At 44.1% G+C, this 72,089-nt stretch overlaps 1 long non-coding RNA gene across 1 annotated transcript; it reads left to right on the forward strand.

Moving 5' to 3' along the window:
• Window positions 1-22,800: 22,800 nt before the first annotated feature.
• LOC128352209 (uncharacterized) lies at window positions 22,801-28,325 on the forward strand. The gene is made up of 2 exons (XR_008320261.1): window positions 22,801-22,875; window positions 28,016-28,325. It is a non-coding gene; the product is annotated as an uncharacterized LOC128352209 (long non-coding RNA).
• Window positions 28,326-72,089: the final 43,764 nt, after the last annotated feature.

The raw sequence follows: 72,089 nt of genomic DNA on the forward strand, positions 1-72,089 counted from the left end.
AAATGATGATGATGATGATATGATGATGATGATGATGATGATGATGACATGGTGAGCTGTCTCAATAACCCTGACTTCCACTCTCCCAAGCTGGCTGGAAGAGCCATCTCCATTTTACTCTATGCAGATGCTGCTGCTATTCTTTCGAGGACCCCAGTAGGCCTCAGAAGGCTGATGGCAACATTATCATAGCACTGCAAGAGTGAACAACTTGAAATAAACTACCAAAAAACCAAGGTCATGGCCTTCACTAGAAGACCGAAGACCTACCATTGGAATATTGATGGACACAGAATCGTGTCCATCAGTATTCCAATGTGATCAATATTCCAAGGTGATTCTGATCATCTGCTTTACATACCTGGGGGTGGTCCTCCATGCCTGGCTCAAGAAGGGCCCATTGTGATCATGTTGCCCTAGCAGCACAGAGGAGCTCCACTGCCATCTTGAGGTTCCTTCACTCTAGAGGTGGCCATTATGTACCTGCAGCGCTCAAACTATATGCAGCCAAGTCACTGGCACAATTATTATATGGCGCTCACCCAGGATCTGCATCCAATCTTGCTATACTGGAACGTGTCCAATCTAATTCTTGAGAAGGACCTTACAAGTGCATTGCTGTGCATAGTGCCACTCTATGGCTGGAAACTGGCATGATAAAAGTGGAGGCTAAAGTTTGGATGACAGTTCTCAACCACTGGCTCAAACTAGCCCTTTGTCCACAGGGCCTGGCCCTGCTGACCCTGCAGGACAACTTTCAATCATCTTGGAAATGGTCAGTCTACAACAAAGTGGTGCATCTGGGCTTCTCCCTGTCCCTTCTGCTTGCTATGGTCCGGGACAAGGCAAAAATGGCCATCAAACAGAGGATTCTGAACATGGAACGCCAGGCTGATTTAAGTAAGGTGACAGGCTTTATGGCCCCAGATAGTCATAGATTCATTCTCTTCCCCCTCTGCAGATCTGTCACAATTGGAAATATTGAGCCATAGAAGGGCTGGGGCGTATCTAGAGTGGGGGCAGGCAGGGCACGTGCCCCGGGCACCACTTGAAGGGGGGCGCCATTCTTTAAAATAAAAAATGGCTGCCAAAAACAAAATGGCTGCCATGCATGCTCAAATGAGGCCCTAGACCATGCCACATCTCGCAGAGGCCATTTGAGCATGCACGGTGGCCATTTTGTTTTTGGCAGCCATTTTTTAAAGAAAAGTTTATTTTTTAAAATGGCCACTGCTCATGCTCACATGGTCCATGCGAGGCCCTAGGCCTTCCCAGGCCTCGCAGAGGCCACTTGAGCATGCGTGGGAGCCTCCAAAATGGCCACCACACTGATCTTTGCAGGCCCAAAAATCAGCCTGGGAAGGGCTGCAGTGGTGAATTAAGAGGCCAGCAGGGGAAGGAGGAACCTCTGCAAGCCCCTCCCCCATGGTCTTTAGGAAGCCCCTAAAGGGGCTACAGGTATTTTAAAAAAAAAAAAAATAATATAGTATAAGTCACTGTACAATATGCATACAATATATATTCAGTTTGGCACTATGTACAGAGAATCAGGGCTTGTGAATACTGAGCTGAAGCTTATGAGCTAGGATTGTATTCATTTGCTCTTACTTTGCTTCTTGTGATAAATGAGTTAAATGTGATGTCTTAATAATATGACTATTAATTATGAGTTTGTCTTTGAATCAGTGTGAAATCCTTAGTATTAAGGCCCACTGGGAGTTTCTTGCTCTCTTTCTGTCATTTTAACTGTCTTTCTGAAATACTAGAATATATTCCAAGCAGTGACACAGTTTACTCTGCATACCCTTTAATTATTTTCAGAGTATCTGGGAAAAGTCAAATTCTCCATGGATTTTTAAAACTTATGTAATAGAGCTGGTCAGGGAAGAGAGCTGGTCTTGTGGTAGCAAGCATGACTTGTCCCCTTAAGCTAAGCAGGATCTGCCCTGGTTGCATACGAAGAGAGACTAGAAGTGTGAGCACTGTAAGATATTCCCCTTAGGGGATGGAGCCGCTCTGGGAAGAGCATCTACAGGTAGGCTCCAAGTTCCTTCCCTGGCATCTCCAAGATAGGGCTGAGAGAGATTCCTGCCTGCAACCTTGGAGAAGCCGCTGCCAATCTGTGTAGACAATACTGAGCGAGATGGACCTATGGTCTGACTCAGTATATGGCAGCTTCCTATCTTCCTATGTTCCTATGTGATGCTACAATGCATCGTAGAGAATTAGATAGGCACTTCTGTTTAGTTTTCCAAGTACACCTCCATATTTGGGTATTTCATGAGCCCCCAGCATACTGAAATTTGTAGTTTTCCAGCATTTTTTGGTGTGGCTATGCCCACTGCTAAATAGTTTTTGAAATATTAAAAGATTAACGAGCTTGACTTGTATTTTTCAGCTGATTTCCCACTCATGGAAAGGCTTTGTCCTTGTGACTCTGGGGAGGTGGAAATCATAGAACATGTGCTCCTCTCATGTCCCTTTTATATAGGCAGGCGTAACAAGCTCATATCTCCCCTGCTTCTCAAATACCCTGGTCACTCTAGTCAAGTCTATACCAAGATGCTGCTGTCAGATGACAATTGGACTTTCACATACAATGCTGCTAGGTTTTGCGGCGCAGCGTACAAGATACGCCAGGTCCTGATTGCCTTGCAGCAGATTTTTAACTACTGATCATTTTACTTGATTGTATAATTTTAATTTGTATCACATGTTAGCTTTTATATGTTATCTTAACTATTTTATATTTTTATATGCCCTTTTCTTTTAAATAGTTGTATACTTACCCTTGTTTTATTTCTACTCTATTAATCTCTCTACAGCTTCTAGGATTATCCTGCTGTACCTTATTTTATTAATCACCCCACAGTTATTAGAGTTGTATTTCACTAATCATAATCATAATATAATCATAATTATAATCATCATAATTATATAAGCTAATTATAGCTATGGATTCACAGCATTTAAGGTGTATCTATCAGGTTTATAATAATTTTAATGATTTTTATTTCATTGTATCTGTACTATATCCTGTGCTGGTCTTTGACCGTAATAAAGATTGATTGGTTGATTGAGAAGCTATAAATGATTGTTTAATAATTACATAATTAAGTGATCATACAATGGATGTGACCCATCGTTGATCAGGCAGTCATTTTGTGTAGGAAGGTTATAGGAAAGTTCAAGAAATTAAATATGTGTCATCTAAATGTTTTATTATTAATGTGCTTGCAAAGTTTTAGCTGATGTTTTTCGTTTAATGTTATTGATTGTTTTAACTTTAAATTTTATATGTTTTAAATGTGTTAAATTTTTTGGTTTGTTTTTGTTGTTGTAAACCACCTAGACACTTTGGTAGTGTTTATTATTATTATTATTATTGAATGTGTTAAATAATTAATAGTACAGTTTGAAATTTTTAGGATTTCAACTTCAAACGTTATTTATTTTATTGAATTATAACCATATATGATAAATTTGAATCACCATAAATTTGAATCAAAGAAATATCTTCTGCTTCTCTTGGGCATGATGTTTTTAAATTATTGAGTGTTAAAAATCTGTTGAGAACAATAATAGTTTAGATCTGATGATTATATTCAGAATTTCTTCTAAAAAATAGAAGAAAATCTTTTAAACTTTCCCTCAGCATATTCCAATGTAAAAAGTAGCTCATTCAGCTAATTTCAGAGGCAGGATTGTGTATGCAAATCTGTAGGTAATTGGGAATAACATTCTTTTGCACACCCACACGCGCAAACAATGCTTCAATATACATATAACAGAACCCATGGCTTTATAATTATAATTATAGCCAACATCTAGACTAATGAAGCGCTATGCAGAGATGCTGTGCTGGTGCTACCGGGAGGGGTGATTTTATTCAATTTCCCCATCCCTTTGAAGCCAACTGTGACTCCTGTATAAGTGTCCCTGTGGATCTTGCCCCTCAGGGACATTTTTTTTTTCATGTGTTAAAGAGTGCTTCTAGGGGAAGGAGATATCAGTGAAAATTGTCCCCCCACCTGTGCAGTGGGACTCTGGATTACTAAATGCTAAGGAGGCACTTTGCACAAAGCACCTCAAGATGTCAGCCACTATTATTTACATCTGTCTGCTCAGCTGTGCTATATATTCAAATGGCCTCTGCAAGGGGCTCCCAAACTGCGCCAAACTACTCTTATGAAAGAGAAATAGTACCAATGTATGGCCCCACATCTCACTACAATTAGTTATGCCTAGTCCCATTGGAAGCAATGATGTTAGCCATGACTAATTTATTATGCTGGTTTCAATATGATTTAAAACTAACTTTAGTCAGACTGGGGGACCTTTCTTACAATCTTGTGAGAGGGCTTGAGGGTGGGTGGCAAGGAAGGCTGCAGGAGCTTACCTTCCCCACAGATGATTCTGCTCTAGCAGTGCAGAGGTGTGGGGGTCAGGATGCATTGTCCAGCCCCCCAGAAATCCCACAGTGCACCACACGAGTGCACAGTGCATCGGAGGGACCCCTTGGCCCAGCAAGGGGGAGATGGGAACCCAGCAGCATCTCAGACACAAGCATTTAGATGTGGCTAAGGGTGTGAGCGTTTCCCTACCCAGGTTAGGCTGCATGAGAGAACAGCCTCTGGGTCTATGCTTTTATGAACTAAAATTGCCTGCTATACTCTTATAACCAGTTTTTCATATATTCAGCTAAGCAACTTTGTATTTTTCATTCTCAAGTAAAATGTAGTATTCTCTCAGGCATCTCAGGTGTTGCTTCTCCTTTTTTCATAGATTAAGCCACAATACAAATACTTACAACACTTATGTTGTATCCAAAGTTATAAGGGAACTTCTAAATACATGCACAGTTTCACACAACATCATATTTACCTGCCTATATATATTCAGCGATTGACAAATGTTGCTATCAAAGGCCCATTGGTAAAGCACATAATGCCCATGCACAGAAATGCATGGATTTTGCACAAACATATATTGTTATCCAAACTCACAGATATTATACTAGCTGGGTGACTCTGGGCAAGTCACCTTCAGCCTAACCTACTTCACAAGGTTGTTGTGAGGAGAAACTTAAGTATGTAGTACACCGCTCTAGGCTCCTTAGAGGAGGAGTGGGATATTAATGTAATAATAATAATAATAACAACAACAACAACAACGTTACTGGAAGAAATGTCGCTTAACCGAAAAAAATATATGAAAAATGCCAACAAGGAAATAATGATCTGCTATTACAGTACAAGTCTAGTCCAACTAGAAGAGGTTATTTAAAAAGAATGTACCACATTTGGAAAGAGAAGCATCCAGATACAGAAATAACAGAACAAAGGCTAGCAGACCAGAGAAGATACATAATAAGAAATAAAGTATTCACAGGAGTTGAGCTGGAAGAACTGCAAAGAGCAACACAGGGTCAAGATATGGAAGAAGAATTACCACCAATTGAAGAAGTTGCTCAGGCACAGGTGGAGGAGCTGTTGGAAATCGAGGATGCCACTGTTACTGAACTGTTTCAAAATCAAAACCAGGCAACCGCCCCTTTGCCTTCACCTCAAAAACCTAAATGCCGTTTAACAGAAAAGCAACAAGAACTAAAGCAAAAAATAACTGAGCACATGAACCAAACCACCACCAGGGTTCGACTTCCAGCTCTAAAAAAAAAGTTGCCAAAAAACAACTTGCTCAGGCATTAAAAGATGTCAATGCTGCACTTGCAGAGATAACAACCAATAATTTGCAAGAAACAAACCAACTAATGTACAGTTCAGCAACAATAACAACACAAGAGCTCGGATATAAGATCAGTGGACCTGTCAAAAAACAAAGCAGTCCATCACCTAAATGGAAGATTAGAATAGAAAATAAAATCTCCAGGCTTAGATCAGATGCTAGTAAATTGAAAGATATGAAAGACAAGAAGCTGAAGAACGAAAACACCAAACAGTATCTGATCCAAAAATACCACCTAGATTCAAGGAAAATTAGAGAAGTCCTGGAAATAATAAAGCAGCAAATAACAGCAGTGTCAAAGAAGATTAGCAGGTATGAAGCCAGAATTACACAACACAGGCAGAATCTCCAATTCCAGTCAAATCAGAGACGTTTCTACCAAAGCATAGAAGGAGAAACTGCAAGAAACCTAGAGACACCAAATAAAGAAGAAACAGTGCAATTCTGGGAGAAATTATGGGACAATCCAATAGATTATAATAAAAAAGCAGGCTGGATGAAAGAGGTCAAAAAATGTAACCAACAAATGCAAGATCTAAGAATAACACCAGAATTAATAATTGAAAGAGCAAAGAAAATTAAAAATTGGACTGCGCCAGTCATGGCTTTTGGCTTAAACTGCATGGCTTTTGGCTTAAACACCTAACAAGCCTTGATAAACAACTATCAAAACAGTTCAATCACATTTTGCAAGGAGGTGATATTGAACAATGGCTAACAACTGGGAAAACTCATCTCATCATTAAAGACCCAGCAAAAGGTGCAGTTCCAAGTAATTATAGACCGATCACCTGCCTGCCAACCATGTTCAAATTATTAACTGGAATAATAGCAGATGAAGTGATGCAACACTTATTAACTAACAAACAGCTTCCAGTTGAACAGAAAGGAAATTGCCCGAACACCAGAGGCACAAAAGACCAGCTGCTGATTGACAAAATGATTTTAGAAAATTGCAAGAGAAGAAAAACAAGTCTAAGTGTTGCATGGATTGACTACAAGAAAGCCTTCGATTCATTGCCTCACACATGGATACTAAAATGTTTAGAAACAACTGGTGTCAGCAAAAACATTCAGATATTTATTTTTTAAAAAGCAATGAGCATGTGGAGTACACAGTTAACAATTAATGGTGAGACACTTGGACAGGTTAGCAATAGAAGAGGCATTTTCCAAGGGGACTCACTATCCCCTCTGTTGTTTGTAATCGCCATGACCCCACTTTCACAAATACTTAACAAAACAGGCCTCGGATACCAAACATCTAAAACGTCAAGTAAAATAAACCATCTGCTATACATGGACGATCTGATGTTGTATGGAAAGTCCCAGTCAGAAATTGAATCACTGCTAAACACTGTCCATATATTCAGTAGCGATATAGCAATGAAGTTTGGACTAGGCAAGTGTGCTGCATTAATAATGAACAGAGGGGAAAAATAAGAAAAACAAGGAATAGAACTGCCCAATGGAAGCAACATCAAGAACCTGGAACAGGAAGAACCTTACAAATACTTGGGCATTCTCCAGGCTGATAACATTGCCACACTGAAGTTAAAAGAAAAATTGGAAGTGAATACATCAGAAGAGTAAGAAAAATCCTAAAGTCCAAACTCAATGGTGGGAACACCATACAACCCATAAACACCTGGGCTATACCTGTTATCAGATACAATGCAGGAATAATAGACTGGATCCAGGCAGAGCTAGAGACGCTAGATTGTAAGACCAGGAAAATCATGACAATCAATCATGCTCTGCACCCCCGCAGTGATGTAGATAGGCTACAGCTCCCTCGCAGATCAGGTGGAAGAGGAATGCTGCAAGTCCATCAAACAGTAGAGGAGGAGAAAAGAGGCCATGAAGAATATATCAAGGACAGTGAAGAAGAAGCACTTCAAATGGTCTATAATGTGAAACTATTCAACAACAATGAAACAAAGCAGGCCTACAAGAAAGAACAAGTCAAGAACCGAGCAGAAAAATGGAAAAATAAGCCCCTGCATGGTCAATATTTGCACAATATAACTGGAAAATCAGACATCACCAAGACCTGGCAATGGCTTAAGAATGGCAACTTGAAGAAAGCAACAGAGGGTTTAATACTGGCTGCACAAGAACAGGCACTAAGAACAAATGCAATAAGAGCAAAGGTAGAAAAGTCACAACAAACAACAAGTGCCGCCTTTGTAAAGAAGCAGATGAAACTGTGGACCACCTAATCAGCTGTTGTAAAAAGATCACACAGACTGACTACAAACAAAGGCATGACAAGGTAGCAGGGATGATACACTGGAATATCTGCAAAAAATACAAGCTACCTGTAGCCAAACATTGGTGGGACCATAAAATTGAAAAAGTTCAAGAAAATGAAGATGTAAAAATATTATGGGACTTCTGACTACAAACAGACAAACATCTGCCACACAATACACCAGTATACCAGTATACTGTAGATGAGAAGAAAGAAAAACAAGTTAAAATAATCGACATAGCAATACCAGGTGATAGCAGAATAGAAGAAGAAAAAACAGAAAAAAATCACAAAATGCAAAGATCTACAAATTGAAATTGAAAGGCTGTGGCAGAAAAAGACCAAAATAATCCCAGTGGTAATGGCGCCCTGGGTGCAGTTCCAAAAGACCTTGAAGAGCACCTCAATACCATAGGGGCCACACAAATCACCATCAGCCAATTACAAAAGCAACTTTACTGGGAACAGCTTATATTCTGTGACGATATCTATAACAACCGCAACAACATTAACAATAATATTCAGCCATCCCAAGTCCTTGGGAAGGACTCGATGTCTCGATAAAACAAACCAGTCAATAACACCTGTCTGACTGTAAATAAATAAATAAATAAATAAATAAATATAGTTCTTCTCCTATATAAAAACTTCATGTTTTGAGAGCTATACAGGTGAAACTCGGAAAATTAGAATATCGTGCAAAAATCCATTAATTTCAGTAATGCAAATTAAAAGGTGAAACTGATATATGAGACAGACGCATTACATGCAAAGCGAGATAAGTCAAGCCTTAATTTGTTATAATTGTGATGATCATGGCGTACAGCTCATGAAAACCCCAAATCCACAATCTCAGAAAATTAGAATATTACATGGAACCAAGAAGACAAGGATTGTAGAATAGAACAATATCGGACCTCTGAAAAGTATACAGTGTACTGTGCTTGACTGGCCAGCAAACTCGCCTGACCTGACCCCATAGAGAATCTATGGGGCATTGCCAAGAGAAGGATGAGAGACATGAGACCAAACAATGCAGAAGAGCTGAAGGCCGCTAATGAAGCATCCTGGTCTTCCATAACACCTCATCAGTGCCACAGGCTGATAGCATCCATGCCACGCCGCATTGAGGCAGTAATTGCTGCAAAAGGGGCCCAAACCAAGTACTGAATACATATGCATGCTTATACTTTTTAGAGGTCCGATATTGTTCTATTCTACAATCCTTGTCTTCTTGGTTCCATGTAATATTCTAATTTTCTGGGATTGTGGATTTGGGGTTTTCATGAGCTGTACGCCATGATCATCATAATTATAACAAATTAAGGCTTGACTTATCTCGCTTTGCATGTAATGCGTCTGTCTCATATATCAGTTTCACCTTTTAATTTGCATTAAAAGCAGCACCTTGGTGTAGACTTGCCTGGAGCGACCAGGGTGTTTAAGAAGCAGAGGAGACATGAGCCTGTCTCGACTGTCTTTATAGAAGGGACACAAAAGGAGCACATGGTCTAGGATTTTCACCCCAGAGTCACAAGGACAGAGCTTTCCCATGAATGGGAACTTTTTGTACTTGCCTTCCAGAATGGCGGAGGGAAGGGCATGACACCGGGCAAGGGTGAGCGCCCTTCTATGGCTTGGTATTTCCAATTGTGACAGATAAGCAGAGGGGGAGATGATAAACCTATGACTGTCCTGTGCCAGAAAGCCTGTCACCTTACTTAAATCAGCCTGGCATTCCGTGTCCAGCATCCTCTGTTTGATTGCCGTTTTCACCTTGTCCCAGCCCATTGTAAGCAGAAGCGATGGAGAGAAGCCCAGCTGTGCCACTTTGTTGAAGACTGTACGTTTCCATGAGGACTGAAAGTTTTCTTGCAAGGTTAGCGGGGCCAGGCTAGTTTGAGCCAGTGGTTGGGAACTGTCATCCAAACTTTAGCCTCCACTTTTATCATGCCAGTTTCCAGCTGTAGAGTGGCACTGGAGACTCAGCAAGGCACTTGTATGATCCCTCTCAGGAATTTAGATTGAACACATTCCAGTATGGCGAGAGTGAATGGAGATCCTGGATGGGCGCAGTATAATAATTGTGCCAGCGACTTGACAATTTGAGCACTGCAGGTACATAGTGACTGCCTCTAGTACGAAATTACTTCAGGATGGCAGAGGAGCACCTCTGAGCTGCTAGGGCAACATGTTCACAGTGGGCCCTTTTTGAGCCAGAGGCATAAAGGACCACCCCCAGGTACGTGAAGCAGGTGACCTCAATTCTGTGCCCATCAATATTCCAATGGTAATGGTTAAGGTCAGTTGGAATGCAACTGTTACTGGTTGGAAGATGTTTTTGATTGTAGAGGAGAGGAATATATCTAAATATAAGTATAGTGAGCAGGGCAGGGGTCTGCAAAGAGAGGGGTTGTGAGGGAGGAAAGAGCCCATTCAGGAGAAGGAGGCTGCCATTGTGTGAATTAGATGAGGAAACAAGATGAATAAGATCTGTTAACTCAGGGAGGGAGACGAAGAAAGCCAGGGGAGTGGAGGAGAGAAAAAGAGAGAAAAAGAAGGGAGGGGAAGACAGAAAGAAGGGAGGGAGAGGGTCTGGCCCAAGCCTTTCAGCGGCCTGAGGGGAATGAGCAGCTGTGGTGGCAAGGAAGTGCCTAGTCAACCACTGCTGCTGTTTGGGGCTGAATGATCTAGAATGGAGATACTTGAAAACTCAATCTCAATTTTATACATGTGTCCATACATCCAATTGCTTACGAATATCAGATCCAGAACTCTAAGTACACAACCTGCTATAGGTCATTACACTTCAAAAGGATCATTCAGTCATGTTGTGTTTTTTACTCATTTCGTTCAGTATATCACATGGCTCCTGTTGAGTTTGCCAGCTGTTTGGGGCTACAAAAGCCATTGGTGAAAGGAGGCAGACAAGCAAGGGATGGCCCTGGGCCTGTCAGCAGCCTGACTTGAATGAGTGGCCATGGTGGTGGTGGGAGTGAGGAAGGGCCCGTTTTGACCACTGCTGCTACTGCTGTTCCTGTGGGGAGGAGCAGGGGCAGGGCTCGGGCTCAGGTAGAGAGGTCTCTGGGGATAGGGGACTGCAGCTTGGCCAATAGGCACCAGCAACATTGCTGCAGCAACCAAGAGGGGTGAGGGGGATGGATTAAAGGAATGGAGGAGTGACCAAGCCCTCTTGGGGGTGAGGGGGATGGAAGGGTGAGGGGGATGGAGGGGTGAGGGGGATGGAAGCAACCTGGTGGAGGCGGAGGAGCAGGAGTGTGGCTCAGGTGAGGGTGGAGAGATCTTTGAGGTGAGGGGGGCTGTGGCAGGGGGTGAGGGGAGCAATCAAGTACTAGAGTGCACATGCTCTGCGCAGGTTAAGCTAGTACTGTACATCATTATTACCTTTAACAACTATAGTGTAACAACTATATGTTTCAAAACATTGGCAAGGGGTGCTGATATAACTCCATCTAGTATTGATCACAAATCCAAAATAATTTAGCTCCTGCAGATGCTGTGTATTTTCATTTTCAAAGACCATCAGATTACAGATATTCATTTCATAGAAGTATGTTCCATTAAACATTCTCATTAATTCTCCACGGACTCATTGTTTTCAGTTTGTGTGTCCAATACAGCTATCTCTTCCTAAACTTCTCATATCTGCACTGCACTTATGCTGGTCAATGGCAGAGCAGCTTGTATGTGGTTATATACCTAAGTTCTGCACAGAAGGGCAGAGCAATGTATGGCAGTCAAGTATGCATTCAGTATACCCAGTGGGTTTCAACAGGGCTTCTGTGCACCTGAACTGCAATTGTTTTTCATTATGCTGTCATTCCTGAAATGCCATAGAGAATAAGGGCTTTCCTAAAGAGAAATTTGTTCTATAGAATGTTTGGAACCAATTTCCAACAAATTTAAATCCCTGGAAGGCCAGACCAAACATATAGGTTTTAAGGGCATTCCTGAAGGCCAGCAATGAACTCAGATTACGGATTTCTGCCGGAGTGCATTCCACAGCCCGGGGGCAGCTACAGAGAAGGCCCGCCTCTGAGTCGCCACCAGACAAACCTGTGGTAATTGGAGACGGACCTCCTCAGATGACCTTAGTGCAGTAGGGATCATGTAGAAGAACACGCTCTCTAAGATTTAAAAGGTATATTTATGCAAATATCCATTAGCAGAAATATTTCAACACACCACTTAACATATTCCCAACCAACTTATTTCTTTCCCCACTACCCCCCTCTGTCTCTAAAGTAGAGGTCATTCTTGGTGCCCTGTGCAGTTCACAGTCACTCTCGGCTGCCCGGCACAGTGCATGCTGGCGGCATGGCGACCACACCACCTGGGACAGATGAAAGAAGATGTCGGGAGCTCCAGGGGGTGTGGAGATCCTGGACTTCAGCCCAGAAGTCCAGGGTTAAAAGCGACTCTGCCTATTCCTATGTCCAGGAATTCACATAAAACCATATACAGTACATGTGTACAGACACCAGATACATGCACAATGTAATGTCTGAAGAAGGCTCTAGTTTAGTTGCTAATTGAAATCAGCAAACAGGAATTAACAAGTGGTCTAAGTGGTGAATTGGTGCATAAATGCAATGGTGAAGATTTACCATGGCGAAAATCAAATAAGTCAAAGTCTACAAAATAAAGCAGAGAAGGTGAGACAATGGCCAGGATCTGGTCAGTATGAAACCTCTCCATAGACCAAATGCATGGGGGTGGGGTGGGGAGCTCAAAATGTGGAGCACTATCAGTGACAAATCATGGATTGGGGTGGACTTTGCCTCCCCCTCTCCTTGTACAATGCTTTGTAGCAGATTGTGTGAAAAACTGCCTGTCTGTGTGCACGCTAAAGTTATAGAGTGTCTGGAGTAGGTAATAGAAAGGAAATAGTGTAATAATTCAATATTTTCATGCTGGCTGCATTACAATTATGATGTTAATTAATTATCTGCCTGGCAGTTAACACCATCCAGAGGCATGGTTGCGGTCGACTTGGTGCTGTTCTGCTAGCAGGGAGTAATTAACCTCTCCTCTTCTCTGGGATTCTCTACAAGATGATCATCATGTTGATGATATAATTATTATTAATTCCGTTTCTGTGTTTCGTTGACATTGTTAATTACTTGTCGGTAATCAGCTAATGTTTAATCTTCATTGTTGGATAGCTTCTTAAAAGCCTGCTTGAAATGGTTCAGAGGGTCTTCCTGGCACAACCTCACTGCCTCAAGTGTCAGCAAGATCAGTAGTCGGAATAAATTATTATCTAAATGCTGCAAAGATTCTCTTCAAAACAGGGTTTCAGAATCTAATTAGACTGCTGTTTTCTCCATTGTGTGCAGGACATGGAAGCCCATTGTCAATAAAACAAAGAAACAAGCTTGTTTTGTTTTTGTTTTTGTTTTGCTGCCACCTTTAAGAATTGATCACACTTGCAGACGTATCAATATCAATTAAAAAAGCAAATTTTAATTTAGTGTACTTTTGGGAGGTTAGTAGTTCTAAAAAACCCCAAAAACATAGCCTGGGCATTCCCCCCCCCACCCCCGCCAAGTTTTCTGGTGTTGTAATCAGCTGCAACGCAACTGGATGTGGTTCTTTAAAAAGATGGGGCAGGGGCAACTGGAAACTTCCTGGAGCAAAAATATTTTTTCCTAGTTACCAGTTGTTAGGCGAGTTTTCCAGAAAGTTAAACGAAAGTGTGTGACCCCTGATATAGTAATTCAGTTGGTTATACATCTAAAGTATCTGAACCCTGGAAAGTGTGTTCTGTGATGTTACTTTTACACTTGAAACTCATCCTACTGGAACATAGTTCAACTTTCTGCCCTGTGCTAAAATGGCTTATACTAATGCAAGCAACTCTAAAATAATTCACTGGGGGAGCAAAGGGTTGAAAAAGTCCATTATCGGGGGAGCAGGGATTTTTTTTGTGTGTGTTACACATTACACATAATAATTTATACAGCAGGGATTATGGTGGCAATGCATTTATTTAGCTTATTAAAACTGTTGTGAGCAGCAGCAAATCTGTCAACAACTCTGTTCACATCCAGAGACTTTGACAACTGTTTTTTTCAATAGCCAGAAAAGCCAAGTCCTTTAACCAGACACTTGTCATGCAGTTCCTTACAGAGTCATTCACCCTTCAAAGGCATGAGAATGTTATTACATATGGAACACTGACTTATTTCACATGGAATACTATGAATGTTCTTTACACATGGACAGAAGAATATTCACACCTGACACATAGTTTGTAATTTTCCAGTTTCCTTACATGAAAAAAAAAGGAAAGAAGTGTAATCAAATTTTGGCAATGAACTTCCAACAAAAAGACCATAAAATGGAAAAAGCTAGACCAAAAATTTCAGGGTGTGATGGCCCTGCAGACCGACTTAGTTGACTGATTGTAACAATATAATCACCACTTTTGGATTATATACTCGCACATTTACAAAATACTAAGCAGTTATTGGAGGCTTTACATGGAATTGGGATGCAGGAGGAACAGGTACATTTTGAAAGTTTTGATGTTGAGGCACTGTACACGAATGTAGATAATGAAGTGGCAAAACAGTCATATGGTAATTGGAAAAGAATAGTGATGTCATTGACAAATGTGGTTTTTCAATGATATTAATGCAATGATTACTGTATGCTTGCAATGTAACACCTTTAAATTTGATGGAAAGTGACACCGACTTGGCTTCTGACCTTGCCTTTGTCTTTGGCTTAGTAATGAAAATTTATATATTTGAATTTTTAACCTTTGTATAAACAACTGAGAAAGAAAAACAACCTTGACCTTTGTACAGACAAGGACAGCAAAAACATTAACCTTTTGCAGGTTAATGTGCAGAAATGTGATGTGCAGAAATGTGATTCGGCCGCTGAATCATGAAAACATCCCTTTAAAAATGATGGCTTATACAACCCATTTAAAGCAGAAAAGAACAGATCCATACCTGCTCCTCCTCCAACCACCCCCATTGCCGTAATCCCCCAAGCAATGCCCGCATGCCAGCGGGGCATCTCCCAGCTGCCCCTGCATGCACAGTGGCCATTTGCCTGATCAACATGGTTCCTGATCTAAATCTCCTCCACTTTAAAGGGGTTGTGTAAGCCCTCATTTTTAAAGGGATGTGCCTGCTATTCAGCCGCCAAATCATGTTTCAAGCACACCCCTAACCTCTTCTTTTTCTCCATGCAACAATTTTACCACACAACACAAACAGTTGGGATCTAGCTCAATCCACTACACCTTCTCAGTTCATGGGGATAGGGTTTTAAAACCCCACCAGTGCAGTCAGAGGGCAGGTGGTGAAAGAAGGGAAAGGCAGTGTTTCACATGCTGCTTTCCCTTCTCCTGCTGCTTACCTTCTGAGCATGCTTTCACAATGTAAGTTTTAAAATCCCTTCTCTGTGAGCTGAGATGGTAAGTGGTGGGAGAAGGGAGAAAGGGAAAGTGGCACACTAGGATGGTGGGATGTAGTTAGCCCAGCTGGCTCACCTCTTATTTTTTATTATCTCTTGTTTACACAGTCAGACAGGTGTTATTGACTGGTTTGTTTTATCCAGACATCGAGTCCTTCCCAAGGACCTGGGATGCCAGGATTTTATTGTCAATTGTTATAGATATTGTAGCAGAATATAGGCTGTTCCCAGTAAAGCTGCTTTTTGTAATTGCCTGATGCTGATTTCTGTGGCCCCTATGGTGTTGAGGTGCTCTTCAAGGTCTTTTGAAACTGCACCCAGGGCGCCAATTACCACTGGGATTATTTGGGTCTTTTTCTGCCACAGCCTTTCAATTTCAATTTGTAGATCTTTTTATTTGGTGATTTTTTTCTATTTCTTTTTCTTCTATTCTGCTATCCCCTGGTATTGCTATGTCAATTATTTTGACTTGTTTTTCTTTCTTCTCAACTACAGTGATATCTGGTGTATTGTATGGCAGATGTTTGTCTGTTTGTAGTCGGAAGTCCCATAATGTTTTTACATCTTCATTTTCTTCAACTTTTTCAATTTGATGGTCCCACCAATGTTTGGCTACAGGTAGCTTGTATTTTTTGCAGATGTTCCAGTGTATCATCCCTGCTACTTTGTCATGCCTTTGTTTGTAGTCAGTCTGTGCGATCTTTTTACAACAGCTGATTAGGTGGTCCACGTTTCTTTTTAGATTGTGAGCCCTATTTATTATTTCTCTGTGAGCCCAATTTATTATTTCTCTGTGAGCCGTTTTTGGAAGGGTGGTATAGAAATCGATATAAAAAATTATATCTAAATGTTGCTAAATTCTGTCTAATGGCAAGTGGGGCTGCCTTTGAAAATAGTCCAGAAACTGCACCAGTCCAGGGGCTACAAGACCATTAACTGGGACTGGACATTTTGAGCATACTACACCAGTGCTTCATCAGCTGCACTGGCTCCCAGTCCATTTCCAGGTCCAATCCAAAGTGCTGGTTTTAACCTTTAAAGTCCTAAATGGCTTGGGACTGGGTTACCTGAGAGAGTGTCTTGTCCCAACCCAAACCTTAAGATCTTCTTTGGAGGCTCTCCTCCAAGTGCCCCTGCCAAATGGGCAGGGTCATCCTTAGGGTGGGGCGATCAGGGCGATTGCCCCCAGCCAAATGGCACAGGTCCTGCTCTGGGCACACTGATGTGCAGCCTGCCCTCCTCTCTCCCCCAGTCCCAGTCCACTTATCTTTCCCTGTGGCACAATCCATGCTGAATCCTGAAGCTCAGGAAGGAAGGAAGGAGGCAGCAGGCAGGCAGGCAGAATTTCCAGTGCTGGCTGCCCATACCCATCACAGTATGGGCAGACCCTCTGCCCAGCCCAACCTTAATAATGAAGGTATATGATTTCCTTTTTGTGGTTATTCCCCGTGCTGCTTGAATATTTATGGATTGGCTTGCCATAGGACTTTGGTATTGAGCAGAGATGTAGGGCAGGGTGGGAGGAATATGTATATTTAAATTGAAGTGGATTGGACAAATTGTTGGATTTTATATATTTTTTTTAATTTTAAAAACCCATCAAAGAAGTCCTATAAGTGGCTTGTTTCAAGGGATAAAATTACAAAAATGTCTGGGTGTGAAGCCCCCATCCCTTAGACCATCATTCCACCCCCATATGGAAGAATCTGCCCATTGCCTTTATTTAAAAAATACCCCCTCCCTTTCTGCCCCAGCCTTTAGAGCACTTGGAATGACTTGGCATAGGTTTTTAGTATTGAGCAGAGATGTAGGGCAGGGTGGGAGGAATAGGTATATTTAAATTGAAGTGGATTGGATGAATTGTTGGTTTTTTAAAATAATAAAATATATATATTTTAAAAACCATCAAAGAAGTCCTATAAGTGGCTTGTTTCATGGCAGAAAATTACAGAAACTTCTGGAACAAACAGTATATACAAATTGAATAAATAAATAAATAAATAATATTATATAATATTTATTTATTTATAAATACACTATGCTCAGGTTGATTTGCAACCCAGAAGGTCTGTGTGAAATCTGTGAAGCATGTGATGTGCTTCTTATTTTTATTTCCTTAGAAATGCAGTATATGTCCAAGCTGGTTGGACATGTCCAAAAACCTCACTCACACGATGTCATCAATCAGTATGATTCTGTAATGATATGAAATGTCAGGAGGCAACACACATGCTGATTTGTCCCCAGCCCCGCACCCCCCTAGGGGTGAGGTGAGGCCGATGGCCACAAGGGAGAGGATCTTTTAGGTGGTTGCACCCTGTTCATAGAATAGCTTCCCCAGTGAGGTCCACCTGGCTTCATCATTTTGTTATTTAGATGCTGTGTTCATTTTGTTCATTTAGGCCTTTTAAAATTTGATTTTTAACTGATTTGTAAATGGTTTTTAAATTGCTTTGTATTACATTTTGTATTTTCTTTCCCCAAAAATGTTTATTGTATTGTTGTTGTTGTTACCTGAGGGCTAAGTGGCCAGTGTCCACATGAAAATACCTGAAAATATTTGTCAGCCATTTTACCTCCTCTGTATATCTTCTGTAACCATTTATCTGACTGCCTCTCTGTCTGTACCTCTTCCCTGCCTTCAGTCTGGCCCCAATTTGTTATAGGGAGGCTAACAAATAAAGTTGTTTAATCATCATCATCATCATTCCCCTGTGAAGCACTTCCTTGGCATGGTTGTGGGGCTTGCATGCTCTGTGGAAGGTGAGAGCTATGCCAGAGGTCCAACCATACTGGACAGGTCTCATCAGAGGAGCCAGATGAAGAGTTCCTCTCCCATTAACAATATGGTGAGACGTAACTTTAATAAATCTATACCAGAAAGGCCTGGGTCAACAAGGACTACGTCAGGTGCTGGAGTCCCTGGACTACTAGTGGCAAGTGGGCTACAGGTCTCAGGATCTTCAGTTGAGCAACCTGGGCTGGAGACTGCAGAGTTACTGGAAGAAACGTCGCTTAACCAGAAAAAAATATACGGAAAATACCAACAAGGAAATAATGATTTGCTATTACAAGTCTAGTCCAACTAGAAGAGGTTATTTAAAAAGAATGTACCAACTTTGGAAAGAGAAGCATCCAGATACAGAAATAACGGAACAAAGGCTAGCAGACCAGAGAAGATACATAATAAGAAATAAAGTATTCACAGAAATTGAGCTGGAAGAACTGCAAAGAGCAACACAGGCTCAAGATATGGAAGAAAAATTACCACCAACAGAAGAAGTTGCTCAGGTGCAGGTAGAGGAGGTGTCAGAAATAGAGGGTGCCACTGTTGCTGAACTATTTCAAAATCAAAACCAGGCAACCTTACCTTCGCCTTCACCTCAAAAACCTGAATGCCGTTTAACAGAAAAGCAACAAGAACTAAAGCAAAAAATAACTGAGCACATGAACCAAACAACCACCAGGGTTCGACTTCCAGCTCTAAAAACAGTTTCCAAAAACCAACTTGCTCAGGCATTAAAAGATGTCAATGCTGCACTTGCAGAAATAACAACCAATAATTTGCAAGAAACAAACCAACTAATGTAGAGTGCAGCATCAATAACAACACAAGAGCTCGAATACAAAATCAGTGGACCTGTAAAAAAAAGAAAGTAGTACATCACCTAAATGGAAGATTAGATTAGAAAATAAAATCGCCAGGCTTAGATAGGGATGTGCGGTCCGGTCCAGCGGTCCGGGGCTTCATGGTCGAACCGAACCACCCCCACCCCCAGTTCCGTCGGACCGGAACCGGACCGCCGGGTCCGGTCTGGCAGGCCCGCAAACTTTAAATTTTTTAAAGTCAATTAATTACCTGTCGCCCCTTCGGGGGGCTTGCTGAAGCCGCGGGGAGGTCCGCACGGGTTCCCTCCCTCCTTCGTCATCACTGCCACAGCCAGGTAAGTAATGCCTTTTTGTCCCTTTTGGGCCTCCATAAGATCTAGTATTCACAGAATACCGTCATTTTGGCAGCCGTCATTTTGGCGGCTGCCGCGCATGCACAAATGCCCTCTGCAGGCTTCACCTCTCACTACCTGTGGCTCCAACCAATGCCTGCCCAGCCTAGTCCCCACCCCCTGCACCAATCCAGGAACCACCAGCCACCACTGGGTCATACTGTCCCTGGCTAGACAGCTGGGGCATTAGGCCGACCGCTTCCCTCTTAGTTAAATTATTTGGCTCCTGCTTACTGGCTTAGAAGCTGGAGGCATTTATAAATGTTAACTACTTTCAGACTTTAAAAATATTCAGTTCAAACACATTTATTCACCTGTGACTGACAATTTCATGTGGTTCATGAAATTATTCTTTTCAGATCAGATGTGTGGGGTAGCAAGTATTATTTTGGAGAGGTGCCTGCTGTCTCTTGCTAGCTCCTGAAGTTCTCGCTGTCCTAAAAGCATCATTGGAACCTCAATGTTGTGTTTTTCTTACTTATGATTTCCATGATCCCTACTTCCCCAAGAGGTGAGAGGTTCCAGGGGCAGCAACTGGGTTTGACTTCCTTTGAAGGAGAGCTCACTGGAGACATATGGAGGTCATTCACACAATCAAAAATTGTGTTCTACCCAGGTTTGGAAACTGTGTGGGCTCTCAATTTTTGATTGTGTGGAAGTAAGATAGGAGGAAAACCTGGGTAAAAATACAGGACAAAATCTCTTGTATTCGGGCTGACTTGGACTCCACTACTTCTGCAAAGTCTGTGAAGGGGGTGTCCAGCAATCCCTCTTGCAGTGTTAGATTGGATCAATTTCAATCTGTGATTCCTGAGGATGTGGACAAGCTGCTTGGGGCAGTGTGGCCTACCACTTGTTCTCTGGACCCTTGCCCAACTTGGCTGCTTCTATCTAGCAGGAAAATTGTTGGAGATGGCCTAGTTAACAGGGGCACACCTAGCCCAAAGTGGTGCCCAGACCACTTTGCTTTGAGCCTTCCCTGCAGCAAGGACCCCCTGCATTTGGGGGGGGGGCTCCTACCACCACCATGGTTGGCCTAATGGATGACCTTTGCTGGGGAATCAACAGAGGATCTCTTGGCAGCATTCAATACCATTGACCTTCTGGATCACCTGGGGGAGTTGGGGATAGGGGACACTGCTTTGCAGTGGTTCCGCTCCTATCTCTCAGGTAGATTCCAGGTGGTGGAGCTTGGTGACAGTTGCTCCACAAAATAGGAGCTGTTATATGGAGTTCCTCAGGGCTCTATTCTGACACCAATGCATCAGGAAATGACATTCATTGCCTAAATACCTGCTTACAGGCAGTAATGGGCTGGATGAGGGATAGCAAATTGAAACTGAATCCAAGCAAGATGGAGGTGCTCATTGGAGGGGCTCAGAATTTGAGGGATGAGTTAGATCTTCCTGTGCTGGATGAGTTTACACTCCCCTGGAAGGAACAGGTACACAGCTTGGGGATACTTCTGGATCCAGGCCTTACCCTAGTATCTCAGGTGGAGGCCAGGAGTACTTTCTACAAGCTTTGGCTGATTTGACAGCTGCATCCATCCCTTGAAGAAGATGACCTCAAAACTGTGGTGCATCAGCTGGTAACCTCCAGGCTTGAGCACATTTGCCTCCAGGCTCATGTGCTCTATATGGGGCTGCCTTCGTACATAGTTCGGGAACTTCAGTTAGTTCAAAATGCGGCAGCCAGACTGGTCTCTGGGATAACTGGGAGAGATCATATTATGCCTGTTTTAAAACAGTTGCACTGGCTGCCGATATGTTTCTGAGCAAACTAGAAAGTGCTGGTTATTATCTTTAAAGCCTTGAATGTTTTCGGTCCAGGTTACCTTAGAGAGCATCTTCTTCTGTATGATCCCCACCGCACATTAAGTTCATCTCCAGTTACCACCGGTATGTCTGGTTGCAACTTACGTAAAGGCGGGCCTTCTCTGTAGCTCCTCCTGGGCTGTGGAATGCACTCCCTGCAGGAATCCATAGTTTGAGTTGATTGTTGGCTTTCAGGAGAGCCCTTAAAACCTATCTGTTTTAAACCTATCCTATCTGCGTGGCTCCTGGCAGCGAGCCCTCTTATATAGCCCTCCGCATAGCGCTGGTTTTGGGTACGAGCGCACCTAAAAATCAGGCTAAGTGATAGTGTTCTGCCGTGGCTGTTTGCAGCCACAGCAGACACACTCGGGGGGAGGGGGGCTCCCAGTGATGCACCACTTCCCTGTGCCTGGCTCCAGGAGATGCCAGGTGAGCTGCGGGTAGCCCATGGATGATCCACATCCCCAAGGAACAGTAAGAGAACGTCTGTGGGGAGGGTCAGGCTAACCCAGTCTCCCTGCAGACCCACCCAAAGCTCTTTGCACAGATCATGTAAAGAGATTTTTCACTTTTTGATTGTGTGAATGATTTCATGGTGTTGTTTTAATACTTGGTTTACAAGTAGACAGGTAAAGACAAGCAGCATGTGCACTCTTACAAGACAGCTACTTCACATCAGATAGACAGAGAAACTTTGCACCCTATGGCTAAATTCTCAGCTATCTTGCTATCTCCTTCATCCAGTCTCTGTAATGCCAAACAACAAATGATGTGTTACACACACACACACAATCAACCCCTACTCTTAACTGAGGGGTCAACTCCTCACAGGTGCAATCAAGAAAGGTGCTCTCACTCAATAAAGGTCTCCCAACCATTATCTCCCATTAAGGAAATCTCAACCAGACATCCTGGACTATTTCCTGTCATCTCCTTTAAAAAGGAATCCTTGGCTATAAAAAAAAATCTAAAGCTCACCCAATCCCTTGATCCCAAATGGTGAAGGTGGGTGTCAGGAGCAGAGACCTCCAGCAAACAAAATAAAAACTTGTCATATTGAAAGCTCCGTGCTTTCTACTGTTTTAATTGTGAACCCTGGAAGCTAGCCCAAATAGTGTCTTCAACACTTCTGAAAAGTGTTCAGATCTGAATTGAATCTTCTTGAAAAGGGATTAAACATTACTGATGCTTCAGAAAAAAATTATTTTATTGTTAGGAAGTTTTTCTCTCGTGTTTCAGAACCTGCCTTCTTGTATTCCAAACCCACTGCTTCCCTCTTCTGTCCTTAGTTTCTATAATGAACTGCTCTTGCTCCCTCTTCTGATATGTTTTTTTAATATATCTAAAAATATCCTCTGTTTCTCTAGCTTTTTCTCAAATGACTTGCCTCACTTCTGACTCCTTTCCAGTTCATAAACTTCCTTCTTGAAATGTGATACCCAAAGTTATAACTGCTGTTATTTATCATCTGTATTACAAATGCTTAAATCCATCATCCATACTGTATCCTGTTGTTCTCATTTTTACAGACAGAGAACTGAGGCATAAACAGTGATCTGCCCAAGGCTGCTCTGTGAGTTCCTGCTGAACCCAGGGTTCCAAGGTGAGAGTTTGTTTATTGTCCACTAATACTGCCATCCAGCAATGCAGCCCTACCTGAGCAACCAGGTTACTTTTACTCTCAGCTCTGGAAGGTGAATGCTCATGAGGCTCATTCATGTATCCATGCTAAAGGGTTACAGCAGATTTCTCCAACCGAGACTCAAACTAAGCTGACCCCAAATGGTCTTTCATGCCTCCAGTAAATGTCAGCCATCAACCTCTGCTTAAAAGTTTTTTAGGTGGGTGTTTTTTTTATTTAGAAAAAGATTTAAATTGGCTTATAAAGTGAGTGAACTGTCATCTGCTTGCCCTGCTTTAGGGGGAAAACAATACTGTAGATATGGCAGGCATTCTTTTGAAATTAAGCCATCAAGAGATACTGTGATCAAAATGTGTTTGGCTTCCAGAAGAAAAGTAAATATGACTATTGCTTGGGTGGGCATGTTTACTTATATACTCCCATTTTTCCAGAGGATTGTGAATACTTTAACCTGAAACATCAAATATCATTGCTAGTGATCAAATTTAACCTCCTTTTATCCATGAATATCAGAAATCATTAGCATTTATTAAAACAAGCTGGTAGACTTGATGTGACACTATTGAGATCAAGTTCTTCTCTTAAATGACCAGTTGTTTGCTGGTCTTGAAGAGAGAGGAAGCAACAAGCTTGTATTTCTCTCCTAAAGAAGATATCAAGCAAGGGAACACAGCAAGGAAATTAAACAAACAAACAGATAAATCACCAAGTAAAGAAAGGAGAAACTAAGTCTGTTAGGGCTGGAAATTTTCTAGGGTTTGATTTCTGGCTGGCTGGAAGTGATTGTGTCTGACAGAGGAGAAGCCTGAATGGGGGATTCATTCCAGGTGAGTGCCTCAGCATGTGAGAGGGGTCACATTCCTGAGGAGAGTCAGTTTGACTGCTCATCTTAGATACAAGGCTCAGACCAGAGGCGCTTTACTCCCAGGAACTTTGCTAACAGGAGTTTGCAAATGGATAACAAAGGAGTTTTGCAGGCATTTAGTGGGAGATTGGCGGGAAACTCTGTGGAGAGGCATACAAGTAGTGCCCCTTCATTACAAGGGAGACACCCAGAGCAAGAATAAGGTGAATACAACCCAACTTTTGTAATTTTCTTGGAGGACAAAATGAAAAACCATTAATTAGCTGACAAATGTACCCAGTACATAGCTTCAAGCCCAATATACATTGGGCTTGAATAATATTGGGCTTCAAGCCCAATAAAACTAAATAATAATAATAATAATAATAATAATAATAATAATAATAAAAACAACAACTGAATAATATTGGGCTTCAAGCCCAATAAAACTAATTATGAAGGTAGAATGCCAGCAGGGGAGGGGCTGCCTCCCAGTCTTATACCCAGAGTGTCACATGTATGACTGTCTCCCTGAGGGGCAGAAGTTGCAGGTGTGCACTCAGTTCATTCCAATGAAGCCAAGGTGGCTGACCTGGAGAAGCTCAGGGAGGCAGAGAGGTGTGTGGATGAGGTGTGGTAGAAGCATCCCACTCTCAGGCAGATGGCGCTTCTGCTGTCATGGAGAATGAGGGTACTGAAGTACTGAAGTACAGGACCGCTGTTCTCTGAAGTGCTACCTGTTCCATGAGCAGGGACAGCCAGACAGGCGGAGCTGAGGGATCTCAACGCATGGATGAGACTGTTGTGCCAGGAGGAGGGGTTTAGATTCATTAGGCACTGGGATGCATTTTGGGAAAAGTGAAGCCTGTACAAAAGGGATGGCACTTGAACCAAGATGGAACCTGCTGATGCTTAAAATCAAGAAAGTCGCAGGGAAGCTTTTAAAATGATGCCTGTGGGATAGCTGGCAGGAACTGGGTGATATCTACTTCAGCCAGAAAAATCCCCTAAGGTGTGAGGGTGAACATGTTTCCAGAATGGGACAGAGTAGAGCCAGGAGTTGAACAGAAGCAAAGACATAGCAGCTTGGCAAATAGGCCAAATGATGGAAAGGGGGACGGCACACGCCAACACCAGGTGAGGGACCAGGAGTATAGGTGTCTATATACCAATGCCAGACGCCTCCAAGCTAAGATGGGTGAGCTGGAGTACTTGGTTACTAATAAAAACATAGATATAGTGGGTGTGACAGAAACCTGGTGGAATGTCGAGAACCAGTGGGACAAATTATTCCTGGATATAAACTCTAAAGAGCGGACAGGGAGGGGAGGCCTGGAGGAGGAGTGGCACTGTATATAAAAAAAGGGATAGATTCCAATAAACTAGAAAACCTGGGTGGACCAGAGTCCTCCACAGAATCATTATGGGTAACATTATAAGGACTGAAAGGAAATGTGTTACTAGGGATGTTTTATTGCCCTCCGGATCAAAGTGCTGAGAGTGATCTGGAGTTGGAGAAACAGATAAGAGAGGTGTCAAAGAGAGACAGGGCAGTAATAATGGGTGACAACCACACACACATAGACTGGGTAAATTCACATTCATGTAATGACAGAGAGGCCACATTTCTAGACGTGCTAAATGACTGTGTCTTAGAACACTTAGTCGCAGAACTAACCAGAGAGATGGCAACTTTGGATTTAATCCTGAGTGGTTCCAAGGACCTGGTGCGAGATGTCAGAGTTGCAGAACCACTGGATAGCAGTGACCATAGTGTGATCTAATTCAGCTTATATGTGAACGGAGAATTGTCAGGGAAGTCCAACATAGATGCATTGGACTTCAGAAGAGGAAACTTCTCAAAAATGAGGGGACTGGTAAGAAAGAAGTTGAAAGGAGGGTCAAATCACTCCAGAAAGCATGGAATTTATTTAAAACCACAGTACTAGAAGCACAATTGGAATGTATACCAAGGAAGAGGAAAGGTACCACCAAGTTCAGGAGGATGCAAGCGTGGCTAACAAGTAGAGTCAGGGAAGCTATAAAAAGTGAAAAGACTTCCTTCAGAAAATGGAAGTCCTGCCCAAATGAAGAGAACAGGAAAGAACATAAACTCTGGCAAAAGAAATGCAAGGACACAAAAAGGGATGCAAAGGCATTCTCCAAACTGGGAGAGTGGGTGACAAAATGGCAAATGCGGTTCAGTGTAAGCAAGTGTAAAATGCTGCACATTGGGGCAAAAAACACCAACTTCAAGTATACGCTGATGGGATCTGAGTTGTTGGTGACTGATCAGGAGAGAGATCTTGGGGTCATGGTGGACAGCTCATTAAAAGTTTAGACTCAGTGAGTGGCAGCTATGAAAAAGGCTAATTCCATGACTGAAAATAAAAATGCTAATATTATAATGCCCATATACAAATCCATGCAGCCACATCTGGAGTACTGCATACAGCTTTGGTCGCTGTATCTAAAGAAAGATATTGTAGAACTGGAAAAGGTGCAGAAGAGGGCCACCAAGATGACCAGGGGCCTGGAACACCTTCCTTATGAGGCTAGGCTACAGCATCTGGGGCTCTTTACCTTGGAAAAAAGGCGACTAAGGGGAGACATGATCGAGGTATATAAAATTATGCATGGAGTGGAGAGGGTAGACAGAGAGAAATTTCTCTCTCACACACAACACTACCAGGGGTCACCCCATGAAACTGAAGGTCAGGAAATTTTGGACCAACAAGAGGAAGTACTTTTTCACACAGTGCACAATAATCTATGTTTGCCAGGGGATGCAGTGATAGCCACCAGCATGGATGGCTTTAAAAGGGGCTTAGACAAATTCATGGAGGACAGGTCTATCAATGGCTACTACTGTGGTGGCTGTGGGCCATCTCCAGCCTCAAAGGCAGAATGCCTCTCAATGCCAGTTGCAGGGGAACAACAGCAGGAAAGAGGGCATGCACATACCTCTTGCCCATGGGTTCCCCAGAAGCATCTGGTGGGCCACTGTATGAAACAGGATGCTAGACTAGATGGGTCTTGTGCCTGATCCAGCAGGGCTGTTCTTATGTTCTTATAAGAAACCTAATTTTACTTAGAAATGCTTCCCCAACAACTTCTTCCTTGCCTGGTTTTTCTGCATCAGGCTCCATCCTTACATTGCTTTTAGTGCGAAGAATGTAGGGTTGTGAAGATAAATGAAATAAGGGTTTGAAGTACTTTGTATGCTGAAAAGTACTAAAGAAATGATAAACAGTAATATTATTATTATTATTATTATTATTATTATTATTATTATTATTAATTCGATTTCTATACTGCCCTTCCAAAAATGGCTCAGGGTGGTTTACACAGAGAAATAATAAATATATAAGATGGCTCCCTGTCCCCAAAGGGCTCACATTCTAAAAACTAAAAACAAGATAGACACCAGCAACAGTCACGGGAGGTACTGTGCTGGGGGTGGATAGGGCCAGTTACTCTCCCCCTGCTAAATAAAGAGAATCACCACAGTAAAAGGTGTCTCTTTGCCCAGTTAGCAGGGGCTTAGCAGGGAGTTAGCAGGGGCTTAGCAGGGAGGGAATATCTGCTACAAGAAATCAGCTCATCCTATTTAAATGCATTTTAACTGACAGTAAAGATTAATAGATGCTGACATCCCGTGTAGCGAATTGCTTGAATAACAAGAAACATTGCTCTTGCACAAGAAGATAGGACAGTTCCCCTTAAAACAAAACCAGGGATTTGCACAAAAGTTCAGTTGAAAACAAACAAGATGTGCCACAGTTGCACATTGTTAATCATGTGCAAGCAAGCTTGATAGGACTGAGCCTTGTTAAAAAGCCTACAGCTTGTTAGTTAGCCTGACTTACTCTATATTATTTTGTGATTTTCTGTAAAGTAATGTTTTAATTTGAACTTTTTTTTTTAGTAAAAACTTTCTTGTTAATATAGAAGAGCTTGTTGACTGTCTCTGCCCCACACCTATAGGCCTTTCCACTCTACTAAGGTTTAGTTTGGGTTTTTTGAATTCCTGGAAGGGCTGTTGCAGTGGACTCAGTCTTACCAAAAGCCCACTTGGTAGCAGCGGCAAAGGAGTCAGGAGAACCAGAGAGCTGTTCCCCACACTTGTTAGTCTGGTGGGATAGCAGGGTCCTCCACACGTGGTGGCAGAGGTGGGATCTGTCACCTGCGGTAGCATGGTGGGATAGCTGTTCCTCCACACATATACAAGATATCTCACCACTCCTGTTGTTTCAGTTTGCAGATCAGATTCAGCCACACAAACGACAGAACTCAAAACAGGAGACCGGATGAAATCAAAAGAAATGTAGCCAGAGCTGGAAGCCTATGGCTAAGAACAAAAAGAGCCCCCCCCCACCCCCAAAAAATTGGTTGCCCTGGTTTTCCAGGGTTTTTTAGCTGTTTGAATGTTTAATTGGTTTTATTCTGTTTTTATAGTGTTGATTTTAATTAATTGGTTTTAATTGTTTTTATCCTGTTGTAAACCGCCCTGAGCCATTTGGAAGGGTGGTATATAAATCAAATAAATAAATATTCAAGAAGGAAAGGGAAAATCCCCCCAAAGGGGAGATGTTCTCCCAAAAAAGGGGTCTTTAAGGCAGAAAAAGGTCCCCCCAAAAGGGGAGACAGGACAAAAGAGAGATAAACCACCACCCCAAAGAGGACACAACAAGTTGCTATCCATGGTTTAAACCTTTTATAATCCCTGTCTTAGAGGAGTGTATTTCCCTCCCAAGAGTGTGGTCTGTGGATATTTGTTACGTTCTGATAGGTTACTTAAAAGAACAAAAGGCCTCCCATTATTAATTAGGGAAATGTCATAGAGAATAATTATAAATCACAACACTTTGCAAATTGAAATAGGGAGTACAATGATAACATCATCAGATGATCAGTATCTGGTTTTCAGGTTATTCCTGAAAATCTAAAGGGTCATATGCTGTAAATGCTCTGCACAGATGTACTGAAAATATTCAATTGATTTAGTGATACCAGACGAATCTCTCCATTCTAGGAACAGATGTCCTGCCCAAAACGTCTGACAAAAAGAGATCTTAAAATCAGCGGTGGCTGGTGCCAGTGCCACCAGGGGTGGGGGGGTGGAAGGCACCTTTAACTCTAAATTACTAGGTGCTTACCTCTCCTCCCGCCGCACCTGAAAGCTGTTGTGAGCAGCGGCATGCCACCCAGCACCCGCTGCAATGGAGGATCAACTCCATCATTCAGCTGGTTGAGGCCATTTGCATGGCCAGCAAATGGCCTCCATGCATGTGGGAAGGCCAGCTGAATAGCGGAGCAATCAACAACAACACCAGCTAGTAGAATTCCCAGTAGGAATTGAAGGGCAATGTGATGCAACCCACTCTTCAAGATGAAGATAAAGAGGAATAAATGAAGATGGAAGTGTGTATACAGATGCTGCTCCATGTATGTCAGAGACCCCAGTAGGTTTACAATAATTACTTTCATTGCTCCAAGAATACAGAACAGACTTTGTTAAGTACAGCCACCCAGAGATGCAAATAAACCACCCAGAGATGCAAGTAAATTGCCCAGAGATGAAAGTTTTGGGTGGTATAGAAATATGTAGTAGGCAGCCGCTCAAGCCTACTCAGGCCCCCCGGAAGGGGCAACCAGCCAAAGCATGTTCTGTAACCAGGGAGGGAGGGGAAGCCTGTCCGCCCACCAAATGATCCTAGTAGTGAGCAGGCCATGCAACCACCATTGTGACTCTGCCCCCTCCCAAGATCCCTTAATCAATGGCAGCCGCCATGCTGCCGGCCTAGTGGGGTGGGACAAAGCACCCCACCAGCATAGGCCCCATTGTCCCATGCCCACAAATACACATGAACCAAACCTGAGAGAAAGGGCTGCAACTTTATTAGTTAATTTGAAGAGTGTTTCAGCAAGGATTTAGGAGTAAACTGAACCCAGTTGCTACAGAATGTTTGGGGATGGAAAGCAGAGAAATTCAGTATTATGGTTTTACCTTTTTTCAGAAAGTGTCCCTGTATTCTTTTAACTGAAGATCTTTTCCATTCTGTCTCAGCTTCATGAGGAAACAGGAGGGGGAGGAGTGTCAGACAGCACTCCTCCCTCTTCTTCTCCTCATGACTGGCTGGTTGATGCTCAGCAAAATTTCCTCATTGTTGAGCCTGTTGGGCTGAGGGAGGAGTAGGCTGAATCTGAGCACTAGTCAGCCAATCAGGGGGAGAGGAAGAAGGAGTGACACTTCCTGACACTTCTTCCCCTCCTCTCCTGGAAAGGATCTGTCTTGCTTAAAGCTGAGCGAAGTCCTCAGGAGCATGCCAGTGAAGCACCAGCAGTGTGCCAGTGAGTCAGGGAGGAAGGAGTGGGAGAGTGAAGAGAGAGCTATTGCCCATTCAGCAGGCTCCCTCTCCCTCAGGGGCCAGGGACATTTGTCCCCACCTTGTGCAATTATAACTATGCCCCTGCATTTATTGAGGCTGTTCTCATGAGCAGTCTAGTCTGGGCTAGGCTGCTTGTGTGGAGGGCCGGGATCTGCACAGACTCCAGAGCAGTCACCAAGCCAAACCCAACTTCTAAGCCCAGACTTTAGCAGAGGTTAAGAGCGTGAGTGCACCCTTAACCCGGCTGCCGGGATCATGTGTAAGCCTGGGCTGCTTGCAGCCCGAATGCACATAGAGACGGGCACCTAGAGCGCCTCATGGGGTTATCCCCCAATGCACCACGCCCATTGCACGGTGCTTTGTGGGATATCTGGAGGCTGGGACACAGTCTCCTGACCTCCAGAGATCCATGCTGCTCCAAGCATGGATTGTGTGGGACTGCTGTAACATGCCTAAAGAGGAGGCACACCATCATCTGGGGGTAAGGTGAGCTGGAGTGGGCGGGCCTTTCCCCCCGGCCCCCCCACTCACAGGTCATGAGAATACCCTTATTATGTTCTTAAAGAAGTGTTCATATTCAGCATAATTTAAGACAGATTAGTTATGGTTTAAGAGATCTTGCATTCTTGTTCTCTAAATTTCAAACATGAACTCAGACCATGGGTTCTTGAGGGGCAGAAGAAATAAATTTTGCAATACTGGTCAGCCAATCGTGCTACTCAAAAAAAGTTGCCAAGCCAACTCTGACATTTTCCCTCAAGTACTTTTCACACTATCCCACCATTAAAATATCTAGGATTGCTTTTAATAGTCTCCTGGAGTTTTATGCCAATTTCTGGAGTTACCAGGTAAGTTCCAGAGAGCTGGCAATACTGTTTTCAAGAATGATGTTGTATGCTGAAATCCAGGGTTTCTAATATCCAGGAGATGGTGTTCACGAAAATTATCTAGATGTTTCTCACATGTATGCATCCACTGCAGTCATTCCAAAAGCTATTTAAAGACTGTAAAATGTTACATTACAACTGGTTTTCTGTTGGCCCACAAGGGAGGCTCTGGAGCCAAAGACCACGCAGCATTTTGGTAAAAGCATCCAACACTATTTCAGTAATCTCTGTTTCAGATGACTCTGTTTCAGAACTCTGGAACCTAATTTTGATCTCACAGGTGCACAGTAACAACTACAAAGATTTCATCCAAATCGGTTTCTCTTCAATTTTTCATTCTGATCTGTCTAGGGAGACAGGTGACATTTCTGCTTTTTCTTTCGTTTACCTCTGTCACAACCCTCTAAAACAATACTTTAGAAAATGACAGAAAAGCCAAGTTTTTAAAATGTCATGATCACAAACAATCATAGGGATGGCATGCCACGTTTCTTGTACATCAGTGTTTCCTCTCTTCCCTACTTGCAGTATTGCTTGGAAACTTCAGAAAGTCTAAGTGCAGATGGGGGGAACTTGCATCATCTGACAGTTATTCCTTGTCATATTATTTTAAAAATCAAATAAATGCAAGCAGTAGGAGACTGAGGGCCAAGCAGGGGTTTCACAGATTACCTAACACTGTACCTTCAGATGATTTCTGGTTAAATTCCCCAAAAAACAAAAAAGTAGTGATATGGCTTCCATTCCAAATGTTTACTACAGTATATTTGATACAAATGTTTAATACCATTTAATACAGTATGTTTTTTCCCTTGCCCCCAAGCAATTTTGGATGTCTCACATTCACATATAAAATCAAAAATTGTCTTTATCAGTAAAATATAGCACAATAGAGCATTTAAGCGTAGATAGGTGCAAAGGGTTCAGCTCCATGGGCAAATTAATGCAATAGATAAAGCTAGATTTATTATTAGGAAATACTGCTTGGAATTCAAAATATAAAAGCTAAGAAGCTATTGCTAAAAACAAGGATAGAGTACTTACTCACTTGAATTATGCAGTTCTAAAAGTCCTTTGTTCAAGTTATTTCACAAAGTCCAAGATGGCACTAGGGATTTGCACAAAATCGGCTTGGCCTGTTTCAAATTCGAACCAACTTCAAACCAGGTTGGGTAGGTTCAGTTTTGGTTTGCTCTAACCGCCCTGCTCCCCTCCCCCAGTTTGGTTCAAATTTGAACTGGTTCTAAAAGGTTCTACATAGTGTATAATGGGGACTCGAACTGGCCCATTCATCCCTATGCAGAGCACCTAGGGGCACAAAACCCAAATCAATGGGCCACTCCTGTGATTTTTAATTATTTTTTGAAGATTTTTCAATGTTTGCATTTCTCCCTTAGGGAATAATGGGGATTTGAGGCAGCCCCATTCCCTTTGTGGGATGCCTGGGCACCCCAAAGTGGGGTTGGGGGCATGGCAGGTTGTGCCAAAACTTCCCCCAGGGATCCCCAAGCCAGTGGGGTTCATCCCCCCCCCCGGAATTTTTTCGTTTCTGGCCTCTTAATACTCATACAGCCACCAAGAATCCAATTTGTGTTTGGACTTGCTGCTGTATGAGTTCTCTTAAAGTATCTCTATGAAGAACATTTCATACATGCCCAGAAACCCGATTTTCGCATGCACCCCCCAAAGGGGAGAATGGGCAAGCTGGACCACCTCAAATCCCCATTGTCCTCTATGGGAGAAATGCAAAAAATGCAAAAAGTTTTTGTTTTGTTTTTTAAAAAAATCACTTAAAATCACAGGAGTGCCTGATTGCTTTTGGGTTAGGATGGCAGTTGGCACCCATGGGTGCCTACCACCTACCATGGTTTTGTGCCCCTAGCAGGCCACAATACCAACAGGCAGTGACACAACTAAAAATACACCAAGCTGAAAACCAAAACACCACTACACTATCTACACAAAAGAAAGAAACCTCTACTGACACCCAGTCACCCACACAACAGAAACCTCCACACACACATGCACACAGCACTTCTATTCTATACAAGCACATATTTATACCTTTACAGTTTGAAATTTTTACAAATCTACATTTTTACAGCCCCCACCACTGCCTCCCACCCCCCCACAACCTGTGAACACATTCAAAAATTTACATACTTACAAATATACATATTAACAAATCTACATTTTCACAGATCTACTTTTGTATTGACAACTCCCGGTAAAAAAAAACTAAGCTTTATCCATTGCAACCATGTCCAGTAATTACATTCAGCTCAATCTCTCCTTGTCACCTGATCCTAGGGAGGCAGTAGATGTCCTGAATCGGGGGCTGGAGGCAGTGATGGATGTGGGCTGAGATGGAATCTGGGCAAGACGGAGGTGCTGTTGATCAGTATGGGAGTCAGTCGAGATGAGGGGATTCTACCAGTTCTGGGTGGGGTTTTACTCGCCTTGAAAGAACAAGTGAGCAGCTTGGGGGTACTGCTGGACCTGGCTTTGCTTCTGGATGCCCAGGTGGTGGTGGTGGCCAGGGGTGCCTTTGCACGGCTGGCCACTGCTATTGCTGGATTACTGCCATAGTCATTACTGTCATTACTGCCTCACTTTACATGAGGCTGCCCCTGAAGAATATTCAGAAACTTCAGCTGGTGCCAAATGTAGCAGCCAAGGTTCTCTCTGGAACTGCTCACTTGGAGCATATTACACCTATTTTGAAAGAACTACATTGTCTGCCAATTTGTTTCCAGGTCCAATTCAAGGTGCTGTTTTTGACCTTTAAAGCTAGTGATGTGCACGGACCGGTCTGGAGGCCATGTTAGAGGCCTCTGGACCGGTCCGGATCAGGACCGGTCCGGTGGTCCGGCACCGAGGGGGGGTCTCCCTTTAAGGGCAGGGGGGTAGAACTTACCCCTCCCGCCGCTCTTCCCCCTCCGGCGCTGTCATTTAGAATGAAGTTTTTGGGGCGGCAGCGTTCATCGCTGCCGCCCCTGCCCCCATCGTTGTTAGTAAAGCCTTCGTAAGAGCTCTTAGAGCAGCACGCATGCGTACTGCTCTGAGGGCTCTTACAAAGGCTTTACTAACAACGACGGGGGCAGGGGCGGCAGCGATGAATGCTGCCGCCCCAAAAACTTCATTCTAAGCAACAGTGCCAGAGGGGGAAGAGCAGCGGTAGGGGTAAGTTCTACCCCCCGCCCTTAAAGGGAGACCCCCCCCTCGGTGCCGGTCCGGACCGGCACAGACCATGCACATCCCTATTTAAAGCCCATCACAGTTTTGGCCATGGATACCTGAGGGACCGCCGGCTCCCAAGGGTTCCTGCCCGCTTGACTGCCCGCTTCCTGCCCGTTCATTGGAGGGGCCTCTGCTCTGGGTGCTGACAATGGGGGAGGCTCAGCTGTCATGCACATGGGCCTTCTCAGTTATTGCCCCCAGACTTGGGAATATTCTCCTGGTGGGCCTCTGCTCCTCAGTCTCCATCACAGTTTATAGAAAGCAAGAGAGATCTTGGCTTTTTACCCAGGCTTTTAGATGAAAGTTTTTGTTGCTGCTGCTATAGTTATATTGTGTATGTTTTTTTAAAAAAAACATTTTAATTGGATTTGTATTTTTTATTTCATTTTAATATGTTTATTGTGTAATTTTTATAGCTTTATATTGTTTTAAATGTTTTGTAAGCAACCTTGAGATTGTTTTAATAAAAGGCAGTATAAAACAATAAATAAAATAAATAAGTAGGTAGATCTGGGATGAAAAACTTCATCAAAAAGCTTCCCTAATGATGGAGAATCTGCACATCTTATGAAAATTTATTCCTTATTCAGGAGTGGTTCAAACCCCTTATTAGCTTGGGTCAAGGAGTGGAATAAGTTGTGAACATAAACTAAACCCCAGCACAGAACAATAACATCTTATTTATTTATTTATCTATTTATTTATTTATTTATTTATTTTATTGTTAAATGTATAAATTGCCTTTCATTAAGACAATCACAAGTTAATTTTTTTATAATACATATATAAAGATACCATACAATATACAAAGAAGCAAAATTTGGAGACAATCACATAAAAGTCTGAGTAAAAAGCCAAGTCTTCACATGTTTTCTAAAAGCCATGATGGAGACTGAGGAGCGAATAGCCACTGGAAGAGCATTCCAAAGTCTGGGGGCAGCAACAGAGAAGGCCCTGTCCCGCGTGCACGACCACCGAGCTTCGTTCATTGTCAGCACCCAGACCAGAGCCCCCTCAGATGACCTCAAGTGGGCAGCAACCCTTGGGAGCAGGCCGTCCCTCAGGTATCCCGGGCCCAAACCATTAAGGGCTTTAAAGGTCAAAAACAGCACCTTAAATTGGACCCAGAAACAAACTGGTAGCGAGTGCAGCTCTTTCAAAAGGGGAGTGATATGCTCCCACCGGGCAGCTCCAGACAAAACCCTGGCTGCCGCATTTTGCACTAGCTGAAGTTTCCAGATATTCTTCAAGGGCAGCCCCACGTAGAGAGTGTTACAGTAATCCAGCCGTGACGTGGGTAACTGTGGCCAGATCTGCCTTCTCGAGAAAGGGATGCTGCTGGCGCACTAGCCGAAGCCGTGCAAACGCACCCCTGGCCACCGCTTCCACCTGAGCTTCCAAAAGCAGAGCCGGGTCCAGTAATACCCTCAAGCCATGTACTTGCTCTTTCAAGGGGAGTGCAACCCCATCCAGAACCGGTAAAATCTCCTCATCCCGATTGGCTCTCCTACTGACCAACAGTACTTCCATCTTGTCTGGATTCAATTTCAATTTATTAGCCCACATCCAATCCATCACGGCCTCCAGCCCCCGATTCAAGACATCCACCGCCTCCCTAGGATCAGGTGACAAGGAGAGATAGAGCTGAGTGTCATCTGCATATTGCTGACAACTCAGTCCAAGTCCCTGGATGACCTCTCCCAGCGGTTTCATGTAGATGTTAAACAGCACGGGGGACAAAACCAAACCCTGCAGGACCCCAAAGGCCAATGGCCACAGAGCTGAGCAGTAGTTCCCCAGCACCAGCTTCTGGACCCAGAATTTCAAATTATATTTGAAATAATGTAAAATGTGTTTATTTAAGGAAGCAATAATTACCTGAACTAAACAGGTAAAAATGTAGGGGGGAAATTGCTGCACATGATAACAATGCAAGCCTTTCCTGTACTTCTTGGTACATTATAGCATTTGACCAGGAGGTCCTTTTGTCTTGGCTCCAGGAAAAATAGTCCTTTTTAAAAATCCTATCTTAAAAACACACACACTTATCTTAGAACAAAGGAGGTCTTGAAGGCACTGAGCCTAATGCACATATACCTCCACTTGGGCTTCCTAAACAGAACAGAACTGACCTGACTGACCCCCAACAAAAGAATGGATTCTAATCATTCTTCAGGATGGAAAGTTCCATTAATCATTGGATGCACAGAACAGGTAAGGCAAGGATTCAAGGGAAGGATTGACAAATTGGCCCAACAGAGAGAAGGCCAAACTTCCAATCAAAGAAAGACATGGAAATACTGCCCTCTCTTAATACATTACCTGACCTATGGAGGATGAATCTATATGAACTCTCTGGGTGGGTTGAGACAACTAGAAGCAAGTGCTGTGCGTTTCATGATGCCTAAAGCCACCAATGTCTGAACCCACCAATGCTCTGCACTCAGCTACCCAGAGGCCAGAATAACGAGTCCCAGCCGCAGAGAGATCCGTTCTTCTCCGAGCTGCACAGAGCAGCGGGGATCGTGTGGGAGTGCAGAGTGTGCTCCCACCAAGGTCAGGGTGGCCATCTGGGGGGAAGGCAAGTTTTTCAAAGCCTTCCCCCAGCCAGACCACCTGGTAGGTCATGTGAATGGCCCCAGAATGTGTTAAATAATATAATCTACAAATCCTAGCTAGTACAATTATCATATCATGCAAAAATCTCTTGTATAACAATTTGTTAAAAAGCAAAACAAAACACTATGTCTATATTATGACAATTTGTCCCTCTGGTGAGAACACAACAGCTCTTTTCAGTCATTCAAAATGTGTACAGCGAATATATGTGTGAGTAGGAATGGGATTATGGTGGCAGACACTACCCGCAACCTACATGTATTCACTAGACTGTGTACTGCCCAGTCTCTATGACATACAAACTGTATGTGCACACACAGACATAGGGGCCTAGCCCGCTCTCCCCGCACACCCTCCAAAACCGGGTCTCACTGATTGTGAGAGCCGGCTCATAATGTTAAACATCTTATATGGCTGGACTTAAGGTATATTGGGGAAAGGAAGCATCCTTAAAACTCACAAATATGGATTTCCCTATATTGAAATATATCTGAATGTAGGAAAAGTATAATTTGAGAAGCCACCCTTGTTGGACAGCTTTTCTTCTGAGAAAGATAGTTATACTAATCAATTACCATGCAGGGACAGCCCTAGGATCAATAGCGCCCTGAGTAAGGAGTGTCTTCAGTGTCCCCCTGATCAAGCTGCTGAAGCTGGGCAATATGTAATTGCCAGGGATGCTCTACCCCCAAACAGCTTGACTGGAGAGAATCCAGTTGCTCAGGCTGAGAAAGCTGGCCCTCTCTGGGTTAATCAGTCTGATAGGCTACACCTCCCTTGCACAACTCTAGCTATGTTAATATCAGCAGTATCAAACTTAAACATCCAGTTCAGAAAAAGATTTTCAGCTCTCAAAATCTGTTTTCACTGCAAAGAATTCAGCTATTTTTATAGTTTGGTTAAACAGCAATATGCCCATAATTACTTTCTAGAAACACTAGCCTCAAAATGACTGAACGTGTAATTTTGTGACTTTGGTATCATCCTTCGAAAAAGCCTTATCTTGGAATTCATATTTATGTAATTAATTGCAATCAATATGCTAAGAAACCATTTGATTCCACTAAGCACCACAATATCTGCTATAAGAATAAACTACAGTACTGATTATGCAAATCTTCTGTACCAAGGGCCATTATTGCAACTTTTTCTGCAGTACATACATACTGTTGTGAATAAACGTATTAGGAAGTCTTAGTAATTACCATTTTAAAGTATAATAAACACTTCACAATGCACTATAATATAAATCATTTTCTTATAGCCACTATCATATCTGGTGTTGGGTTTTAATTCTATAGCCTATATTACTTTTCATCTCAGCACTGTAGCAAATTACTTATGCCTAGTACTTGTAGGTATATATTGAAACTATAAGCTTTTTGCAAAAACATGTTTTAAGAATTATCACTGGACTAATGTAGTATCTTGTTGCCATGTTATTTTTAGAAGCAATCAATAAAGGTTTTTTAAAACCTATCCTGTACCCAAGCATGATGACATTTATGTGGTCAGATGTTTGTTTACCACCTAATGCTATAATTTTAGGGGATTTAAACTCAGAATGTAACATATCCTCTGCTATGCGGGAATCTATTCATTTTAAAAATCAGCTTTCTTTGTGGGCAGTAAACAGACTCCCACTAAAACTTGTGCATGATTTTAATTACAGATAAGTTTCTCTTTAAAGGCCAAAGCATTCATGCTCAGGTTGCTAAGCTGAATTCAATACATCTATATGTTAAAGGTAGAAAACTAATGTGTAAACAGGGAAAGTATTGGAACCAATTGCTGTTAATTTGGTTTTGATCAATTCACATTGACTGCACTTTACATGCAAATGAGAAGTATACTGGATTCACTCAGAGGAAAATAGCTGAGATTTGAGATGTTTTTATAAATTATTTTAACTAGTAGGTAGAGAAGAAAGCAAAACAACAGGCAGTTATGAGTAAAGTTTGCAGCTGTGGGCCCAGGCCAAACGGGTATTCACAGCAAGGCAAGAATGACTGCAAAATTGTCACCACATACAGGGGGAGACTGCTGCTGCTAATAGAGCTGTTTCTGCACCAAGATAGTGTTTCCAAACTAGGCCTGAATTTTCAACGGAGTTGTGTTCTCATTTGACTTACTCTGTTGTTTCAGTCTGTTTGGAGATGTTGGGAACTCTGTCGTTTTGCAAAATCAAAACTGCTTCAAATGGCAAGATATGAAATGAGTGGGGTTAGGGCATTGCACTGGCTTTTTTTATGCCCAGTACTTATCACTCTGATAATGGTATGGCTTTTGCTCAAAATAGCATGGCCTTTGCCAACTGACAATGCTTCATGAGCTGGACTCAAAAGGCCACTGTAAGCCATCAGGTATTCTGTTCACTAAGTACTGGGATGGCTTCTACCAATGGCTTAGAGCCAAGTCTTGCTCTATTAAAGTGGCAAAGGTGTCAGAAGATATTGGCACTTGCTGGGAGAACAAATTAGTAAATGATGGCAGCAGGACCAGGAGCGGCTCTCCCTGCCATTAAGGCAAGGAGAGTTGCTCCGGCCTCGCTACCAACGCAGCATGGGCCGATTTTGGCTCCAAATGGGGCCATGTGGCCCCATTTGGGACCAAAATAACGCCCACGCATCTGACGTCAGACGCGGGGGGCGTGTTTGGGGCTGTGCTTGCAGCCCCTGATTGGGTTCTTTGAACCCATTTGCCCAATGGTGGCTCTGCCCCTAACCTAATGCTGGACTATATAGCCAGTGTCACATATGAAAAAGATAAAGGAAGCAGTACTGTATTTTGCACTTGAATGTGTGAATGAATATGGAGTGAACTATGTTATTCAGGATCTCAAAGTGGGATAGACTGTAGAAACTAATTTAGCTGATCATCACACCCCCAGCTCAGTCACTAAAATAGCACAGGTGCAAAACCAGCCGGCCTAAGAAGCTCCTTTTCTTCCTCATCCCCATGAGTCTGCACCCTGAACCCAGTACGGATAAGATGAGCAGTGAAAGCCACCTGGTATTCCCCAGCAAATCCATCTCCTTGTCCTGACAGCTTTGGCAGCTGGTAGGAGTTGAGCACAATGAGGGGAAGGGGAACGTGATGAAGGGGCTCACATGAGTAGAGGAGAGGGGGATGTTTGCTATCACAGGCCTCCACTGAACCCCTCTTCCCAGCTGGCTGATTTTGCCCCTCCTGGTGAAGTCTAGGAAGAAAAGCTACTAGAAGAGCTTGAGGGCACACCTACAGGCATGGCCTGAGATCAAATGCTCCCTATTATTTATTAGGAACAGTCCCTATTTTCTGGTACCCATCCCTGGAAGGTCACTGATCCTATTTTGTCCGTATTCTATCTTTTAGGGATGCCTTTTAAAAGGTTTGTTAGTGCTTGAGAAGTGAAATCTCTGGGTGGGGAGGGGAAATGCATCTTCACATACATCTAGTGCACATGGATGTAAAGTGTATACCCATGGACACAAAATGTAGTCCATTGCTTTTCTTCCTCCTAACCGACAGATATCAAAAGTTCCAGAATGTGTGAGAATTACAATTGTTCTACAATAAGTAGAACCAGATTCATTATTGTATTTACCTGAATTAAAGACAATGAGGCTATTCACACGAACGCTTGAAAGCGGGCTAAGGGAGCCCAGCCCACTTTTGAGCGGTTGTGAGAACCGCCAGGAGCATGCAGCTCCCAGCAGTTAGCCCATTTAATCCCCGCCCCCCCTTAAATAAGGTTAGCGAAGTGAGTGCTCTGCTAACCCTGTTTTGGTGATCATGAGCAATTGCCATGGCAATTCACGAGGAGACCCCCGGCTGGGGGGCTTCAACAAGCTTCCTGGCCTCAGGGGTCTCTCCAGAATGCCCCATGCACTCGTTCTGGGACTTCTGGGGGCTGGGCTATTCATACGTGATCCCTGCTGCCATTACCGGCTCCATGATGGAGCAGGTAGTTGTGTGGGTGGCCAATCCGGCCATCCAGAGAGGAAGCAGTGATCAACTGCAGGGAGGTAAGCACTTTTGGGCTTCCACCCTCAGAAGGGGGTAGCCTCCTGGAGCAATGCTTCAATGAGTCTGTTCTAACACAGAGCCTAACCTGGGCTAAGGACTCCCAGTCTGGGTTAGGCTGCATGTGCAAACTGCTGGGATTGGGCTTGATCATGGTGTGGCAGCATTGCTTAGCTCAGCTTTCAAACCCAGCTGTTAGCCCTGGTTAAGGGAGCAAGCACTCCCTTAACCTAAACTAACTGCTTGTGTGTTCGCTGGGGCTATGTTTAGCCCCAGCAGACACAGAGACAGATGCCTAGTATGTCTGTCTCATGGGGGAATCCCTCAGTGCATCACACATGTAATGCAGTGCATTGTGGGATCTCTCCACACTCCGAAGCTCAGTGCTGCATTGGACTCTGGAGTGTTCAACCCCGAAGTGTCACGCAGTGCATTGTGGGATCTCCGGAGGCTGGGACACATCATCCCAGCCTCCAGAGCTCAGCCAATTACATATCCTACCTCTGGCTCTGCATGTGCTAAAATTCAACCACTCTGAAGCCTCTCAAGGCTTAGCCAAGGTGTGGCAGCAGTATGCCACTACATACTATTTTCTGGGGAGCAACATCAGGGAAGAACAGTTGGACTTCCCAGCAGGACCACTGTGGGAAGCAGGATGCTGGACTAGATGGATCTGTGGTCTGAGCCTGCAGAGCTCATTTTATGTTAACTTGTGCAACTTGTTGTGCAAGAGTTTGCAGAATAGCTGCTTTGCTTCCCCTCACTGTTCTTTGAATTAAGCCTCAAGAAAACTGTTATAATCAGTTTCCTAAGTGTACCCTGATTCAGAAGCCAGCAAAGGACTATTACAGAGGAAATACATCTAATACAGTAGGCAGGAAAGAGTTGTCAGAAATGCAGAATTGGCAAGGGAACTCAGGCAGCAATCCTTGGCATGAAAATGGGGGTGTTGCAAGCATGGGGGATTTCCCTATTTTCATCTGAGAAGTATAGGAAGTTATGTGATAGGTCTGGTTCATGGTCAATGCAGACTCTCATCCGCATTCACCTCATCCTCTACTTCTCAAAAACAATTTAGTAAATTATTACAAAAGAAGGAGATGACACTTTAGAATACACCAGGCCCATAGGGAGGCCAGCAGTGGCCCATGTTCTCCCCCTGCCACAGCCCCCTGTCCCGCCCCCTGCATCTGACAGAGGGCAGGGCACAAGGCACAGCCCTTGAGGGGCATGACCCGGGTTTTTTGAACCCATTCGTGCAATGGTGACTCCATTGAGACTTAAATAGCTCAAAATATATTATTTTATCGAATTTATACAGCACTTTAAAAAGTTAGAGCCTGAGCACTATTTATACGGTTACATTGCTAAAGTAATGTTTTAGGGCATGTATGTCAGTGCCAAAAAACTTTGTTGGGAGTCTTCACTTGCTTTTCCAATTAGACAATTGCAGTCTTTGAATGCAAAAAGAAAAGCCAGCATTACTTAATGGTTGTCTTCTTAGTGTGTCATCACTGTAGAGCTAACTCACACAGCTGCAATGTTTTGAAATTGTATTCTTCTAAATGGTTAGATTAACCATCGTTTTAATACAATTTTGCTCCCAAAGTATTGGTTTGATGATGCACAATAAGCTGTGAATGTTGCATTATGCTGTCTTATTTGTTTTTTGTCTAGGTATAATTTCACAAAGCGTCAAACCATTTTTATAACAGCATGAGGTTAATATATTATATATTGTTTCATGTAGCGCCAGAGTAGCCTGGTTGGGATTGGACTCAGTGGTTGCCTTATAGCAGAATGGGAGCAAAAGTAAGATTTCATGCTATGCAATTTGTGCCATAATTTTCCAGTACTGCTTCTTGGCTATGAATAAAATTTGTTTCCAGCCATTTTGATTAATTTATTACACTGGCAGCACAACCCAAAACATTTACAAAGAAACAAGACCCACCGTCTTCAATAAAATGTACTTCTATGTAAGCTTGCTAGTACCTTAGTGGAACAAAGGGCCTACACACTTTTGTAAATGACTAGGGCTTTTCCAGAACTCCAAATCACAGAAGGCCTATCGAGCTCACCCTCTAAGGGCCAAATTAGTTGTTTGGAACAACTGTGCATTTGTTCAACACATGCTTTCCCCATTTACTGTGGCAGGATCTATTTCTTATACCAAAAGGATGAATCACACTCTCCCCTCCCTTCCTGTTCCTAGCCACTAGGAATCACGGGCACCTCCCTTTAAAATCGAGGGCTTTCACAGCCCCTTTAAAGCAGAGGAGAGCAGGTCCGTACCCACTCCTCCTCCGCTCGCCACCATTGCCACCATCCCGGCACTCCCCCAGCTATGCCCCAGCCCTGGCAGAGCATCTCCCAACTGTCCCTGCACAGCACTGGCATGCAGATTCACTTCTGCACATGCTCAGAGGCCATGTGTGTGCTGGTGCCATTCAGTGCAAATTTCGACAGTGTGAGAATTATTCAGAATAATTGGAAGTCCACCAGGACATTCTTGGAATCTCCCACTTCACCTATTCACCATGTGAATCATTTGAGAATACTTTGTGGCATATTCGTCCCAGGTCTAATCCACGCCGTGACATATCCTGTCCAATATAGCAGTACACAATCTGGCTGTTCAATAGCTCCTTGATCATGTCTTGCACCCCTGTTCTATCCAGAGATCCACCATCCAGAATGGCAGTTTCCTCCTCATTGCACCAGAGTGCCTTTGGTGTTGGTTCTGGGTTCTGGTGTTGGTTCATGGCCGCTCAAGGGTTCTCCCTGCTAGGCAGTGGTGGGAATCCACTTCTGACCTGACATGGCTGCAGTTTTATTGTTTTTTTGTATTTATATACCGCTCTTCATCCTAAGGCCTTAGGGCAGTTAACAGCAAGAAAAACAATTAAACAAAAACATAAAATTATAACAAATGCAGCTGAAAACTTAATAAGAACAAGACACTGCTCATTGGCCAAAACTCGGGGCGGGGGGAGGGAAGGACACTCTTACCTTCCTTCCCAAAGGGTGGGAGAGAGGGAGCCACTCACTCAGCTGAGAGTGAGTTCCACAGCCTGGGGGCAATAACTGAGAAGGCTCTGTCCTGCTTGTTCAACGAATAAGCCTCAGTAGGTGTCAGCAGAGCCTACTCAAAGACACCGGGTGGCTTACTCGTGAGTAGACCTCAGTTGGCTTACTCATGAGTAGACACCCTGTCCGCTACTCACGCCTGTCGGCTTGTTGAATAATCTCCTCCATGCTGTTTTCGCAAAGCCTTCTCCCAAAACCTACCTATGATATTGTTAGTACGAAAGGTGCCACCACGAACGCACTTATCGACAGAGCTTAAATCAACCCCTCACGTGGAAATCCCAGGGAAATTCTCCTGCTTTTGCAACTGAAAAAGGATCGGAAAAACTTCCATGTGCAAGCTTACACGTGGTGATAAAACGAGAAGTTTCTGAACAGATAAGGCATGTTGCACCAGAAAGAAAAGCCCTCTTTGCTAGACTTAAAAATCAGCTTGCATAAGTTTGTAAAATGTAAAGAAGAAGATGGGGGGAGCTTCATTCAAATGCTAAACACTTCTTCAGTCTTAGGCCCCCTCAGCTTTAAGTTACCAGTAAAAATACTCAGTGCTTGCAGGAACAGGTCAAAAAGCACCCCAGATCATTTTGGGCTTTGTGTTTTGTGTTTACGCAGAAGCAAAAAACATGGATGTAAGAAATACCTTTAAAAGGTTAGACGGGTAGACCAACCCCCTCAGCGACTCACGAGTAGACCGCAGCTGCCATACATGCAAGTTGGTTTACTAGTGAGTAGACCCTGGTAGCCTTACTCACGAGTAGACGCCGCTCTGCTTATTCGTGAGAAGAGCACGGGTGGCTTACTCGTGAGTAGACCCTGCTCAGCTTACTCATGAGTAGACCTCAGTTGGCTTACTCGTGAGTAGGCACCCTGTCCGCTACTCACGCCTCTCGGCTTGTTGAATAATCCCCTCGATGCTGTTTTAGCAAAGCCTCCTCCCCAAACCTTCCTATGATATTGTTAGTACTACAGGTGCCACCACGAACGCAGTTATCGACAGAGCTTAAATCAACCCCTCACGTGGAAATCCCAGGGAAATTCTCCTGCTTTTGCAACTGAAAAAGAATCGGAAAAACTTCCATGTGCAAGCTTACACGTCGTGATAAAACGAGAAGTTTCTGAACAGATGAGGCATGTTGCACCAGAAAGAAAAGCCCCCTTTGCTAGACTTAAAAATCAGCTTGCATAAGCTTGTAAAATGTAAAGAAGAAGATGGGGGGAGCTTCATTCAAATGCTAAACACTTCTTCAGTCTCAGGCCCCCTCAGCTTTAAGTTACCAGTAAAAATACTCAGTCCTTGCAGGAACAGGTCAAAAAGCACCCCAGATCATTTTGGGCTTTGTGTTTTGTGTTTACGCAGAAGCAAAAAACATGGATGTAAGAAATACCTTTAAAAGGTAAGACGGGTAGACCAACCCCCTCAGCGACTCACCAGTAGACCCCAGCGGCCATACATGCGGGTTGGTTTACTCGTGAGTAGACCCTGGTAGCCTTACTCACGAGTAGACCCCGCTCAGCTTATTCGTGAGAAGAGCACGGGTGGCTTCCTCGTGAGTAGACCCTGCTCAGCTTACTCATGAGTAGACCTCAGTTGGCTTACTCGTGAGTAGGCACCCTGTCCGCTACTCACGCCTGTCGGCTTGTTGAATGATCTCCTCCATGCTGTTTGAGCAAAGGCTTCTCCCAAAACCTTCCTATGATATTGTTAGTACGAAAGGTGCCACCACGAACGCAGTTATCGACAGAGCTTAAATCAACCCCTCACGTGGAAATCCCAGGGAAATTCTCCTGCATTTGCAACTGAAAAAGAATCGGAAAAACTTCCATGTGCAAGCTTACACGTGGTGATAAAACGAGAAGTTTCTGAACAGATGAGGCATGTTGCACCAGAAAGAAAAGCCCTCTTTGCTAGACTTAAAAATCAGCTTGCATAAGCTTGTAAAATGTAAATAAGTAGATGGGGGGAGCTTCATTCAAATGCTAAACACTTCTTCAGTTTTAGGCCCCCTCAGCTTTAAGTTACCAGTAAAAATACTCAGTGCTTGCAGGAACAGGTCAAAAAGCACCCCGGATCATTTTGGGCTTTGTGTTTTGTGTTTACGCAGAAGCAAAAAACATGGATGTAAGAAATACCTTTAAAAGGTTAGACGGGTAGACCAACCCCCTCAGCGACTCACGAGTAGACCGCAGCTGCCATACATGCAAGTTGGTTTACTCGTGAGTAGACCCTGGTAGCCTTACTCACGAGTAGACGCCGCTCTGCTTATTCGTGAGAAGAGCACGGGTGGCTTACTCGTGAGTAGACCCTGCTCAGCTTACTCATGAGTAGACCTCAGTTGGCTTACTCGTGAGTAGGCACCCTGTCCGCTACTCACGCCTGTCGGCTTGTTGAATAATCCCCTCGATGCTGTTTTAGCAAAGCCTCCTCCCCAAACCTTCCTATGATATTGTTAGTACTACAGGTGCCACCACGAACCCTGTTATCGACAGAGCTTAAATCAACCCCTCACGTGGAAATCCCAGGGAAATTCTCCTGCTTTTGCAACTGAAAAAGAATCGGAAAAACTTCCATGTGCAAGCTTACACGTCGTGATAAAACGAGAAGTTTCTGAACAGATGAGGCATGTTGCACCAGAAAGAAAAGCCCCCTTTGCTAGACTTAAAAATCAGCTTGGATAAGCTTGTAAAATGTAAATAAGAAGATGGGGGGAGCTTCATTCAAATGCTAAACACTTCTTCAGTCTTAGGCCCCCTCAGCTTTTAGTTACCAGTAAAAATACTCAGTTGCTTGCAGAAACAGGTCAAAAAGCACCCCAGATCATTTTGGGCTTTGTGTTTTGTGTTTATGCAGAATTGTGTTTACGCAGATGCAGAAAACATGGATGTAAGAAATACCTTTAAAAGGTAAGACGGGTAGAGGAACCCCCTCACCGACTCACGAGTAGACCCCAGCTGCCATACATGCGGGTTGGTTTACTCGTGAGTAGACACCAGTTGGCTTACGAGTGAGTAGACACCCTGTCCGCTACTCACGCCTGTCGGCTTGTTGAATAATCTCCTCCATGCTGTTTTCGCAAAGCCTTCTCCCCAAACCTTCCTATGATATTGTTAGTACTACAGGTGCCACCACAAACGCAGTTATCGACAGAGCTTAAATCAACCCCTCACGTGGAAATCCCAGGGAAATTCTCCTGCTTTTGCAACTGAAAAAGAATCGGAAAAACTTCCATGTGCAAGCTTACACGTGGTGATAAAACGAGAAGTTTCTGAACAGATGAGGCATGTTGCACCAGAAAGAAAAGCCCCCTTTGCTAGACTTAAAAATCAGCTTGCATAAGCTTGTAAAATGTAAAGAAGAAGATGGGGGGAGCTTCATTCAAATGCTAAACACTTCTTCAGTCTTAGGCCCCCTCAGCTTTAAGTTACCAGTAAAAATACTCAGTGCTTGCAGGAACAGGTCAAAAAGCACCCCAGATCATTTTGGGCTTTGTGTTTTGTGTTTACGCAGATGCAAAAAACATGGATGTAAGAAATACCTTTAAAAGGTAAGACGGGTAGACCAACCCCCTCAGCGACTCACGAGTAGACCCCAGCGGCCATACATGCGGGTTGGTTTACTCGTGAGTAGGCACCCTGTCCGCTACTCACGCCTGTCGGCTTGTTGAATGATCTCCTCCATGCTGTTTGAGCAAAGGCTTCTCCCAAAACCTTCCTATGATATTGTTAGTACGAAAGGTGCCACCACGAACGCAGTTATCGACAGAGCTTAAATCAACCCCTCACGTGGAAATCCCAGGGAAATTCTCCTGCTTTTGCAACTGAAAAAGGATCGGAAAAACTTCCATGTGCAAGCTTACACGTGGTGATAAAACGAGAAGTTTCTGAACAGATAAGGCATGTTGCACCAGAAAGAAAAGCCCTCTTTGCTAGACTTAAAAATCAGCTTGCATAAGTTTGTAAAATGTAAAGAAGAAGATGGGGGGAGCTTCATTCAAATGCTAAACACTTCTTCAGTCTTAGGCCCCCTCAGCTTTAAGTTACCAGTAAAAATACTCAGTGCTTGCAGGAACAGGTCAAAAAGCACCCCAGATCATTTTGGGCTTTGTGTTTTGTGTTTACGCAGAAGCAAAAAACATGGATGTAAGAAATACCTTTAAAAGGTTAGACGGGTAGACCAACCCCCTCAGCGACTCACGAGTAGACCGCAGCTGCCATACATGCAAGTTGGTTTACTAGTGAGTAGACCCTGGTAGCCTTACTCACGAGTAGACGCCGCTCTGCTTATTCGTGAGAAGAGCACGGGTGGCTTACTCGTGAGTAGACCCTGCTCAGCTTACTCATGAGTAGACCTCAGTTGGCTTACTCGTGAGTAGGCACCCTGTCCGCTACTCACGCCTCTCGGCTTGTTGAATAATCCCCTCGATGCTGTTTTAGCAAAGCCTCCTCCCCAAACCTTCCTATGATATTGTTAGTACTACAGGTGCCACCACGAACGCAGTTATCGACAGAGCTTAAATCAACCCCTCACGTGGAAATCCCAGGGAAATTCTCCTGCTTTTGCAACTGAAAAAGAATCGGAAAAACTTCCATGTGCAAGCTTACACGTCGTGATAAAACGAGAAGTTTCTGAACAGATGAGGCATGTTGCACCAGAAAGAAAAGCCCCCTTTGCTAGACTTAAAAATCAGCTTGCATAAGCTTGTAAAATGTAAAGAAGAAGATGGGGGGAGCTTCATTCAAATGCTAAACACTTCTTCAGTCTCAGGCCCCCTCAGCTTTAAGTTACCAGTAAAAATACTCAGTCCTTGCAGGAACAGGTCAAAAAGCACCCCAGATCATTTTGGGCTTTGTGTTTTGTGTTTACGCAGAAGCAAAAAACATGGATGTAAGAAATACCTTTAAAAGGTAAGACGGGTAGACCAACCCCCTCAGCGACTCACCAGTAGACCCCAGCGGCCATACATGCGGGTTGGTTTACTCGTGAGTAGACCCTGGTAGCCTTACTCACGAGTAGACCCCGCTCAGCTTATTCGTGAGAAGAGCACGGGTGGCTTCCTCGTGAGTAGACCCTGCTCAGCTTACTCATGAGTAGACCTCAGTTGGCTTACTCGTGAGTAGGCACCCTGTCCGCTACTCACGCCTGTCGGCTTGTTGAATGATCTCCTCCATGCTGTTTGAGCAAAGGCTTCTCCCAAAACCTTCCTATGATATTGTTAGTACGAAAGGTGCCACCACGAACGCAGTTATCGACAGAGCTTAAATCAACCCCTCACGTGGAAATCCCAGGGAAATTCTCCTGCATTTGCAACTGAAAAAGAATCGGAAAAACTTCCATGTGCAAGCTTACACGTGGTGATAAAACGAGAAGTTTCTGAACAGATGAGGCATGTTGCACCAGAAAGAAAAGCCCTCTTTGCTAGACTTAAAAATCAGCTTGCATAAGCTTGTAAAATGTAAATAAGTAGATGGGGGGAGCTTCATTCAAATGCTAAACACTTCTTCAGTTTTAGGCCCCCTCAGCTTTAAGTTACCAGTAAAAATACTCAGTGCTTGCAGGAACAGGTCAAAAAGCACCCCGGATCATTTTGGGCTTTGTGTTTTGTGTTTACGCAGAAGCAAAAAACATGGATGTAAGAAATACCTTTAAAAGGTTAGACGGGTAGACCAACCCCCTCAGCGACTCACGAGTAGACCGCAGCTGCCATACATGCAAGTTGGTTTACTCGTGAGTAGACCCTGGTAGCCTTACTCACGAGTAGACGCCGCTCTGCTTATTCGTGAGAAGAGCACGGGTGGCTTACTCGTGAGTAGACCCTGCTCAGCTTACTCATGAGTAGACCTCAGTTGGCTTACTCGTGAGTAGGCACCCTGTCCGCTACTCACGCCTGTCGGCTTGTTGAATAATCCCCTCGATGCTGTTTTAGCAAAGCCTCCTCCCCAAACCTTCCTATGATATTGTTAGTACTACAGGTGCCACCACGAACCCTGTTATCGACAGAGCTTAAATCAACCCCTCACGTGGAAATCCCAGGGAAATTCTCCTGCTTTTGCAACTGAAAAAGAATCGGAAAAACTTCCATGTGCAAGCTTACACGTCGTGATAAAACGAGAAGTTTCTGAACAGATGAGGCATGTTGCACCAGAAAGAAAAGCCCCCTTTGCTAGACTTAAAAATCAGCTTGGATAAGCTTGTAAAATGTAAATAAGAAGATGGGGGGAGCTTCATTCAAATGCTAAACACTTCTTCAGTCTTAGGCCCCCTCAGCTTTTAGTTACCAGTAAAAATACTCAGTTGCTTGCAGAAACAGGTCAAAAAGCACCCCAGATCATTTTGGGCTTTGTGTTTTGTGTTTATGCAGAATTGTGTTTACGCAGATGCAGAAAACATGGATGTAAGAAATACCTTTAAAAGGTAAGACGGGTAGAGGAACCCCCTCACCGACTCACGAGTAGACCCCAGCTGCCATACATGCGGGTTGGTTTACTCGTGAGTAGACACCAGTTGGCTTACGAGTGAGTAGACACCCTGTCCGCTACTCACGCCTGTCGGCTTGTTGAATAATCTCCTCCATGCTGTTTTCGCAAAGCCTTCTCCCCAAACCTTCCTATGATATTGTTAGTACTACAGGTGCCACCACAAACGCAGTTATCGACAGAGCTTAAATCAACCCCTCACGTGGAAATCCCAGGGAAATTCTCCTGCTTTTGCAACTGAAAAAGAATCGGAAAAACTTCCATGTGCAAGCTTACACGTGGTGATAAAACGAGAAGTTTCTGAACAGATGAGGCATGTTGCACCAGAAAGAAAAGCCCCCTTTGCTAGACTTAAAAATCAGCTTGCATAAGCTTGTAAAATGTAAAGAAGAAGATGGGGGGAGCTTCATTCAAATGCTAAACACTTCTTCAGTCTTAGGCCCCCTCAGCTTTAAGTTACCAGTAAAAATACTCAGTGCTTGCAGGAACAGGTCAAAAAGCACCCCAGATCATTTTGGGCTTTGTGTTTTGTGTTTACGCAGATGCAAAAAACATGGATGTAAGAAATACCTTTAAAAGGTAAGACGGGTAGACCAACCCCCTCAGCGACTCACGAGTAGACCCCAGCGGCCATACATGCGGGTTGGTTTACTCGTGAGTAGGCACCCTGTCCGCTACTCACGCCTGTCGGCTTGTTGAATGATCTCCTCCATGCTGTTTGAGCAAAGGCTTCTCCCAAAACCTTCCTATGATATTGTTAGTACGAAAGGTGCCACCACGAACGCAGTTATCGACAGAGCTTAAATCAACCCCTCACGTGGAAATCCCAGGGAAATTCTCCTGCTTTTGCAACTGAAAAAGAATCGGAAAAACTTCCATGTGCAAGCTTACACGTGGTGATAAAACGAGAAGTTTCTGAACAGATGAGGCATGTTGCACCAGAAAGAAAACCCCCCTTTGCTAGACTTAAAAATCAGCTTGGATAAGCTTGTAAAATGTAAATAAGAAGATGGGGGGAGCTTCATTCAAATGCTAAACACTTCTTCAGTCTTAGGCCCCCTCAGATTTTAGTTACCAGTAAAAATACTCAGTTGCTTGCAGAAACAGGTCAAAAAGCACCCCAGATCATTTTGGGCTTTGTGTTTTGTGTTTACGCAGAAGCAAAAAACATGGATGTAAGAAATACCTTTAAAAGGTTAGACGGGTAGACCAACCCCCTCAGCGACTCACGAGTAGAACCCAGCGGCCATACATGCGGGTTGCTTTACTCGTGAGTAGACCCTGGTAGCCTTACTCACGAGTAGACCCCGCTCAGCTTATTCATGAGAAGAGCACGGGTGGCTTACTCGTGAGTAGACCCTGCTCAGCTTACTCATGAGTAGACCTCAGTTGGCTTACTCGTGAGTAGGCACCCTGTCCGCTACTCACGCCTGTCGGCTTGTTGAATAATCCCCTCGATGCTGTTTTAGCAAAGCCTCCTCCCCAAACCTTCCTATGATATTGTTAGTACTACAGGTGCCACCACGAACGCAGTTATCGACAGAGCTTAAATCAACCCCTCACGTGGAAATCCCAGGGAAATTCTCCTGCTTTTGCAACTGAAAAAGAATCGGAAAAACTTCCATGTGCAAGCTTACACGTCGTGATAAAACGAGAAGTTTCTGAACAGATGAGGCATGTTGCACCAGAAAGAAAAGCCCCCTTTGCTAGACTTAAAAATCAGCTTGGATAAGCTTGTAAAATGTAAATAAGAAGATGGGGGGAGCTTCATTCAAATGCTAAACACTTCTTCAGTCTTAGGCCCCCTCAGCTTTTAGTTACCAGTAAAAATACTCAGTTGCTTGCAGAAACAGGTCAAAAAGCACCCCAGATCATTTTGGGCTTTGTGTTTTGTGTTTATGCAGAATTGTGTTTACGCAGATGCAGAAAACATGGATGTAAGAAATACCTTTAAAAGGTAAGACGGGTAGAGGAACCCCCTCACCGACTCACGAGTAGACCCCAGCTGCCATACATGCGGGTTGGTTTACTCGTGAGTAGACACCAGTTGGCTTACGAGTGAGTAGACACCCTGTCCGCTACTCACGCCTGTCGGCTTGTTGAATAATCTCCTCCATGCTGTTTTCGCAAAGCCTTCTCCCCAAACCTTCCTATGATATTGTTAGTACTACAGGTGCCACCACAAACGCAGTTATCGACAGAGCTTAAATCAACCCCTCACGTGGAAATCCCAGGGAAATTCTCCTGCTTTTGCAACTGAAAAAGAATCGGAAAAACTTCCATGTGCAAGCTTACACGTGGTGATAAAACGAGAAGTTTCTGAACAGATGAGGCATGTTGCACCAGAAAGAAAAGCCCTCTTTGCTAGACTTAAAAATCAGCTTGCATAAGCTTGTAAAATGTAAAGAAGAAGATGGGGGGAGCTTCATTCAAATGCTAAACACTTCTTCAGTCTCAGGCCCCCTCAGCTTTAAGTTACCAGTAAAAATACTCAGTGCTTGCAGGAACAGGTCAAAAAGCACCCCAGATCATTTTGGGCTTTGTGTTTTGTGTTTACGCAGAAGCAAAAAACATGGATGTAAGAAATACCTTTAAAAGGTAAGACGGGTAGACCAACCCCCTCAGCGACTCACCAGTAGACCCCAGCGGCCATACATGCGGGTTGGTTTACTCGTGAGTAGACCCTGGTAGCCTTACTCACGAGTAGACCCCGCTCAGCTTATTCATGAGAAGAGCACGGGTGGCTTCCTCGTGAGTAGACCCTGCTCAGCTTACTCATGAGTAGACCTCAGTTGGCTTACTCGTGAGTAGGCACCCTGTCCGCTACTCACGCCTGTCGGCTTGTTGAATGATCTCCTCCATGCTATTTGAGCAAAGGCTTCTCCCAAAACCTTCCTATGATATTGTTAGTACGAAAGGTGCCACCACGAACGCAGTTATCGACAGAGCTTAAATCAACCCCTCACGTGGAAATCCCAGGGAAATTCTCCTGCATTTGCAACTGAAAAAGAATCGGAAAAACTTCCATGTGCAAGCTTACACGTGGTGATAAAACGAGAAGTTTCTGAACAGATGAGGCATGTTGCACCAGAAAGAAAAGCCCTCTTTGCTAGACTTAAAAATCAGCTTGCATAAGCTTGTAAAATGTAAAGAAGAAGATGGGGGGAGCTTCATTCAAATGCTAAACACTTCTTCAGTTTTAGGCCCCCCTCAGCTTTAAGTTACCAGTAAAAATACTCAGTGCTTGCAGGAACAGGTCAAAAAGCACCCCAGATCATTTTGGGCTTTGTGTTTTGTGTTTACGCAGAAGCAAAAAACATGGATGTAAGAAATACCTTTAAAAGGTTAGACGGGTAGACCAACCCCCTCAGCGACTCACGAGTAGAACCCAGCGGCCATACATGCGGGTTGCTTTACTCGTGAGTAGACCCTGGTAGCCTTACTCACGAGTAGACCCCGCTCAGCTTATTCATGAGAAGAGCACGGGTGGCTTACTCGTGAGTAGACCCTGCTCAGCTTACTCATGAGTAGACCTCAGTTGGCTTACTCGTGAGTAGGCACCCTGTCCGCTACTCACGCCTGTCGGCTTGTTGAATAATCCCCTCGATGCTGTTTTAGCAAAGCCTCCTCCCCAAACCTTCCTATGATATTGTTAGTACTACAGGTGCCACCACGAACGCAGTTATCGACAGAGCTTAAATCAACCCCTCACGTGGAAATCCCAGGGAAATTCTCCTGCTTTTGCAACTGAAAAAGAATCGGAAAAACTTCCATGTGCAAGCTTACACGTCGTGATAAAACGAGAAGTTTCTGAACAGATGAGGCATGTTGCACCAGAAAGAAAAGCCCCCTTTGCTAGACTTAAAAATCAGCTTGGATAAGCTTGTAAAATGTAAAGAAGAAGATGGGGGGAGCTTCATTCAAATGCTAAACACTTCTTCAGTCTTAGGCCCCCTCAGCTTTTAGTTACCAGTAAAAATACTCAGTTGCTTGCAGAAACAGGTCAAAAAGCACCCCAGATCATTTTGGGCTTTGTGTTTTGTGTTTATGCAGAATTGTGTTTACGCAGATGCAGAAAACATGGATGTAAGAAATACCTTTAAAAGGTAAGACGGGTAGAGGAACCCCCTCACCGACTCACGAGTAGACCCCAGCTGCCATACATGCGGGTTGGTTTACTCGTGAGTAGACACCAGTTGGCTTACGAGTGAGTAGACACCCTGTCCGCTACTCACGCCTGTCGGCTTGTTGAATGATCTCCTCCATGCTGTTTGAGCAAAGGCTTCTCCCAAAACCTTCCTATGATATTGTTAGTACGAAAGGTGCCACCACGAACGCAGTTATCGACAGAGCTTAAATCAACCCCTCACGTGGAAATCCCAGGGAAATTCTCCTGCATTTGCAACTGAAAAAGAATCGGAAAACTTCCATGTGCAAGCTTACACGTGGTGATAAAACGAGAAGTTTCTGAACAGATGAGGCATGTTGCACCAGAAAGAAAAGCCCTCTTTGCTAGACTTAAAAATCAGCTTGCATAAGCTTGTAAAATGTAAATAAGAAGATGGGGGGAGCTTCATTCAAATGCTAAACACTTCTTCAGTTTTAGGCCCCCTCAGCTTTAAGTTACCAGTAAAAATACTCAGTGCTTGCAGGAACAGGTCAAAAAGCACCCCAGATCATTTTGGGCTTTGTGTTTTGTGTTTACGCAGAAGCAAAAAACATGGATGTAAGAAATACCATTAAAAGCTTAGACGGGTAGACCAACCCCCTCAGCGACTCACGAGTAGACCGCAGCTGCCATACATGCAAGTTGGTTTACTCCTGAGTAGACCCTGGTAGCCTTACTCACGAGTTAACGCCGCTCTGCTTATTCGTGAGAAGAGCACGGGTGGCTTCCTCGTGAGTAGACCCTGCTCAGCTTACTCATGAGTAGACCTCAGTTGGCTTACTCGTGAGTAGGCACCCTGTCCGCTACTCACGCCTGTCGGCTTGTTGAATGATCTCCTCCATGCAGTTTGAGCAAAGGCTTCTCCCAAAGCCTTCCTATGATATTGTTAGTACGAAAGGTGCCACCACGAACGCACATATCGACAGAGCTTAAATCAACCCCTCACGTGAAAATCCCAGGGAAATTCTCCTGCATTTGCAACTGAAAAAGAATCGGAAAAACTTCCATGTGCAAGCTTACACGTGGTGATAAAACGAGAAGTTTCTGAACAGATGAGGCATGTTGCACCAGAAAGAAAAGCCCTCTTTGCTAGACTTAAAAATCAGCTTGCATAAGCTTGTAAAATGTAAATAAGAAGATGGGGGGAGCTTCATTCAAATGCTAAACACTTCTTCAGTTTTAGGCCCCCTCAGCTTTAAGTTACCAGTAAAAATACTCAGTGCTTGCAGGAACAGGTCAAAAAGCACCCCAGATCATTTTGGGCTTTGTGTTTTGTGTTTACGCAGAAGCAAAAAACATGGATGTAAGAAATACCTTTAAAAGGTTAGACGGGTAGACCAACCCCCTCAGCGACTCACGAGTAGACCGCAGCTGCCATACATGCAAGTTGGTTTACTCGTGAGTAGACCCTGGTAGCCTTACTCACGAGTAGACCCCGCTCAGCTTATTCGTGAGAAGAGCACGGGTGGCTTACTCGTGAGTAGACCCTGCTCAGCTTACTCATGAGTAGACCTCAGTTGGCTTACTCGTGAGTAGGCACCCTGTCCGCTACTCACGCCTGTCGGCTTGTTGAATGATCTCCTCCATGCTGTTTGAGCAAAGGCTTCTCCCAAAACCTTCCTATGATATTGTTAGTACTACAGGTGCCACCACGAACGCAGTTATCGACAGAGCTTAAATCAACCCCTCACGTGGAAATCCCAGGGAAATTCTCCTGCTTTTGCAACTGAAAAAGAATCGGAAAAACTTCCATGTGCAAGCTTACACGTCGTGATAAAACGAGAAGTTTCTGAACAGATGAGGCATGTTGCACCAGAAAGAAAAGCCCCCTTTGCTAGACTTAAAAATCAGCTTGGATAAGCTTGTAAAATGTAAAGAAGAAGATGGGGGGAGCTTCATTCAAATGCTAAACACTTCTTCAGTCTTAGGCCCCCTCAGCTTTTAGTTACCAGTAAAAATACTCAGTTGCTTGCAGAAACAGGTCAAAAAGCACCCCAGATCATTTTGGGCTTTGTGTTTTGTGTTTATGCAGAATTGTGTTTACGCAGATGCAGAAAACATGGATGTAAGAAATACCTTTAAAAGGTAAGACGGGTAGAGGAACCCCCTCACCGACTCACGAGTAGACCCCAGCTGCCATACATGCGGGTTGGTTTACTCGTGAGTAGACACCAGTTGGCTTACGAGTGAGTAGACACCCGGTCCGCTACTCACGCCTGTCGGCTTGTTGAATGATCTCCTCCATGCTGTTTGAGCAAAGGCTTCTCCCAAAACCTTCCTATGATATTGTTAGTACGAAAGGTGCCACCACGAACGCAGTTATCGACAGAGCTTAAATCAACCCCTCACGTGGAAATCCCAGGGAAATTCTCCTGCATTTGCAACTGAAAAAGAATCGGAAAAACTTCCATGTGCAAGCTTACACGTGGTGATAAAACGAGAAGTTTCTGAACAGATGAGGCATGTTGCACCAGAAAGAAAAGCCCTCTTTGCTAGACTTAAAAATCAGCTTGCATAAGCTTGTAAAATGTAAATAAGAAGATGGGGGGAGCTTCATTCAAATGCTAAACACTTCTTCAGTTTTAGGCCCCCTCAGCTTTAAGTTACCAGTAAAAATACTCAGTGCTTGCAGGAACAGGTCAAAAAGCACCCCAGATCATTTTGGGCTTTGTGTTTTGTGTTTACGCAGAAGCAAAAAACATGGATGTAAGAAATACCATTAAAAGCTTAGACGGGTAGACCAACCCCCTCAGCGACTCACGAGTAGACCGCAGCTGCCATACATGCAAGTTGGTTTACTCCTGAGTAGACCCTGGTAGCCTTACTCACGAGTTAACGCCGCTCTGCTTATTCGTGAGAAGAGCACGGGTGGCTTCCTCGTGAGTAGACCCTGCTCAGCTTACTCATGAGTAGACCTCAGTTGGCTTACTCGTGAGTAGGCACCCTGTCCGCTACTCACGCCTGTCGGCTTGTTGAATGATCTCCTCCATGCAGTTTGAGCAAAGGCTTCTCCCAAAGCCTTCCTATGATATTGTTAGTACGAAAGGTGCCACCACGAACGCACATATCGACAGAGCTTAAATCAACCCCTCACGTGAAAATCCCAGGGAAATTCTCCTGCATTTGCAACTGAAAAAGAATCGGAAAAACTTCCATGTGCAAGCTTACACGTGGTGATAAAACGAGAAGTTTCTGAACAGATGAGGCATGTTGCACCAGAAAGAAAAGCCCTCTTTGCTAGACTTAAAAATCAGCTTGCATAAGCTTGTAAAATGTAAATAAGAAGATGGGGGGAGCTTCATTCAAATGCTAAACACTTCTTCAGTTTTAGGCCCCCTCAGCTTTAAGTTACCAGTAAAAATACTCAGTGCTTGCAGGAACAGGTCAAAAAGCACCCCAGATCATTTTGGGCTTTGTGTTTTGTGTTTACGCAGAAGCAAAAAACATGGATGTAAGAAATACCTTTAAAAGGTTAGACGGGTAGACCAACCCCCTCAGCGACTCACGAGTAGACCGCAGCTGCCATACATGCAAGTTGGTTTACTCGTGAGTAGACCCTGGTAGCCTTACTCACGAGTAGACCCCGCTCAGCTTATTCGTGAGAAGAGCACGGGTGGCTTACTCGTGAGTAGACCCTGCTTAGCTTACTCATGAGTAGACCTCAGTTGGCTTACTCGTGAGTAGGCACCCTGTCCGCTACTCACGCCTGTCGGCTTGTTGAATGATCTCCTCCATGCTGTTTGAGCAAAGGCTTCTCCCAAAACCTTCCTATGATATTGTTAGTACTACAGGTGCCACCACGAACGCAGTTATCGACAGAGCTTAAATCAACCCCTCAGGTGGAAATCCCAGGGAAATTCTCCTGCTTTTGCAACTGAAAAAGAATCGGAAAAACTTCCATGTGCAAGCTTACACGTCGTGATAAAACGAGAAGTTTCTGAACAGATGAGGCATGTTGCACCAGAAAGAAAAGCCCCCTTTGCTAGACTTAAAAATCAGCTTGGATAAGCTTGTAAAATGTAAAGAAGAAGATGGGGGGAGCTTCATTCAAATGCTAAACACTTCTTCAGTCTTAGGCCCCCTCAGCTTTTAGTTACCAGTAAAAATACTCAGTTGCTTGCAGAAACAGGTCAAAAAGCACCCCAGATCATTTTGGGCTTTGTGTTTTGTGTTTATGCAGAATTGTGTTTACGCAGATGCAGAAAACATGGATGTAAGAAATACCTTTAAAAGGTAAGACGGGTAGAGGAACCCCCTCACCGACTCACGAGTAGACCCCAGCTGCCATACATGCGGGTTGGTTTACTCGTGAGTAGACACCAGTTGGCTTACGAGTGAGTAGACACCCTGTCCGCTACTCACGCCTGTCGGCTTGTTGAATGATCTCCTCCATGCTGTTTGAGCAAAGGCTTCTCCCAAAACCTTCCTATGATATTGTTAGTACGAAAGGTGCCACCACGAACGCACATATCGACAGAGCTTAAATCAACCCCTCACGTGGAAATCCCAGGGAAATTCTCCTGCATTTGCAACTGAAAAAGAATCGGAAAAACTTCCATGTGCAAGCTTACACGTGGTGATAAAACGAGAAGTTTCTGAACAGATGAGGCATGTTGCACCAGAAAGAAAAGCCCTCTTTGCTAGACTTAAAAATCAGCTTGCATAAGCTTGTAAAATGTAAAGAAGAAGATGGGGGGAGCTTCATTCAAATGCTAAACACTTCTTCAGTTTTAGGCCCCCTCAGCTTTAAGTTACCAGTAAAAATACTCAGTGCTTGCAGGAACAGGTCAAAAAGCACCCCAGATCATTTTGGGCTTTGTGTTTTGTGTTTACGCAGAAGCAAAAAACATGGATGTAAGAAATACCTTTAAAAGGTTAGACGGGTAGACCAACCCCCTCAGCGACTCACGAGTAGACCGCAGCTGCCATACATGCAAGTTGGTTTACTCGTGAGTAGACCCTGGTAGCCTTACTCACGAGTAGACGCCGCTCTGCTTATTCGTGAGAAGAGCACGGGTGGCTTACTCGTGAGTAGACCCTGCTCAGCTTACTCATGAGTAGACCTCAGTTGGCTTATTCGTGAGTAGGCACCCTGTCCGCTACTCATGCCTGTCGGCTTGTTGAATGATCTCCTCCATGCTGTTTGAGCAAAGGCTTCTCCCAAAACCTTCCTATGATATTGTTAGTACGAAAGGTGCCACCACGAACGCACTTATCGACAGAGCTTAAATCAACCCCTCACGTGAAAATCCCAGGGAAATTCTCCTGCATTTGCAACTGAAAAAGAATCGGAAAAACTTCCATGTGCAAGCTTACACGTGGTGATAAAACGAGAAGTTTCTGAACAGATGAGGCATGTTGCACCAGAAAGAAAAATCCTCTTTGCTAGACTTAAAAATCAGCTTGCATAAGCTTGTAAAATGTAAATAAGAAGATGGGGGGAGCTTCATTCAAATGCTAAACACTTCTTCAGTTTTAGGCCCCCTCAGCTTTAAGTTACCAGTAAAAATACTCAGTGCTTGCAGGAACAGGTCAAAAAGCACCCCAGATCATTTTGGGCTTTGTGTTTTGTGTTTACGCAGAAGCAAAAAACATGGATGTAAGAAATACCATTAAAAGCTTAGACGGGTAGACCAACCCCCTCAGCGACTCACGAGTAGACCGCAGCTGCCATACATGCAAGTTGGTTTACTCGTGAGTAGACCCTGGTAGCCTTACTCACGAGTAGACCCCGCTCAGCTTATTCGTGAGAAGAGCACGGGTGGCTTACTCGTGAGTAGACCCTGCTCAGCTTACTCATGAGTAGACCTCAGTTGGCTTACTCGTGAGTAGGCACCCTGTCCGCTACTCACGCCTGTCGGCTTGTTGAATGATCTCCTCCATGCTGTTTGAGCAAAGGCTTCTCCCAAAACCTTCCTATGATATTGTTAGTACGAAAGGTGCCACCACGAACGCACTTATCGACAGAGCTTAAATCAACCCCTCACGTGGAAATCCCAGGGAAATTATCCTGCTTTTGCAACTGAAAAAGAATCGGAAAAACTTCCATGTGCAAGCTTACACGTGGTGATAAAACGAGAAGTTTCTGAACAGATGAGGCATGTTGCACCAGAAAGAAAAGCCCTCTTTGCTAGACTTAAAAATCAGCTTGCATAAGCTTGTAAAATGTAAAGAAGAAGATGGGGGGAGCTTCATTCAAATGCTAAACACTTCTTCAGTCTTAGGCCCCCTCAGCTTTAAGTTACCAGTAAAAATACTCAGTGCTTGCAGGAACAGGTCAAAAAGCACCCCAGATCATTTTGGGCTTTGTGTTTTGTGTTTACGCAGAAGCAAAAAACATGGATGTAAGAAATACCTTTAAAAGGTTAGACGGGTAGACCAACCCCCTCAGCGACTCACGAGTAGACCACAGCTGCCATACATGCAAGTTGGTTTACTCGTGAGTAGACCCTGGTAGCCTTACTCACGAGTAGACGCCGCTCTGCTTATTCGTGAGAAGAGCACGGGTGGCTTACTCGTGAGTAGACCCTGCTCAGCTTACTCATGAGTAGACCTCAGTTGGCTTATTCGTGAGTAGGCACCCTGTCCGCTACTCATGCCTGTCGGCTTGTTGAATGATCTCCTCCATGCTGTTTGAGCAAAGGCTTCTCCCAAAACCTTCCTATGATATTGTTAGTACGAAAGGTGCCACCACGAACGCAGTTATCGACAGAGCTTAAATCAACCCCTCACGTGAAAATCCCAGGGAAATTCTCCTGCATTTGCAACTGAAAAAGAATCGGAAAAACTTCCATGTGCAAGCTTACACGTGGTGATAAAACGAGAAGTTTCTGAACAGATGAGGCATGTTGCACCAGAAAGAAAAGCCCTCTTTGCTAGACTTAAAAATCAGCTTGCATAAGCTTGTAAAATGTAAAGAAGAAGATGGGGGGAGCTTCATTCAAATGCTAAACACTTCTTCAGTTTTAGGCCCCCTCAGCTTTAAGTTACCAGTAAAAATACTCAGTGCTTGCAGGAACAGGTCAAAAAGCACCCCAGATCATTTTGGGCTTTGTGTTTTGTGTTTACGCAGAAGCAAAAAACATGGATGTAAGAAATACCTTTAAAAGGTTAGACGGGTAGACCAACCCCCTCAGCGACTCACGAGTAGACCGCAGCTGCCATACATGCAAGTTGGTTTACTCGTGAGTAGACCCTGGTAGCCTTACTCACGAGTAGACGCCGCTCTGCTTATTCGTGAGAAGAGCACTGGTGGCTTACTCGTGAGTAGACCCTGCTCAGCTTACTCATGAGTAGACCTCAGTTGGCTTATTCGTGAGTAGGCACCCTGTCCGCTACTCACGCCTGTCGGCTTGTTGAATGATCTCCTCCATGCTGTTTGAACAAAGGCTTCTCCCAAAACCTTCCTATGATATTGTTAGTACGAAAGGTGCCACCACGAACGCACTTATCGACAGAGCTTAAATCAACCCCTCACGTGGGAATCCCAGGGAAATTCTCCTGCATTTGCAACTGAAAAAGAATCGGAAAAACTTCCATGTGCAAGCTTACACGTGGTGATAAAACGAGAAGTTTCTGAACAGATGAGGCATGTTGCACAAGAAAGAAAAGCCCTCTTTGCTAGACTTAAAAATCAGCTTGCATAAGCTTGTAAAATGTAAAGAAGAAGATGGGGGGAGCTTCATTCAAATGCTAAACACTTCTTCAGTCTTAGGCCCCCTCAGCTTTAAGTTACCAGTAAAAATACTCAGTGCTTGCAGGAACAGGTCAAAAAGCACCCCAGATCATTTTGGGCTTTGTGTTTTGTGTTTACGCAGAAGCAAAAAACATGGATGTAAGAAATACCTTTAAAAGGTTAGACGGGTAGACCAACCCCCTCAGCGACTCACGAGTAGACCGCAGCTGCCATACATGCAAGTTGGTTTACTCGTGAGTAGACCCTGGTAGCCTTATTCACAAGTAGATGCCGCTCTGCTTATTAATGAGAAGAGCACGGGTGGCTTACTCGTGAGTAGACCCTGCTCAGCTTACTCATGAGTAGACCTCAGTTGGCTTATTCGTGAGTAGGCACCCTGTCCGCTACTCACGCCTGTCGGCTTGTTGAATGATCTCCTCCATGCTGTTTGAGCAAAGGCTTCTCCCAAAACCTTCCTATGATATTGTTAGTACGAAAGGTGCCACCACGAACGCACTTATCGACAGAGCTTAAATCAACCCCTCAAGTGGGAATCCCACGGAAATTCTCCTGCTTTTGCAACTGAAAAAGAATCGGAAAAACTTCCATGTGCAAGCTTACACGTGGTGATAAAACGAGAAGTTTCTGAACAGATGAGGCATGTTGCACCAGAAAGAAAAGCCCTCTTTGCTAGACTTAAAAATCAGCTTGCATAAGCTTGTAAAATGTAAAGAAGAAGATGGGGGGAGCTTCATTCAAATGCTAAACACTTCTTCAGTCTTAGGCCCCCTCAGCTTTAAGTTACCAGTAAAAATACTCAGTGCTTGCAGGAACAGGTCAAAAAGCACCCCAGATCATTTTGGGCTTTGTGTTTTGTGTTTACGCAGAAGCAAAAAACATGGATGTAAGAAATACCTTTAAAAGGTTAGACGGGTAGACCAACCCCCTCAGCGACTCACGAGTAGACCTCAGCGGCCATACATGCGGGTTCGTTTACTCGTGAGTAGACCCTGGTAGCCTTACTCACGAGTAGACCCCGCTCAGCTTATTCATGAGAAGAGCACGGGTGGCTTACTCGTGAGTAGACCCTGCTCAGCTTACTCATGAGTAGACCTCAGTTGGCTTACTCGTGAGTAGGCACCCTGTCCGCTACTCACGCCTGTCGGCTTGTTGAATGATCTCCTCCATGCTGTTTGAGCAAAGGCTTCTCCCAAAACCTTCCTATGATATTGTTAGTACGAAAGGTGCCACCACGAACGCACTTATCGACAGAGCTTAAATCAACCCCTCAAGTGGGAATCCCAGGGAAATTCTCCTGCTTTTGCAACTGAAAAAGAATCGGAAAAACTTCCATGTGCAAGCTTACACGTGGTGATAAAACGAGAAGTTTCTGAACAGATGAGGCATGTTGCACCAGAAAGAAAAGCCCTCTTTGCTAGACTTAAAAATCAGCTTGCATAAGCTTGTAAAATGTAAAGAAGAAGATGGGGGGAGCTTCATTCAAATGCTAAACACTTCTTCAGTCTTAGGCCCCCTCAGCTTTAAGTTACCAGTAAAAATACTCAGTGCTTGCAGGAACAGGTCAAAAAGCACCCCAGATCATTTTGGGCTTTGTGTTTTGTGTTTACGCAGAAGCAAAAAACATGGATGTAAGAAATACCTTTAAAAGGTTAGACGGGTAGACCAACCCCCTCAGCGACTCACGAGTAGACCCCAGCGGCCATACATGCGGGTTGGTTTACTCGTGAGTAGACCCTGGTAGCCTTACTCACGAGTAGAGCCCGCTCAGCTTACTCGTGAGAAGAGCACGGGTGGCTTACTCGTGAGTAGACCCTGCTCAGCTTACTCATGAGTAGACCTCAGTTGGCTTATTCGTGAGTAGGCACCCTGTCCGCTACTCACGCCTGTCGGCTTGTTGAATGATCTCCTCCATGCTGTTTGAGCAAAGGCTTCTCCCAAAACCTTCCTATGATATTGTTAGTACGAAAGGTGCCACCACGAACGCACTTATCGACAGAGCTTAAATCAACCCCTCACGTGGGAATCCCAGGGAAATTCTCCTGCATTTGCAACTGAAAAAGAATCGGAAAAACTTCCATGTGCAAGCTTACACGTGGTGATAAAACGAGAAGTTTCTGAACAGATGAGGCATGTTGCACCAGAAAGAAAAGCCCTCTTTGCTAGACTTAAAAATCAGCTTGCATAAGCTTGTAAAATGTAAAGAAGAAGATGGGGGGAGCTTCATTCAAATGCTAAACACTTCTTCAGTCTTAGGCCCCCTCAGCTTTAAGTTACCAGTAAAAATACTCAGTGCTTGCAGGAACAGGTCAAAAAGCACCCCAGATCATTTTGGGCTTTGTGTTTTGTGTTTACGCAGAAGCAAAAAACATGGATGTAAGAAATACCTTTAAAAGGTTAGACGGGTAGACCAACCCCCTCAGCGACTCACGAGTAGACCCCAGCGGCCATACATGCGGGTTGGTTTACTCGTGAGTAGACCCTGGTAGCCTTACTCACGAGTAGAGCCCGCTCAGCTTACTCGTGAGAAGAGCACGGGTGGCTTACTCGTGAGTAGACCCTGCTCAGCTTACTCATGAGTAGACCTCAGTTGGCTTATTCGTGAGTAGGCACCCTGTCCGCTACTCACACCTGTCGGCTTGTTGAATGATCTCCTCCATGCTGTTTGAGCAAAGGCTTCTCCCAAAACCTTCCTATGATATTGTTAGTACGAAAGGTGCCACCACGAACGCACTTATCGACAGAGCTTAAATCAACCCCTCACGTGGGAATCCCAGGGAAATTCTCCTGCATTTGCAACTGAAAAAGAATCGGAAAAACTTCCATGTGCAAGCTTACACGTGGTGATAAAACGAGAAGTTTCTGAACAGATGAGGCATGTTGCACCAGAAAGAAAAGCCCTCTTTGCTAGACTTAAAAATCAGCTTGCATAAGCTTGTAAAATGTAAAGAAGAAGATGGGGGGAGCTTCATTCAAATGCTAAACACTTCTTCAGTCTTAGGCCCCCTCAGCTTTAAGTTACCAGTAAAAATACTCAGTGCTTGCAGGAACAGGTCAAAAAGCACCCCAGATCATTTTGGGCTTTGTGTTTTGTGTTTACGCAGAAGCAAAAAACATGGATGTAAGAAATACCTTTAAAAGGTTAGACGGGTAGACCAACCCCCTCAGCGACTCACGAGTAGACCTCAGCGGCCATACATGCGGGTTCGTTTACTCGTGAGTAGACCCTGGTAGCCTTACTCACGAGTAGAGCCCGCTCAGCTTACTCGTGAGAAGAGCACGGGTGGCTTACTCGTGAGTAGACCCTGCTCAGCTTACTCATGAGTAGACCTCAGTTGGCTTACTCGTGAGTAGGCACCCTGTCCGCTACTCACGCCTGTCGGCTTGTTGAATGATCTCCTCCATGCTGTTTGAGCAAAGGCTTCTCCCAAAACCTTCCTATGATATTGTTAGTACGAAAGGTGCCACCACGAACGCAGTTATCGACAGAGCTTAAATCAACCCCTCACGTGGAAATCCCAGGGAAATTCTCCTGCATTTGCAACTGAAAAAGAATCGGAAAAACTTCCATGTGCAAGCTTACACGTGGTGATAAAACGAGAAGTTTCTGAACAGATGAGGCATGTTGCACCAGAAAGAAAAGCCCTCTTTGCTAGACTTAAAAATCAGCTTGCATAAGCTTGTAAAATGTAAATAAGAAGATGGGGGGAGCTTCATTCAAATGCTAAACACTTCTTCAGTCTTAGGCCCCCTCAGCTTTAAGTTACCAGTAAAAATACTCAGTGCTTGCAGGAACAGGTCAAAAAGCACCCCAGATCATTTTGGGCTTTGTGTTTTGTGTTTACGCAGAAGCAAAAAACATGGATGTAAGAAATACCTTTAAAAGGTTAGACGGGTAGACCAACCCCCTCAGCGACTCACGAGTAGACCCCAGCGGCCATACATGCGGGTTGGTTTACTCGTGAGTAGACCCTGGTAGCCTTACTCACGAGTAGAGCCCGCTCAGCTTACTCGTGAGAAGAGCACGGGTGGCTTACTCGTGAGTAGACCCTGCTCAGCTTACTCATGAGTAGACCTCAGTTGGCTTATTCGTGAGTAGGCACCCTGTCCGCTACTCACGCCTGTCGGCTTGTTGAATGATCTCCTCCATGCTGTTTGAGCAAAGGCTTCTCCCAAAACCTTCCTATGATATTGTTAGTACGAAAGGTGCCACCACGAACGCACTTATCGACAGAGCTTAAATCAACCCCTCACGTGGGAATCCCAGGGAAATTCTCCTGCATTTGCAACTGAAAAAGAATCGGAAAAACTTCCATGTGCAAGCTTACACGTGGTGATAAAACGAGAAGTTTCTGAACAGATGAGGCATGTTGCACCAGAAAGAAAAGCCCTCTTTGCTAGACTTAAAAATCAGCTTGCATAAGCTTGTAAAATGTAAAGAAGAAGATGGGGGGAGCTTCATTCAAATGCTAAACACTTCTTCAGTCTTAGGCCCCCTCAGCTTTAAGTTACCAGTAAAAATACTCAGTGCTTGCAGGAACAGGTCAAAAAGCACCCCAGATCATTTTGGGCTTTGTGTTTTGTGTTTACGCAGAAGCAAAAAACATGGATGTAAGAAATACCTTTAAAAGGTTAGACGGGTAGACCAACCCCCTCAGCGACTCACGAGTAGACCCCAGCGGCCATACATGCGGGTTGGTTTACTCGTGAGTAGACCCTGGTAGCCTTACTCACGAGTAGAGCCCGCTCAGCTTACTCGTGAGAAGAGCACGGGTGGCTTACTCGTGAGTAGACCCTGCTCAGCTTACTCATGAGTAGACCTCAGTTGGCTTATTCGTGAGTAGGCACCCTGTCCGCTACTCACACCTGTCGGCTTGTTGAATGATCTCCTCCATGCTGTTTGAGCAAAGGCTTCTCCCAAAACCTTCCTATGATATTGTTAGTACGAAAGGTGCCACCACGAACGCACTTATCGACAGAGCTTAAATCAACCCCTCACGTGGGAATCCCAGGGAAATTCTCCTGCATTTGCAACTGAAAAAGAATCGGAAAAACTTCCATGTGCAAGCTTACACGTGGTGATAAAACGAGAAGTTTCTGAACAGATGAGGCATGTTGCACCAGAAAGAAAAGCCCTCTTTGCTAGACTTAAAAATCAGCTTGCATAAGCTTGTAAAATGTAAAGAAGAAGATGGGGGGAGCTTCATTCAAATGCTAAACACTTCTTCAGTCTTAGGCCCCCTCAGCTTTAAGTTACCAGTAAAAATACTCAGTGCTTGCAGGAACAGGTCAAAAAGCACCCCAGATCATTTTGGGCTTTGTGTTTTGTGTTTACGCAGAAGCAAAAAACATGGATGTAAGAAATACCTTTAAAAGGTTAGACGGGTAGACCAACCCCCTCAGCGACTCACGAGTAGACCTCAGCGGCCATACATGCGGGTTCGTTTACTCGTGAGTAGACCCTGGTAGCCTTACTCACGAGTAGAGCCCGCTCAGCTTACTCGTGAGAAAGAGCACGGGTGGCTTACTCGTGAGTAGACCCTGCTCAGCTTACTCATGAGTAGACCTCAGTTGGCTTACTCGTGAGTAGGCACCCTGTCCGCTACTCACGCCTGTCGGCTTGTTGAATGATCTCCTCCATGCTGTTTGAGCAAAGGCTTCTCCCAAAACCTTCCTATGATATTGTTAGTACGAAAGGTGCCACCACGAACGCAGTTATCGACAGAGCTTAAATCAACCCCTCACGTGGAAATCCCAGGGAAATTCTCCTTCTTTTGCAACTGAAAAAGAATCGGAAAAACTTCCATGTGCAAGCTTACACGTGGTGATAAAACGAGAAGTTTCTGAACAGATGAGGCATGTTGCACCAGAAAGAAAAGCCCTCTTTGCTAGACTTAAAAATCAGCTTGCATAAGCTTGTAAAATGTAAAGAAGAAGATGGGGGGAGCTTCATTCAAATGCTAAACACTTCTTCAGTCTTAGGCCCCCTCAGCTTTAAGTTACCAGTAAAAATACTCAGTGCTTGCAGGAACAGGTCAAAAAGCACCCCAGATCATTTTGGGCTTTGTGTTTTGTGTTTACGCAGAAGCAAAAAACATGGATGTAAGAAATACCTTTAAAAGGTTAGACGGGTAGACCAACCCCCTCAGCGACTCACGAGTAGACCGCAGCTGCCATACATGCAAGTTGGTTTACTTGTGAGTAGACCCTGGTAGCCTTACTCACGAGTAGACGCCGCTCTGCTTATTCGTGAGAAGAGCACGGGTGGCTTACTCGTGAGTAGACCCTGCTCAGCTTACTCATGAGTAGACCTCAGTTGGCTTATTCGTGAGTAGGCACCCTGTCCGCTACTCACGCCTGTCGGCTTGTTGAATGATCTCCTCCATGCTGTTTGAGCAAAGGCTTCTCCCAAAACCTTCCTATGATATTGTTAGTACGAAAGGTGCCACCACGAACGCAGTTATCGACAGAGCTTAAATCAACCCCTCACGTGGAAATCCCAGGGAAATTCTCCTGCATTTGCAACTGAAAAAGAATCGGAAAAACTTCCATGTGCAAGCTTACACGTGGTGATAAAACGAGAAGTTTCTGAACAGATGAGGCATGTTGCACCAGAAAGAAAAGCCCTCTTTGCTAGACTTAAAAATCAGCTTGCATAAGCTTGTAAAATGTAAAGAAGAAGATGGGGGGAGCTTCATTCAAATGCTAAACACTTCTTCAGTTTTAGGCCCCCCTCAGCTTTAAGTTACCAGTAAAAATACTCAGTGCTTGCAGGAACAGGTCAAAAAGCACCCCAGATCATTTTGGGCTTTGTGTTTTGTGTTTACGCAGAAGCAAAAAACATGGATGTAAGAAATACCTTTAAAAGGTTAGACGGGTAGACCAACCCCCTCAGCGACTCACGAGTAGACTCCAGCGGCCATACATGCGGGTTGGTTTACTCGTGAGTAGACCCTGGTAGCCTTACTCATGAGTAGACCCCGCTCAGCTTATTCGTGAGAAGAGCACGGGTGGCTTACGCGTGAGTAGACCCTGCTCAGCTTACTCATGAGTAGACCTCAGTTGGCTTACTCGTGAGTAGGCACCCTGTCCGCTACTCACGCCTGTCGGCTTGTTGAATGATCTCCTCCATGCTGTTTGAGCAAAGGCTTCTCCCAAAACCTTCCTATGATATTGTTAGTACGAAAGGTGCCACCACGAACGCAGTTATCGACAGAGCTTAAATCAACCCCTCACGTGGAAATCCCAGGGAAATTCTCCTTCTTTTGCAACTGAAAAAGAATCGGAAAAACTTCCATGTGCAAGCTTACACGTGGTGATAAAACGAGAAGTTTCTGAACAGATGAGGCATGTTGCACCAGAAAGAAAAGCCCCCTTTGCTAGACTTAAAAATCAGCTTGCATAAGCTTGTAAAATGTAAAGAAGAAGATGGGGGGAGCTTCATTCAAATGCTAAACACTTCTTCAGTTTTAGGCCCCCCTCAGCTTTAAGTTACCAGTAAAAATACTCAGTGCTTGCAGGAACAGGTCAAAAAGCACCCCAGATCATTTTGGGCTTTGTGTTTTGTGTTTACGCAGAAGCAAAAAACATGGATGTAAGAAATACCTTTAAAAGGTTAGACGGGTAGACCAACCCCCTCAGCGACTCACGAGTAGAACCCAGCGGCCATACATGCGGGTTGCTTTACTCGTGAGTAGACCCTGGTAGCCTTACTCACGAGTAGATCCCGCTCAGCTTATTCGTGAGAAGAGCACGGGTGGCTTACTCGTGAGTAGACCCTGCTCAGCTTACTCATGAGTAGACCTCAGTTGGCTTACTCGTGAGTAGGCACCCTGTCGCTACTCAAGCCTGTCGGCTTGTTGAATGATCTCCTCCATGCTGTTTGAGCAAAGCCTTCTCCCCAAACCTTCCTATGATATTGTTAGTACGAAAGGTGCCACCACGAACGCAGTTATCGACAGAGCTTAAATCAACCCCTCACGTGGAAATCCCAGGGAAATTCTCCTGCATTTGCAACTGAAAAAGAATCGGAAAAACTTCCATGTGCAAGCTTACACGTGGTGATAAAACGAGAAGTTTCTGAACAGATGAGGCATGTTGCACCAGAAAGAAAAGCCCTCTTTGCTAGACTTAAAAAAAAGCTTGCATAAGCTTGTAAAATGTAAAGAAGAAGATGGGGGGAGCTTCATTCAAATGCTAAACACTTCTTCAGTCTTAGGCCCCCTCAGCTTTAAGTTACCAGTAAAAATACTCAGTGCTTGCAGGAACAGGTCAAAAAGCACCCCAGATCATTTTGGGCTTTGTGTTTTGTGTTTACGCAGAAGCAAAAAACATGGATGTAAGAAATACCTTTAAAAGGTTAGACGGGTAGACCAACCCCCTCAGCGACTCATGAGTAGACCGCAGCTGCCATACATGCAAGTTGGTTTACTCGTGAGTAGACCCTGGTAGCCTTACTCACGAGTAGACGCCGCTCAGCTTATTCGTGAGAAGAGCACGGGTGGCTTACTCGTGAGTAGACCCTGCTCAGCTTACTCATGAGTAGACCTCAGTTGGCTTACTCGTGAGTAGGCACCCTGTCCGCTACTCACGCCTGTCGGCTTGTTGAATGATCTCCTCCATGCTGTTTGAGCAAAGGCTTCTCCCAAAACCTTCCTATGATATTGTTAGTACGAAAGGTGCCACCACGAACGCAGTTATCGACAGAGCTTAAATCAACCCCTCACGTGGAAATCCCAGGGAAATTCTCCTGCTTTTGCAACTGAAAAAGAATCGGAAAAACTTCCATGTGCAAGCTTACACGTGGTGATAAAACGAGAAGTTTCTGAACAGATGAGGCATGTTGCACCAGAAAGAAAAGCCCTCTTTGCTAGACTTAAAAATCAGCTTGCATAAGCTTGTAAAATGTAAAGAAGAAGATGGGGGGAGCTTCATTCAAATGCTAAACACTTCTTCAGTCTTAGGCCCCCTCAGCTTTAAGTTACCAGTAAAAATACTCAGTGCTTGCAGGAACAGGTCAAAAAGCACCCCAGATCATTTTGGGCTTTGTGTTTTGTGTTTACGCAGAAGCAAAAAACATGGATGTAAGAAATACCTTTAAAAGGTTAGACGGGTAGACCAACCCCCTCAGCGACTCACGAGTAGACCGCAGCTGCCATACATGCAAGTTAGTTTACTTGTGAGTAGACCCTGGTAGCCTTACTCACGAGTAGACGCCGCTCTGCTTATTCGTGAGAAGAGCACGGGTGGCTTACTCGTGAGTAGACCCTGCTCAGCTTACTCATGAGTAGACCTCAGTTGGCTTATTCGTGAGTAGGCACCCTGTCCGCTACTCACGCCTGTCGGCTTGTTGAATGATCTCCTCCATGCTGTTTGAGCAAAGGCTTCTCCCAAAACCTTCCTATGATATTGTTAGTACGAAAGGTGCCACCACGAACGCAGTTATCGACAGAGCTTAAATCAACCCCTCACGTGGAAATCCCAGGGAAATTCTCCTTCTTTTGCAACTGAAAAAGAATCGGAAAAACTTCCATGTGCAAGCTTACACGTGGTGATAAAACGAGAAGTTTCTGAACAGATGAGGCATGTTGCACCAGAAAGAAAAGCCCCCTTTGCTAGACTTAAAAATCAGCTTGCATAAGCTTGTAAAATGTAAAGAAGAAGATGGGGGGAGCTTCATTCAAATGCTAAACACTTCTTCAGTTTTAGGACCCCCTCAGCTTTAAGTTACCAGTAAAAATACTCAGTGCTTGCAGGAACAGGTCAA

Source organism: Hemicordylus capensis, chromosome 3 (assembly GCF_027244095.1).
Source record: "Hemicordylus capensis ecotype Gifberg chromosome 3, rHemCap1.1.pri, whole genome shotgun sequence".
Taxonomy (NCBI): Eukaryota; Metazoa; Chordata; class Lepidosauria; order Squamata; family Cordylidae; genus Hemicordylus; species Hemicordylus capensis.